This window comes from Myotis myotis, unplaced genomic scaffold, assembly GCF_014108235.1.
Source record: "Myotis myotis isolate mMyoMyo1 unplaced genomic scaffold, mMyoMyo1.p scaffold_m19_p_4, whole genome shotgun sequence".
In the NCBI taxonomy this organism is placed as follows: domain Eukaryota; kingdom Metazoa; phylum Chordata; class Mammalia; order Chiroptera; family Vespertilionidae; genus Myotis; species Myotis myotis.
Window position 1 is genome coordinate 88,694,476 of NW_023416346.1, and position 72,089 is coordinate 88,766,564.

The window sequence follows — 72,089 nt, forward strand, 5'->3', positions numbered from 1 at the left end:
GTACACCTATGGATGAGGACAGTGGCGGGGGAGGGTAAGGGCAGAGGGTGGGGTGGGAACTGGGTGGAGGGGAAATGTGGGGAAAAAGGAGGAACAACTGTAATAATCTGTACAATAAAGATTTAATTTTTAAAAAAGCATTTTAAGCCAGAAGGAGGTGGCATGAGGTATACAAAATAATGAAAAGCAAGGGACTGAATCTAAGATGACTCTATCCAGTAAGGCTATCATTCAAAATTGAAAGTGAAATAAAGAAGTTCAGAGACCAAAATAAGACTAAAGTAGTTTATTACCACCAAACCAGCACTGCAATAATTCTAAAGAGACTCTTTCAAGGAGCAGAAATAGAGAGGAGTAATAACGCAAGCATAAAGAATAAACATGGCAACAAATAATCACTTATTAATAACTAGAGGCCCGCGGCTTGGATTCGTGCACCAGTGGGGTCCCTTGGCCTGGCCCGTGGTGATGGAGTAGAAACTGGCTCTCAAACATCCCCCAAGGAGTCCCTAATTGCAAGAGGGCACAGGCCAGACCAAGGCACCCACCAGTGTATGATTGGGGCCAGGGAGGGACTGTCGGAGGACTCCAGGGTGTGTCTGGCCCATCTTGCCCAGTCCCAATCAGCCGGACATCAGCAGCAAACTGACCTACCAGTCGGAGCATCTGCTCCTGGTGGTCAGTGCTCGTCACAGTGACTGGTCAAATGATCAAATGAACAGTTGGACACTTAACGTATTAGGCTTTTATTATATAGGATAACCTTAAATGTAAATGGCATAAATAGTCCAATCAAAGACACAGGATAGCTGAATGGGTAACAAAGCATGACCCATATATATTCAGGGTACATGAGATCCACCTCAGAAAAAAAAAAAACTCACACAGGATGAGAGTGAAAGTATGGAAAAAAAAATTTTCCAAGCAAATGGAAATGAAAAAATATGTGTGGAAGCAATACTCATATCAGACAAAATAGACTTCAAAATGAAGGCCATTACAAGGGACAATGAAGGCCACTTCATTATGCTAAGTGAACCAATACAACAAGAGGATATAACCCCTGTAAACATATACACACAAAATATTGGAGAACCCATATATATAAATAAAATTTCTGGAAGACTTAAAGGGAGATATCAACAACAATAAAATCATAGTAGGGAACTTTAACAACACAATGACATCACTGGGCAGATTATCTAGACAAAATATCAACAAGGAACCAGTGATCCTAAATGACACACTAGATCAAAAGTATTTAATAGATCTTTAAGGAACATTTCACCCCAAAGTTGCAGAATATACATTCTTCTCAATTGCACGTGGTACATTCTCAAAGATAGACTACAAGACAGGACACAAACTAAGTCTCTATGAATTCAACAGGAAAGAAAATATATCAAGCATCTTCTCAGATCACAATGGCATGAAACTAGAGGTCAACTAAAATAACACACCAAAAGATTCAAACACATGGAGGATAAATAGCATCTTATTAAACCATGAATGGGTTATCAATGAAATGAAGGCAGAAATCAGAAATTTTGAGGGGACGAACAAAAATTAACACAACAACAACCCAAAATATATGGGACACAGCGAAATCAGTCCTGAGCAGGAAGTTCATAGCTCTACAGGCCTACCTCAAGAAAGAAGGACAATTTCTACTAAACTATTGAACCATACAACATAAATAATTAGAAAGAGAACAAAAAGAAAAGCCCAGAATAAGTAGAAGAAAGGAAATAATAAAGATCAAAGGAGAGGAGAAGATGGCGACTGGCAAGAAGGTAGGGAGGGAGAAAGAGTGTGTGAGAGAGTGAGGGAGCGATAGAGGAGTGTGTGGTGTGTGTGTGAGAAAGCTAGGGACAGATAGATCCTGCAGGTATACCAGGGGGCTGCCAGACTGAGCAGTCTTAGACAGTGAAACCCCACTGCCACTGCAAACACTCCAGGGCAGCCAGTACTGGCACAGAAACCACACCATCTTGAAGAACAAAACTGCTTGAGACTAGGTTCCTAGCTTCACCACCACCCAATCTGGTTTCAGTCGCAAACCAGGACCCTACAGACACTCAGGACAAAGACCTGCGACCACAGCTGCAGACCCACGGACACCAAGACACCAGACATCTCAACCACAGATTTCTATGAGTCACAGAGCCCAACCCCTCCTCCCTCCACCAGCCCACTGCAGTGGCATAGGATCTGCTAAACCTGCTTCATTCCAGCAGACCTCATGCTGACACAATGCAGCTGTACAACTTAACTGTGACTCTGGACATGCTCACACACAGAAAGTCTATTTCCTGCAGCGTGCACTCACGGGACCAGGCCTCCCACCCACACAAGAAGGATGCACTACCTGTTTTGACTCTGGGTATGCAGACACAGGGAGTCTGTTTCCCGTTGCATGCACTCACAGGACCAGGCCTCCCACCCACTCAAGGCAACTATGCCACCTAAATTTGACTCTGGGTGCGAGCACACGTGAGTCTGTTTTCCATGGCACAGGAGTGGGGCTCTCCCCAACACAGGGCGGCTGCGTAACCCAGCCCCCCAAGCAGACCAAGGACCCTGATTCTCCACGGAGAGGCAGCACTGAACACCACTGATTTGACTCTCAGAATGCACATGCAGAGACTCTGTTTCTCATTGCACACGCATGGGATCCATGATTCTCAGTGCACGCACACTGACTACCAATGACTCCAATTCTCAGCGTGCACACACAAAGGGACCCTGATTATCAGTGCAAGACAAAACCAAGTGACAGAGACTCTGATACTTGATTCTTGGAACATGAACACAGGGACTCTGACTCCTGGCACGCCCTAGGGAACTCTGATTTTCAGCACACACCCATGAGGACTCTTTTTTAGCATGGCACATGTAGGGTCCCTTATTCTAGGTGTGTGCATGAGGCCACACTGATCGTTGGTAACTCTGATCCTTGGCTCTCATGTCTCCCACCGACCCAGGGCAGCCACATGTCTCAGTGTCAGAACTCTTCAGAGACAATCAGGTATTGTGACGCTCCCACTGAACATGGCTCAGGCCACCACAACTTGACATTTGAACCTTCTGGTGATTGTTATAATGGGGAGACAATAAAACAAACCCCAGAGGAAAGAAAAAGAGAACTCGCCAAGAAAGAAAATAAGTGAATGGAGTCATGCAATATGACAGAAAAAGAATTTAGAGTAATGGTCATGCAGTTCATAAAGCAGATGGATGAGAAAATAATCAACCTACTCAAAAATCAGGAAGAAATCAAAAGTGATGCAGCTACAATAAAAAACACTATGGAATGTCTTAACAGTAAACTAGAAGTGGAGGAATGAATTAGTGATTAGAAGATAAGGTATAGGAAAAAGCCCAATCTGAATGGCAACTGGAGAAAAAAAAAATAAGAATAAGGAGGAGAGCCTAAGGGAGCTTTGGGGAAACATGAAACGAAGTAGCATACATATAATAGGAGTGCCAGAAGGACAAGAAGAGCAGCAAGTATTAGAGAATTTATTTGAAGAAATAATGAGAGAAAACTTCCCTGATATGGGGAAGAAAAAAGAAACACAAGTACAGAGCTCCAAGCAAGACGAATCCCAAAAGACCCACACCAAGACACGTTATAATTACAATGTGAAATGTTAACAACAAAGAGAGAATATTAAAAGATGCAAGAAAGAGACGGAGTCACCTACAAAGATTATCAAATGATTTCTCAACAGAAACACATCAAGCTAGAAGGGAATGCAATAAAGTATACAAAGTGATGCAAAGCAAAGGAATGAATCCAAGAACACTCTATCCAGCAAGAATATCAATCAAAACTGAAGAGGAAATCAGGAGCGTTGCAGAAAAAAACAAGGCTAAGGTAGTTTATCACTACCAAGCCAGCAATGCAAGAAATGCTAAAGGGAATGCTGTACAAAGAAAAAAATAGAAAGGGAGGAAGGAACACAGGGATAAAGTACAGATGGCTACAAACAAGTGCCTATTAGTAATAACATTAAAAGTAAGTGGATGAAATGCTCCAGTCAAAAGACATCGAGTGGCTGAATGGATAAAAAAAAACATGACCCATACATTTGCTGTCTACAAGAGACCCACCTCATTAGAAGGGACTCACACAGACTGAAAGTGAAGGGATGGAAAAATATCTTTCAGGTAAATGGAAAGGAAAAGAAAGCTGGGGTAGCAATACTTATATTGGACAAAATAGACCTCAAACTGAAGGCCATAACAAGAGATAAGGAAGGCCACTTCATAATACTAAAGGGATCAATACAACAAGAAGATATAACCCTGGTAAACACATATGCACCCAATGCAGGAGCACCCAAATACATAAGAAAACTCCTGGAAGATATCAAAGGAGAGATTGACAACAATACAATCATAGTAGAGGACTTTAATACACCACTGACATCACTGGAAAAATCCTCTAGACCAGCTGTGGGCACACTATGGCCTGTGGGCCGGATCTGGCCTGTTTGAAATGAATAAAACTAAAAAAAAAAAAGACCGTACCCTTTTATGTAATGATGTTTACTTTGAATTTATGTTAGTCCACACAAACACACCATCCATGCTTTTTTTCCTGCCCTCCGGTCCAGTTTAAGAACCCACTGTGGCCCTCGAGTCAAAAAGTTTGCCCACCCGTGATAGACAAACAATCAGCAAAGAAACAGCAATCTTAAATGACTCACTAGATCAGATGGACTTAATTGAAATCTTCAGAACACTTCACCCCAAAGCCAAGGAATATACATTCTACAAAAGGGCTCATGGCACAGATCAAAAATAGACCACATATTGGGTCACAAGCAAAGGCTCCCCTAATTCAAGAAGATTGAAATCATACCAAGCATCTTCTCAGACCACAAGGCCATAATATTAGAAATAAACTACAATAAAAACAACCCAAAATACTCAAACACCTGGAAGCTGAATAGCATGTTATTAAATATTGACTGGGTTACCAATGAGATCAAAGAAGAAATTAAAAACATCCTGGAAACTAATGACAACGAAAACACAACAATCCAAAATCTATGGGATGCAATGAAAGCAGTCCTGAGAGGCAAGTTTATAGCTCTACAGGCCTATCTCAAAAAACAAGAAAAAATGGTAGTAAATCATCTAACTCTACAACTCAAAGAATTAGAAATAGAGCAACACGAAAAGCCCAGAGTGAGCAGAAGGAAGGAGATAATAAAGATTAGAGCAGAAATAAATGAAATAGAGACCAGAAAAACAACACATAAAATCAATGAAACCAAGAGCTGGTTCTTTGAAAGGATAAACAAGATTGATGAGCCTCTAGCCAGACTCAACAAGAAGCAAAGAGAGAGGACCCAAATAAACAAAATCAGAGATGATAGAGGTGAAATAACAACAGACCCCACAGAAATACAAATGATTGTTAAAAAATCCTATGGACAGCTCTACTCCAACAAACTAGACAACCTGGAGGAAATGGACAAATTCCTAGAAAAATATAACATTCCCAATCTCAATCAGAAAGAACCTAAAAATCTCAATAGGCCAATAACTATGGAAGAAATTGAAGCAGTCATCAAAAAGCTTCCAGCAAACAAAAGCCCAGGACCAGACGGCTTCACAGGGGAGTTTTACCAAACATTCAAGGAAGTACTAAAACCTATCCTCCTCAGACTACTACAAAAAATCCAAGAGGGAGGAACACTTCCAAGCTCATTCTATGAAGCCACCATCACCCTAATACCCAAACCAGGTAAAGACAACACAATGAAAGAGAATTACAGGCCAATATCCCTCATGAACATAGATGCCAAAATCCTCAACAAAATCTTAGCAAATTGGATCCAGCAGTACATCAGAAAGATCACACACCATGACCAAGTAGGATTTATCCCAGGGATGCAAGGATGGTACAATATCTGCAAATCAATAAACGTGATACATCACATAAACAAAAACAAAACAAACAAAAAAACAAACAAACAAAAAACAAACCAAAAAACCTGGTAATAAACCATCTAACTCTGCAACTTGAAGAATTAGAAAGAGAGCAACAAGAAAAGCCCAGAGTGATTAGAAGGCAGCAAATAATAAAAGATCAGAGCAGTAATAAATGATATAGAGACCAAAAAACAATACAAAAGATAAATGAAACCAAAAGCTCGTTCTTTGAAAGGATAAACAAGATTGATGAACCTCTAGCCTGGCTCATCAAGAAGCAAAGAGAGACAGGTAGTTGGCCTGGAGGTCAAATCCCGCCCAGTGTTACCTACAATAATCAAGGCTTAACTACAAAAAGACTGTGCACAAAGACCACTAGGGGGTACACCAAGAAAGCATAAAAAATGTGGAGACAAAGAAACAGGACACAAATGACAAAAATGGAGGAAAGCAAAATTCTGGATATAGAGTTCAAGACCACACTTTTTAAGGTCTCTCAAGAACTGTCTAGAAGCCACTGATAAATTTAGTAAGGCCCTCGAAAAGACTGGTGAGACCGCTGATAAATATAGTGAGATCCTCAAGAAATCTAATGAGACCCTCGATGTTGTGATAAAGGACCAACTAGAAATTAAGCATACACTGACTGAAATAAAGAATATTATACAGACTCCCAACAGCAGGCCAGAGGAGCGCAAGAATCAAGTCAAAGATTTGAAATACGAAGAAGCAAAAAACACCCAACTGGAAAAGCAAAATGAAAAAAGAATCCGAAAATATGAAGATAGTGTAAGGAGCCTCTGGGATAGCTTCAAGCGTACCAACATCCGAATTATAGGGGTGCCAGAAGATCAGAGAGAGCAAGATATTGAAAAACCTATTTGAAGAAATAATGCAAGAAAACTTCCCCTACCTGGTTAAAGAAATAGACTTACAAGTCCAGGAAGCACAGAGAACCCCAAACAAAAGGAACCCAAAGAGGACCACACCAAGACACATCATAATTAAAATGCCAAGAGCAAAAGACAAAGAGAGAATCTTAAAAGCAGCAAGAGAATGACAGTCAGTTACCTACAAGGGAATACCCATATGAATGTCAGCTGATTTCTCAACAGAAACTTTGCAGGCCAGAAGGGAGTGGCAAGAAATATTCAAAGTGATGAATGCCAAGAACCTACAACCAAGATTACTTTATCCAGCAAAGCTATCATTCAGAATTGAAGGTCAGATAAAGAGCTTCACAGATAAGGAAAAGCTAAAGGAGTTATCACCACCAAACCAGTATTATATGAAATGCTGAAAGGTATTCTTTAAGAAGAGGAAGAAGAAAAAGGTAAAGATACAAATTATGAACAACAAATATGCATCTATTAACAAGTGAATCTAAGAATCAAGTGAATAAATAATCTGATGCACAGAATGAACTGGTGATTCTAATAGAATCAGCGACATAGAAAGGGAATGGACTGACTATTCTTGGGGGGAAAAGAGGTGTGGTGGATGCCGGAAGAGACTGGACAAAAATCGTGCACCTATGGATGAGGACAGTGGGTTGGGAGTGAGGGTGGAGGGTGGGGTGGGAACTTGGAGGAGGGGAGTTATGGGGAGGGGAAGAGGAACAAATGTAATAATCTGAACAATAAAGATTTAATTTAAAAACAAAAACGAAAAAAAAAAAAAAAAAAACTAAAAAAAGGAGAAAATCAAGCTCTCAGATATAGTTTAAAAAACAATTATATAGGATGTTCAAGGAACTTAGAGGAAGAATAGGTAATCTCAGTGATAACTTAAACAAAGATATTAAACATACAAAATGACAAAGAAACCATAATAAAAACGGTCAGAAATGAAAAATATAGTATCTGAAATGAAGAATACAATAGAAGGAATCAATAACAGCAAAAACAAGGTGGACTTCTTGTTTGGGACTCTCTGAACTTCCTGGACTTATAAGTCTATCTTTCACCAGGTAGGGGAATTTTTCTGTATTACTTTTTCAAATACGTTTTCTTTCTTTCTTTCTTTCTTTTTTTTAAAAATACATTTCATTGACTTTCCGCAGAAAGGAAGGGAGAGGGACAGAGAGCCAGAAACACTGATGAGAGAGAAACACCGATCAGCTGTCTCCTGCATGCCCCCCACTGGGGATGTGCCCGCAACCAAGGTACATGCCCTTGACCGGAATCGAACCTGGGACCTTTCAGTCCTCAGGCCGATGCTCCATCCACTGAGTCAAACCGGTTCTGGCTCAAGTACGTTTTCAATAGCTTGTTCTCCCTCTTCTCCTTCTGGCACCCTCAGAAAGTGAATGTCGGTACCCTTGAAGTTGTCCCAGAGGCTCCTTACACTATCTACATATTTTTTGATTCTTTTTTCTGTTTGCTCTTCTGATTGGGTGTTTTTTGCTTACTCATATTCCAAATCATTGATTCAATTCTAGGAGTCCTCTACTCTACTGGTGAATCCCTAAAAATTATTCTTTATTTCAGTTAGTATGTGCTAAATTTCTGACTGGTCCTTTTTCATATATTTGGCATTCTCACGAAGATTTTTGAAAGTCTCATCAAGATCCTTGAGTAACCTTATAACCATGGTTTTGAACTCTGTATCCAGTAGTTTTCTTGCTTTCATTTCTTTCATTTCTGACTAGTGTATTTGTCTTCACTTTTTAGCTGCTTCCCTGTGTTTGTTTCTATGTATTAGGGAGAGCTTCTATGTCTCCTGGAATTGGTAGAGTGGCATTGTGTAGAATGTGTCCTATAAGGCCCAATGTCTTGCCCTTCCTTTTACCTGAGCTGAGCACTAAGTGTGCCTCTGTGTGAGCTGGATGCACAGTCTTAAAGTTGAACCTTGATTGCTGTTGGCATGACTTGTGGGAGTTGACCTCCAGCCCAACTGGCTGTGAGGACCAGCTGTGATTATAGCAGGAGAGCTGCTTGCAGGAAACCCCTCTATTGAGCAGTACTTGCTTCAGTGGGGCTTGGTGCTCACTGACTTTACCCCTTGAGTGTGTTGCTTGTGGATGTGTAGAGTTGTAATCTGCTATATTCTGAAGCTGTCTACTGGATACACTGATTCTAGGTACTTCAGGGCGGTGTAAAGTTAGCCATTGCCTGGTGCCATCTAGAAGGAGCTACAGAGGGATCTGCAGATGGCTGCTATTTGCTATTTGTATTGGGCTTGGAGGTGCCCAGGCAAAGCCCACCTGTGAAGCAAGGTAGGCTGGTGTTAGTGCTGGGTCTTAGGCTTTTTGTTGATAGATTTGGGGCATGCTGTAACCAGCTGTAGCTTATTTGAGAGATTTTAGAAAAGTCTGATACCTGAGCCAGGACAGGCCATTCATATGGAAAAGCTGATGCAAACAGCTTGGGTGGGGCTGCAAAATGGATAGGGCAGGGTCTCCAGGAATCCCCATGGCAGAGAAGATAGTGGGCTCCAGGCTTATGGAGACTCAGGTATGGCTGCCAATCAGCTCTGTGACAGGGGATGTCTCAGCACAGTAGCAATGGCTGCTAGGAGCACCACAAACTTGGAGAAATTCACCCCAAGTTCCTGCCCTGATGCCAAACAATCCAGGTCCTCTCCATATGTGTTTGGTTCCCCTGGCACTGGAGCTCATGTAAGTTTGTGTGCATGCCCTTTAAAAGGACCACCTGGATCTCCAGCAGCCTCTGTATCACTCAGCCACAATCCCTGCTGGCATTTACAGCCAGTAATTGCAGGGACTTCTCTTCCCATCTCTGGAACCCTGGGCTTGGAGTCTGGTGTGGGGCTGGGACCCCTTGCTCCTCATGGGCAGCTGCTGCAGAGATGATCTCCTTCCCAATTAAAAAAAATGGCACATGTGGGTGTCAGACCATCCTGTTCCATGCCTCTGCCCTTCATGCCAGTCTCAGTGTGCTTTTGTCTTTACTCTTATTGTAGGACTTTCATTCAACCAGAGATTTCAGAGAGGATGGGAGAGGGAAAGAGAGATAGAAGCATCAATGATGAGAGAGAATCACTGATCAGCTGCCTCCTGCACACGCCCCACTTGGGGTAGAGTCATAAACCAGCAAGTGCCCTGATTAAAAATTGACTGGTTCATAGGTTGACACTCAACCACAGAACCATGCTAGCTGGTCAAACTTTGTATTTTTTTTACACCAATGATGATTCTCAGAAAGGGAAAATAAGAAAACAGTCATATTTACAATTGCACAAAAAACTAGGAATAAATTTAACCAAGGATGTAAAAGACAAGATCTACACTTGGAAAATTATAAAATATTGAAAAAAGAAATTGGACAGATTCTGCCCCCACCCTCTTTACTGAGTGTTTGGTGTTTGTATTTGTTTGGTTTATCTATTGGCTCTGTGGTGTTTTCTCCATAAACATATATTCTCCTTTTTCGTTTCTCTCCTATCTTTTTTCTCTCTCTTAGATACCATTTGTGCTCTCTTTTCTCTCCCCTAATTATCTTTTCTCAGGTGGTTGCTTATATTGGGGTTATCAGTGCCGTGAGTACATTCACGCTTTGTTCCCTTTGGGTCATGTCTTGTTAAGGTGAATATTTTGGGATTAGTGTTCTACATTCTATTTTCATCTTTCCTTTAGCATCCTTTTACTCTACCTCAACTTTACCTTTATGCCAAAACTCTCTTCCTTACTTTTCCCCTTTTGTTGTCCTGTTTCTCTTACCCAAACCCTGCTTTAGATTTTCCCTATTCCTTATTTTTACCCCCTGTTAAAATTTAACCCTACTTATATATCTAATTACCAATTTCCTTCTCTAAATCCATATACACCTCTCTCTTCTCTTTCTTCACTATCCAAAGTTTTTTTTTTCTCTGTCATTTTGTTGTTGTTTGCTTGATTGTTGAGTATATTGGGGTTTTTTATGCTTGTTTGTGAGATTGTTTTGCTTTTCCTTTTTATTTTTCTGTTGTTTTTTTTTTTTTCCGGTTATTTTTGTGCTTCTCTTTTCCCTCGCCTTGCATGATGTTAGTTGTTGTTTGTAGTTTGCATTCATCTCCTGGGATCTGTTGCTGGAATTTGTGGCTCATTTAATCTTCAATAGTAATTAAAAGTAATTAATAGTAGAACTTCAATCAGTTCTACTATTATTCTCCCAGTATACAGATGAGGAAACTGAGGTTCAGGGAAGTGAATCTCGTGCCCAAAATCACAAAGCTAGAAAGCAGTAAAGTTTAATTTGAACCCAGAAATATAAGTCTAGGGTCTGAGTCTTAATTATGAAACAAAACAATGCAAATATATGGACCACACAAGTGTGGCCTCTGAAATCAGACTACCTGTTTTCCAATTCAAGCTCTAACATTTGCCATCTGTGTGAAATTGCTCAAATTACCTCACTTTTCTATGTCTTGGTTTCTTCATCTGTGAAATAGAGATAATAGCACATGCTTTAGAGGTCTGGTGAAAGGAGTCAATGAGATGAAATATATAAATATTCCAAGACTGTCACTGTCACACAGTATGCTCAATCAGTGTTACATTTGAGCATATAGAGGAACAGGGACAAAAACATAATTTTGTGAATTTCTACATTTGGGAATGGCATGAACCAATATAGAAGGAACAAGATGGTATCACACAAAGAAATAGAGAATTATAAATAGGCAGTGTCATGACAGACAACAGAAGCATCTGGTAATGTATCATAGTAGTTCGAACTACAAACGCCAGGGTAAGTCTACCTGGGTTAAGTGCCAGCTCTGCTATTTTAATTGGTTATATGACATTGAGCAAGTTACTTAATCCTAAATCTGCCTTACTGTCTTAATATGTAAAGAGAGTACATGCACTATACCTATCCCAAAAGCTATTGTGAAGATTGATTAAATGCATTAATGCATACAGAGTACTTCCAACAATGTTTGGCACACAGGGAGCTCCCAGTGAATGTTGGAACTGAGGAAATCCTACTTTTTAAGCGTGCATCTCTTCAAATTCACTTTTTCTTTATACCCACTGCCTGAGATCTCATAGGGTCCTTGTTATTTCTCACCTGGTCTTATTGTACATTGATGGGGACAAGTAGGACATTATTTGAGGAATAAGAAGTAATCTTGTTTGCCTGGAGCATCAGGCTAATGAAGCATCAGGGTGAAGAAGGATCTTGATTGCCTGGTGAGAGTTCAGACTTTATCCTGTAGGCAATAAGGATTCCTAGAAAATTATAGAACAAAATATAGTATTGCGGAATTGTGTTTAAAGAAATATTAATGGGAGAAAGACTGGGTATGACAAGCTAGTTAAGTCTTCTGATTCTTTTCCACGTGGCTTTCCATTTTTACAGCACCATTCATTGAAGAGACTATCTTTACTCCATTGTGTGTTTCGGGCTCCTTTATCGAAAATGATCTGTCTATATACATGTGGTTTTATATTTGGGCTCTCTATTCTATTCCACTGATCTGTGTGTCTGTTTCTCTGCCAATGACATGCTATTTTGAGTATCATAACTCTGTAGTATAATTTGAAGCAAGGTAGCATGATACCTTCAGCTTCATTCTTTTTTTTTTTCAGGATCTCTTTGTCTATTTGGGATATTTTGTGGTTCCATACAAATATAATGATTTCTTGTTCTATTTTTTTAAAAAATGACATTGGGATTTTGATGGGGATTACATTAAATTTGTACATTGCTTTGGGTAGTATGGCCATTTTAACTATGTTGATTCTTCCAATCCATGAACACTGGATATTTTTCCATTTTGTTGTGTCTTTTTCAATCTCTTTTAATAATGCTTTGTAATTTTCAGATCTAAATCTTTCACATTCTTTGTTAAGTTTATCCCTAGGTATTTTATTATTTTGGTTGCTATTGCAAAAGGAATTGTTGTGGAGGTTTTTTGTTTATTTGTTTTGTTTTTTGCATTTCTTTTTTTTTTTTGAGGTTGTGTTGTTAGTACTGGTATACAGGAAAGCAGTGGATTTTTGTTCATTGATTTTGTATTCTGCAACTTTATTTGTTTATTGTTTCTAATAAATTTTGGGTGAAGAATAATCATGGTAGAAATTTGTTAGGTCTTATCAAAGAATTGAATCGATACCCCCTCCCCTGGAAACTAACCTTTAGGCCACTTCACAATGGATTCCACTTGTTTAGACAAAATTCTACTTGCTGACCATTATCTCTCCCTTCTGGAGTTTCCAGGAATCCAGACCTGCACAGAGAATTCTCTGCCCAGAAAAAGCCTGCCTAGAGTCTTTTAAAACCTGACTCCCTGTCTTCTTTGGGGAGGGGTACCATTTTGGGGCTCAGCCCATCTTGTATCCAGATGACCTAGTAAATTCATAATTCTTTACCCCTTTTGGCCTCATGTGTCCCTCCTTTGTGGACCCTAACAAGATTACTATTTCCTAACGTGGTACTGAAAGAGGAAGGACAGATGCAAGATATATTGGAGATGATGATAAGTTTTTTCAAATTCATTTGTTTATTCATTTAATATTCATTGAAAGCCTACTATATTCCTAGAGTGGTAATAGGCATTGGGGATGCAGCAACATATAATAATTTATTCATTCAACAAATATTTATTGAACATCCATAAAGTGTCATGCGTTACACTAAGAGCTGGAGATTCAGCAATAGTTCCTACCTTCAAGGAACTCACAGCCTAGACTAGGAGAAATATAACTAAACAGATAATTATGATACACTTTTACAATGTTGAAATGAAGATCAAATGAGCATCTAATGGGAGACATGTTACCTAAACTGTGTGATGTTTGGGAGTAAAATGGCAAGAATGGAGATCAGAGAAGGTAGAAGAGAACAGATTATGAAAGTCTTTGATGTCACAGTAGGGAGTTTGAGCTTTTTTTATGGCAAAAGGAAGGTATTAGGGGATTTAAACAGGGGCATCTGATCTAATTTTAAAGAAGTTGCTCTGGGTGTAAAGGCAGGTTAGATATGCTTGGAAGTGTAAAGGATATAAAGGACAGAGAAGACTCCTAGAATTTTGGCAGGTCAGAAAAAGCCCATAGAGATCCTCTAATATTAACCAACATCTTTCAGTTTTATAGACTGAGACCCAGAGAAGGCACATGGCTAATAAAGTAATAAAGCTTAAATCTGAAAGTCTGTCCTGATTCTGTCTGGTGCTCTGATTACTACTCCCTGGTTTGGAGCTAAATGATAGTCATCAAAAAGGACTACAGGTTGGAGGTGGCAAATGTGAACAGGAAAACAATGAGAGATTAGAAGAGTGGGTCTTAAACTGGGGCCTGGAGATGCTTTTGCTTTTTTCCACATTTTTAACTCCAGAGTTTTGCAAACCTTACAAAAAAAAAATTTAAAAAATAAACAAAACAAAACAAAAATTCCCTGTCAGAAGGCAAAGGAAAGAATCACCAGGAGGGAGAAACCAAGATGGCGGCATAGGTTAACTCCAGAGATTGCTGCCTCGAACAACCACTTCAAAAAACAACTAAAAAACGGAACGGACATCATCCAGAACCACAGGAAGGCTGGCTGAGTGGAAATTCTACAACTAGGAGGAAAGAGAATATCATACCCAGACTCAGAGGAGGCGCAGTGCTGAAGTGAAATACTAAGGTGCAAAGTGCACGCGGAGCGGGCTGGAGGCGGAGGGCGCGGTTGTTGTTTTCAATCAGGAGGGAGTTTCAGACTCTGAGTTCCAGATCCAGGCGAGTCTCTAGGGACCCAGACTCAAACGGGAGAAGCGGGACTGTCTGGCTTCGGTCGGAACTCGAAGGCAGCTTTCTCTCCGAGGTTTGCAGTGGTTGCTGGGACTCTGTGAGGCAGAGCCCCTAGGGACGGAACTGAGAGCAGCCATAACTGCTCACTCTGGCCCGCCCTGTAGATCCCCAGGGACTCGCCCCTCCCAAGCCCTGTGTAGAGCCATTTGCCGGATAGCCTCAGGCAAACGCTAGATTAGCACCTCCCTAGAGATCCAGCACAGAAGCTCTCCAACTGCAGACACAGCGGACTCTCATAGCCAGTTAGCCTGGAGGTCAAATCACCCCCAGTATTTCCGACAACAATCAAGGCTTAATTACAACAAGACTGCGCACAAAGACCACTAGGGGGTGCACCAAGAAAGCATAAAAAATGCGGAGACAAAGAAAGAGGACAAAACTGTCAATGGAGGATATTGAGTTCAGAACCACACTTTTAAGGTCTCTTAAGAACTGTCTAGAAGCCGCCGATAAACGTAGTGATATCCTCAAGAAATCTAATGAGACCCTCGATGTTATGATAAAGAACCAACTAGAAATTAAGCATACACGGACTGAAATAACGAATACTATACAGACTCCCAACAGCAGACCAGAGGAGCGCAAGAATCAAGGCAAAGATTTGAAATGCGAAGAAGCAAAAAACACCCAACCAGAAAAGCAAAATGAAAAAAGAATCTGAAAATACGAAGATAGTCTAAGGAGCCTCTGGAACAGCTTCAAGCGTACCAACATCAGAATTATAGGGGTGCCAGAAGATGAGAGAGAGCAAAATATTGAAAACCTATTTGAAGAAATAATGACAGAAAACTTCCCCCACCTGGTGAAAGAAATAGACTTACAGGTCCAGGAAGCGCAGAGAACCCCAAACAAAAGGAATCCAAAGAGGACCACACCAAGACACATCATAATTAAAATGCCAAGAGCAAAAGACAAAGAGAGAATCTTAAAAGCAGCAAGAGAAAGACAGTCAGTTACCTACAAGGGAATACCCATACGACTGTCAGCTGATTTCTCAACAGAAACTTTGCAGGCCAGAAGGGAGTGGCAAGAAATATTCAAAGTGATGAACACCAAGAACCTACAACCAAGATTACTTTATCCAGCAAAGCTATCATTCAGAACTGAAGGTCAGATAAAGAGCTTCACAGATAAGGAAAAGCTAAAGGAGTTCATCACCACCAAACCAGTATTATATGAAATGCTGAAAGGTATCCTTTAAGAAGAGGAAGAAGAAGAAAAAGGTAAAGATACAAATTATGAACAACAAACATGCATCTATCAACAAGTGAATCTAAGAATCAAGTGAATAAATAATCTGGTGATCATAATAGAATCAGGGACATAGAAAGGGAATGGATTGACTATTCTTGAGGGGGAAAGGGGTGTGGGAGATTCGGGAAGAGACTGGACAAATATCGTGCACCTATGAATGAGGACAGTGGGTGGGGAGTGAGGGCAGAGGGTGGGGCGGGAACTGGGAGGAGAGGAGTTATGGGGGGAAAAAAAGAGGAACAAATGTAATAATCTGAACAATAAAGATTTAATTAAAAAAAAATGAAGGCAAAGGAATTGTGAAGTGGTAAGAGGATTGGAGGGGGTGTGTGCTTAGAAATTGTATCCAGTCTGTGAAGGAAAACTGAGATCCAAACCCTAAAGAACAGATCAGAAAGTTGTAATTTCCACCTATTCAGCTAATGACTTCATCTACCACAAAAAGCTGTACTCCAGCGCCCTCTGTTGAACCCTAAAGGCTGCCTTCCTAATTCTAGGGCAGACTGTCCAAGAAGCTAAAATGGTGGTGATGTCCCCTCCCCTCTCTGGCCCCTCTGCATGTTGTGCCCTGGAGCATGATGGGAAGGATTCAGCTTCAATGACAAGAAATAGTCCCAGGGCCCTGACCACTTGTTTGGGGTTTTGAATCCCGTAGCTTTGACAGCACCTTGCTGTAAAAGCGCTTTGGGAAATCTGAAGATTTCTCAAAGCAACAGGTATGGCAATTCTGTCATTACTGCGGGCAGTCCAGTAGGCGGCGGTAGAATGCAGCATGAGAGACTCAGCCACTTCCTTTTTCCCCCCCCTACAAACTGAGCTGTTATGACAGGATTTAAAGCTGAGTTAAAGATTAGTGGAGTTTAAACTTTAGAGCAAGGGTTTTTAATTTGAGATACCTGGTTGAGACAAATGGCAGGGTTTTTTTTGTGGGTATTTTTGTGTGTTTGTTTTTGCTGTAGTGAAGATCAGTGAGTGAACTATAAAGACAAAAACAAAAGAGGGGGAGGAGGGTGAGGTGACTGGATAAAGAAGGTGAAGGGATTAACTAAAGAACATCAATGCATATCCAATGGACAAGGACAATAGTGAGATGAAGGCTAAAGGAGGGGAAAGTGGAGGTGGTCAAAGGGTGGGGGAGAATGGGGGAAGTGTGAAATAATGTCAACATTAAAGATTATTAATGAAAAAATAAAGATTAGTGAGTAAACTCTGAAATAGTACATAAAAATATGCATAGGCAAGTTTTTGTATATTCTGGGGTAGAGAGGCTCCATAGCTTTCATCAGATTTTTTCAAAGGGGTTGGCGAATCTGCCATTTAAAGGATGAGGTTTTAGGCCAAGAGTAATTTACCTTAATGATTATGCAGAACTTTAGAGCCAGACTTTCTGGTTTCACATCTTTACTCCACTAACCCCTAACTCAGTGATCTTAGGCAAGCATTTTAACCAGTTTGTGCTTCAGTTCCTCACCTGTAAAATGAAAATGATAGCAATGCCTGCCTCTCAGAGTTGTAATAAAATGAGTTTGTTAACTAAAAACACTTATAATAAGCATTTATTAACTGAAAGTAATTTAATGGCTTCCCCAAGAGTTGAGTAACCCTTGGCAGCATTATAACATCTTTTTTAAAAAGTATATTTTATTGATTTTTTACAGAGAGGAAAGGAGAGGGATAGAGAGTTAGAAACACCGATGAGAGAGAAACATCGATCAGCTGCCTCTTGCACACCCCCCACTGGGGACACGCCCACAACCAAGGCACATGCCCCAGACTGGAATCGAACCTGGGACCCTTGAGTCTGCCGGCTGACGCTCCATCCACCGAGCCAAACTAGTTAGGGTGCATTATAACATCTTTTGTTGTTACACTTTCAAATCCATTATCTGGATTTTTGACAGGGTAAATAACTTATATGAAGTTGTTAAGCTAGTCAGTGAAAGAGTCCAGATTCTAGAACCAGGCCTGTCAGATTCTTGGCCTAGTGTTCTTTCCATTATATTGTGTTGGACCAGTGCAAAAGACCTTATGGAAACTTGGGTTAAACTTTCTAACCCTGATTCTCATGTAATAGTTGCGAAAAAGATCCTTGGATGGTTCTACATCCAGCCTGGGCTTGAACACATGTGATAGGGAGCAGATTTCATATTGAGCAACCCTACTGTTCTCGTATTTCTTTAGCTTTTCTGTCCTTTCCTTCTCCCTTTCCTTCTGTGGTTTATTTTCCTCTGCCTGTCCCTTAAATGCTGATATTCTACAAAGACATGTCCTTAGGCTTCTCTCCTTCTTATGTTACACTCATTGCCTGGGTGATCTCACTCCCTCACTCGTTTCAACCAACACCTGGAGCTAATGGCTATTAAATTTATGTCCATAACCCAGACTGCTTTATCCAAGTCTAGACATATATCAAAATAACTACTGTATATCTCACAAGCATCTCCATCTCTTTCTTCTAAAACTGAATTTATCATTTTTCTCTTCCCTCAGATCTGATGTGCTATCATCCATCTTAGTCACTAAAGCCAGAAACTTGGCTATAATACTTGATTCCTCTTTTTACCTTAACTCTTACATCCCGTCAATCATCAATTGATTCATTCATTTAACAAATACTAATGAGCACCTATTTTGTTCCCAGCATTATTTTCTTTAGCATAGTCCCTGCCTTCATGCCACTTTCATCCCAGCACCAAGCCCAATATTAAGCTGTGATTTACATACTAAATTATTTACTATTTTAAATTCTGAAAATCAAAAGAGTGGTGTGTTATGAGAGCACATATTCTGGGACTATGGAATACTTTCTTGAGGAGGTGATTTTTGAGTTGAGGGCTGAGAAATTAATATGAGTTAGTTAGATAAAGAGAAGTAAGAGGACCTTGTACACAGAGGGGAGAGCGTGCATACAAGGTCCTGAGGCAGCAAGGTGGGTGACACATTTGAGAATCAAAAAGGCCAGTATATGGTTGGCACTTATAGAACATAGGATAGAGTGTCCTGAGACAAAGCTAGAGAGGTGGGTAAGAGCTTTATGGGCCAAGACAAGAATTTGCACTTTTCCTAAGTGTTATGATGAGCTACTAAAGTGTTTTCAGGGAAGTGACATAGTCAAATTTGGGCTTTGAAAAGATCACTTTGCCTTGCTGATAGCAAATCAGAAGATTGGGGAAACCAGTTAGGATACTTTTGAGGTAAATCAGACAAGAAAGTTGGTGGCTCCTATTAGCTTTGTTACAGTGAGGGTCAGAGAGATAGGCATATTTAGCCATTATTTAATAAGTAAACGTAGTAGGACATAGAGACTGATTGGATATGATGGGTAGAAGGTGGTGAGGTAACAGAATAGAAGTCCCAGGTTTCTAGTTTCTAACTTGAACAACTAAATGAATAATGATGTCATTTTCTGAGTTGAGAATACTACAATGAGGAACAAGTTTGGGGTACAAGAAGATGATTAGTGCAATTTGAGATATCATGGTGCAATTGGAAGCACTATGCTTAATTAGTGAAACATAAAATAATGGTATTTCTTGAAACGAATGACATATTAATTTTAGTTAGATGTTCTTGTTGACGATGAGTTCATTCGGGGAGAGAATATCGACTCAGAAGAAGAGACCAGAGGTCTGAATCTTGAGGATTTCTGACATTTAAAAATCCAAGAGCAGTATATGAACTGACAAAAGAGACAGAGAAAGAGCAGGCAAAAAGATAGGAAGAAATCTAGGAATGTCTGTTGTTTCAGAAGCCAAGAGAAGAGAGTAAAAGAAAGGGTGTCTAGTAAGATGAGTCCTGAAATATTTCTACAGGCTTTATTGCCATGGAGATCACTGAGAACCTTGTAAGAACTGAAGCTGAGTAATGCTATGGAGGCAAAAGCCAGATTAAATAGGTTGAAAAGTGGGGAAGTGCTACCAGCTAGTGCACACAGTTCTTTTAAAAAGATCAGCTATGAAAGGCAGACAAAATTTGAGATTTATCTGTAGGGGGATGTGAAATCTTTTTTTACTTCCTAGTTAGCTCTTAATTTTTTTGTTTCCTCTGATTCTTTATTGTGCTGCCTTGATTCATACCTTCCTTGTTACCTGAACTATTGCAATGGCATTCTTTGTGGATCTGCCCTTCCACATTTATTTTTCACGCTGCTGCCAGAGTGGTCTATCTAAAAACCAGATCTGGAGAGATCAACCAACTTTGATCTACTTTCTCAAAATTTCTGCAGCTATTCATGGTGTTTTTAGGTTCCATATAAATTTTTGGAATGGTTGTTTTAGTTCTGTGTAAAATGGCATTGATATTTTAATATGGATTGCATCAAATCTATAGATTGTATTGGATAGTATGGACAGTTTTATGATGTTGATTCCACCAACCCATGAACACGATATGTTCTTCCACTTGTTTATATCTTCCTCTAGCTTTTTTCAGCATCTTATAGTTTTCCGAATACAAGTCTTTTAACCTCCTTGGTTAAGTTCTTCCTAAGTATCTTAATTTTGTTGTTGTTGTTGTTGTTGTTGCAGTGGTAAATGGGATTGTTTGTTTAGATTCTCTTTCTGGAAATTCATTATTTGTTTATAAAAATTCCGTTGATTTCTGGGTGTTAATTTTGTGTCCTGCTACATTACCAAATTCCTTTATTAAATCTAGTAGATTTTTGGTCAACTCTTTAGGGTTTTCTATGTACAATATCATGTCATCTGAGAATAATGACAGTTTTACTGCCTTCTTTCCAATTTGGATGCCTTTTATTTTTTCTTCTTGTCTGATCGCCTTGTCTAGGACTTCCAGTAATATGTTGAACAAGAATGGTGAAAGCGTATATCCCTGTCTTGTTCCAATTCTTAGGGGAAATGGCTTTAGTTTTTGCCCATCGAGTGTAAGGTTGGCTGTTGTTTGTCATATATGGCCTCTATAATGTTGAGATATCTTTCTATTCCCACTTTGCTGAGAGATTTAATAAAAAATGGGTGTTGGATTTTGTTGAATCCCTTTTTTTCTGCATCTATTGATATGATCATGTTGGAGGTTTTTGTTTGTTTGTTTGTTTGTTTGTTTATCTTTCAATTTGTTAATGGAATGTATCACATTTTCTGATTTGCAAATATTGTACCAGTCTTGCATCCCTGGAATGAATCCCACTTGGTCATGTTGTATGATCATCCTATCTAATAAAAGAGAAACATGGTAATTAGCCATATGTCCGCTACACTTCCCATTGGCTAATCAGGGCAATATGCAAATTAACTGCCAGCCAAGATGGCGGCCGGCAGCCCGGCAGCTTGAAGCGAACATGAGGCTTGCTTGCTTCAGTGACGGAGGACTCCAACGTTCCCTGCCTGCCACTGCAGGCCTCTGAGCTTGCAGTTTGAAACATTGTTACAAATATAGAAGCTAAACAAAACCCCAGAAACCTGCTTTAAGCCAGCTGGGATCTCAGAGCTGGAGTTGAAACAGTGTTTCTATTATAGAACCCAAACAAATCAGATACCTGCTTTCAGGTGCGGAGGCCTAAGAGCTGGAGCCAAGCCTCAGAGCTAAAGCTGGCCCAGAATAAAAAAAAGAAAAAAAAAGAGCGATTGGGAGCTTCAGTCACCCGCCAGCTGAAAACAGCCCTCAGCCCCTCACCCAGACTGGCCAGGCACCCCAGTGGGGACCCCCCACCCTGATCCAGGACACCCTTCAGGGCAAACCAGCCGGTCCCCACCTGTGCACCAGGCCTCTATCCTATATAGTAAAAGGGTAATATGCCTCCCAGCACCGGGATCAGCGGAGCCGCGAGGCCTCCCTAACCCGGGATCAGTGTGACAGGGGGCAGTGCCCAAACCCCCTGATCGCCCTGTGGCTCTGTGTGTGACAGGGGGTTGGGCCACAACCTCCCTATCCGCCCTGCTCTGTTCATGACAGGGGAAAGCACCCCAACACCCTGATCAGCCCTACTCTGTGCCTGATAGCGGAGAGCTCCCCAAACCCTGATTGCCCTGCGGCTCTGTGTGTGCCAGGGTGTGGAGCCCCAACCCCCTGATCGGCCCTGCTCTGTGTGTGATGGGGTAGAGCCATAACCTCCCCATCGGCCCTGCCCTGAGTGTGACAGGGTGTGGCGTCCCAACCCCCTGATCCGCCCTGCTCTGTGAGTGACAGGGGGGAGCTCCTCAACCCCCTGATCAGCCCTGCTCTGAGCCTGACCAGGGGCTGCACCTAGGGATTGGGCCTGCCCTCTGCCACCTGGGAGCGGGCCTAAGCCAGCAGGTCGTTATCTCCCAAGGGGTCCCAGACTGCAAGAGGGCACAGGCCGGGCTGAAGGACCCCCCTCTCCCCCGAGTGCACAAATTATTGTGCACTGGGCCTCTAGTTTAAATATATTGCTGGATCTGATTTGCTAATATTTTGTTGAGAATTTTAGCATCTATTTTCATCAGGGATATTGGCCTGTAATTATCTTTGCAATGTCTTTATCTGGTTTTGGAATTAGGATAATGCAGGCCACATAAAGAGAGGTTGGAAGTGTTCCTTCCTCTTGCATTTTTTGGAATAGTTTGAAGAGGATCGGTGTTAGTTCTTTGAGTATTTGGTAAAACTCCCCTGTTTAGCTGCCTGGACCAGGGCTCTTGTTTGCTGGGAGCTTTTTTTTTTATTATTACTGGTTCAATTTCATAAGATATTATGGCCTATTCAGGTTTTCTGATTCTTCCTGATTGATTTTTGGAAGATTGTATTTTTTTAGGAATTTGTTCATTTCATCCATATTGTCTAGTTTGTTGGCATATAGTTGTTCATACTATTTTCTTACAATCCTTTTTATTTCTGTGGTATCAGTTGATACTTCACCACTTTCATTTCTGTTTTTATTTGTGTCCTCTCTGTTTTTTGTGTGAGTCTGGCTTAAGGTTTATCAATCTTGTTTACTTTTTTAAAAGAAGTTTTTAGTTTCATTAAACTTTTGCGTTACTTTTTTAGTCTCGATGTCATTTATTTCTGCTTTAATCCTTATTATTTTCTTCCTTTTACTTACCCTTGGATTTTCTTGTTGTTCTCTTCTTGATTGTGTTGTATGGTTAAATAGTTTATTATTAATTTTCTTGGTTTTGGAGGTAGGCCTGTAGTGCTATAGTGCTATGAAAATCCGTTTCAGAACTGGTTTTGCTATGTCCCAGGGATTTTGGGTTGTTATGGGTTCATATCTATTTGTTTCTGGAAAGGTTTTTATTTCTTTCTTGATCTCATTGGTAACCTATTCATTGTGTAATAACATGCTATTTAGCCTCCATGTGTTGGAATGTTTTTGTACTCAAAAACACAATGGAGTGAAATTAGAAATCAATTGCAGTTGATTTCTAATTTCATTCCATTGTGATCTGTTAAGATGCTAGATATGAGTTCATTCTGCTTGAACATGTAGAGAGTTATTTTGTGTCCTAACATGTGTCCCCTATCTTTGAGAATGACCCATGTGCACTTGAGAAGAATGTATATTCTGCAGCTTTGGGGTGAAATGTTCTATAAATGTCAATTAAACACACCTAATTCAGTCAGTGTGTCATTTAGAGTCACGTTTTCTTGTTAATTTTTAGACAGGAAGATCTATCCAGTGAAGTCAGCGGTGAGTGAAAGTTCCCTAACAAGACTGTATTGCTATCAATCTTTCTCTTAAAGTCCTCCATTTTTAAAAATATATTTAGGTCTCCTATATTGGGTGCATATATGTTTATCAGAGATATATACTCTTTTTGGATAGAACCATTTAGTATTATGTAGTGACCTTTATTTTCTCTTGTGATGGACTTAATTTTGAAGTCTATTTTGTCAGATATGAGTATTGCAACCACAGGTGTTTTTTTTGTTTCCATTTGAATGGAAAAATTTTTTTAACATCCCTTCACTCTCATCCTGTGTGAGTCTTTTTTCTGATGTTCTCACATCCATTCAGCTACCCTATGTCTTTTGATTGGAGCATTTAGGCCATTTACACTTAAAGTTCATATTGATAGGTACTTATTTATTACCATTCTTATTCTTTGTTTTAGACATAAATACAGTTTATTGTAATCAATATAATGTGAGGATCTTTGAATTTGTTTTAATAAGAAACATGGGTATGCATATCTGGAAGGCTGGAAGATATTGACCTTTCATTTTAAAAAATAAAAGAAAGGAAACAATTGATCCCCTCCTCCCCATTCCTGCCACCTCAACAATAAAGATAAATTTTAAAAACAACCTACAGCACTGACTATAAGGACTTCCATATTCAGACCAAAACAATTTTGACATGAAAAACTAAAAAGAAAAATGTCCATCAATTGAAACAGCTCTACTTTCATGAGTTGGCTCTCTGGATAAGATTTTATCTGAGTAATATTTTATCACTAAAATATTTTTTAAAACCACTCATTAAAAATACTTACATATGTCCAAAGACTAATATAAGAAGCATTAAATAATACTAGGTTATTACAATTCATCCCTAGGGAGTTTTTGCTTTGTGGATGAAAACAAAACAAAACAAAAATAAATAGGTCAAACAAATTTTTCAATTTTATAATAGGATCATATCCAGTCATTTCTTTGCTATGTAAATACATTCTTGATGTTAAGACTGTGGCAGTGTTATTGATGTTTTTACTCTTATTCATTTCTATGTTGATTCTAAAGTGATAATCTTTTTTTAAATTTTGTTTTATTGCTTAAAGTATTACAAAGAGTATTACATATGTCTCCTTTTTTTCTTCCCCCTCTACATTCCCCTGGCCTCCCCTACTCCCAGTGTCTTGTGTCCATTGGTTATACTTATATGCATGCATACAAGTCTTTCAGTTGATCTCTTACCCCTACCACACCCAACCCTCCCCAGGCTTCCCGCTGTAGTTTGACAGTCTCTTCAATGCTGCTCTGCCTCTGTATCTATTTTTGTTCATCAGTTTATAATAGTCTTTATTATCCATAAGTGAGTGAGATCATGTGGGATTTTTTTTTTCATTGGCTGGTTTATTTCACTTAGCATAATGCTCTCCAGTTCCATCCATGCTGTTGCAAATGGTAAGAATTCCTTCTTTTTTACAGCAGCATAGTATTCCATCATGTAGATATATCTCAGTTTTCTAATCCATTCATCTGCTGATGGGCACTTAGACTGTTTCCAAATCTTAGCTATGGTAAATTGTGCTGCTATGAATATAAGGATGCATATATCCTTTCTGATTGGTGTTTCTGGTTTCTTGGGATATATTCCTAGAAGTGGGATCACTGGGTCAAATGGGAGTTCCATTTTTAACTTTTTCAGGAAACTCCATACTGTCTTCCATAGTGGCTGCACCAGTCTGCATTCCCACCAGCAGTGTACAAGTGTTCCCTTTTATCCACATCCTCACGAGCACTTGTCGTTTGTTGATTTGTTGATGATAGCCATTCTGACAGGTGTGAGATGATACCTCATTGTTGCTTTGATTTGCATCTCTAGGATGATTAGTGACTTTGAGAATGTTTTCATATGTCTCTTGGCTTTCTGAATTTCCTCTTTTGAAAAATATCTCTGAAGGACCTTTGCCCATTTTTTCATTGGATTGTTTATCTTCCTTTTGTTAAGTTGTATGCGTTCCCTATAAATGTTGGAGATTAAACCATTATTGGTGATAACGTTGGCAAATAAGTTCTCCCATGCAGTGGGCTTTCTTGTTGTTTTGTTGATGGTTTCTTTTGCTGTGCAGAAGCTTTTAATTTTGATGTAGTCTGATTTGTTAATTTTATCTTTAAGTTTCCAATGTCCTAGGAGCTGTATCAGTCAAGAAATTGCTTCGGCATATGTCTGAGATTTTGTTGCCTTTGGATTCCTCTGGTATTTTTATGGTTTCCCATCTTACATTTAAGTCCTTTATCCATTTTGAGTTTATTTTTGTGTATGGTGTAAGTTGGTGGTCTAGTTTCATTTTTCTGGGTGTATCTGTCCAATGTTCCCAATACCATTTATTGAAGAGACCGTCTTGACTCCATTGTATGTTCTTGCCTCCTTTGTCAAATATTAATTGAGCATATTGGTTCAGATCGATTTCTGGGCTCTCTATTCTGTTCCATTGATTTATATGTCTGTTTTTATGCCTGTACCAGGAAGTTTTGAGAACAGTGGCTTTGTAATACAGCTTGATATCTGGTATTGAGATCCCACCTACTTTGTTCTTCTTCTCAGGATCACTGCAGCTTTTTGTTTTGTTTGTTTGTTTGTTTGTTTTATACCAGATGAATTTTTGGAGAGTTTGTTCTAGGTCTGTGAAATATGTCGTTGGTATTTCAATGGGAAGTGCGTTGAATTTATAAATTACTTTGGGTAGTATGGACATTTTAATACTGTTAATTCTACCAGTCCATGAACATGGTATGTTCTTCCATCTGTTTATGTTTCCCTCTATCTCTTTTATCAAAGTCCTATAGTTTTCTGAGTAGAGGTCTTTTATCTCTTTAGTTAAGTTTATTCCTAGGTAGCTCAATTTTTTTTTGGTGCAATGGTAAATGGGATTGCTCTTTTAGTCTCTCTGTAAGTTCATTATTGGTGTATAGAAATGCCATACATTTCTTGGCATTAATTTTGTATCCTCCTACATTACCAAATTCATTTATTAAGTCTAATAATTTTTTGATGGAGTCTTTAGGGTTTTGATGTACAATATCATGTCATCTGCTAATAAGTACAGTATTACTTCTTCTTTTCCAATTTGGATGCCTTTCATTTAGTCTTCTTGTCTAATCACACTGGTTAATACTTACAGTACTATGTCGAACAGGAGTGGTGAGAGTGGGCATCCCTGTCTTGTTCCTGTTCTTAGGGGAAATGGTTTTAGTTTTTGTCCCTTAAGTGTGATGTTAGCTGTGCGTTTGTCATATATGGCTTTTATTATGTTGAGGTATGATCCTTCAATTCCCACCTTGCTGCGAGTTTCTATCAAAAATGGGTGTTTGATTTTATCAAATGATTTTTCTGCATCAATTGATATGACATGGTGGGTTTTTCCTCTCAGTTTGTTTATGTGCTGTATCACGTTTATTGATTTGTGGATATTGTACCATCCCTGCATTCCTGGGATAAATCCTACTTGGTCATGGTATATGATTTTTCTGATGTACTGCTGGATCCGATTTGCTAAGATTTTGTTGAGGATTTTGGCATCTATGTTCATGAGGGATATTGGCCTGTAATTCTCTTTCATTGTGTTGTCTTTATCCGGTTTTGGTATTAGGGTGATGCTGGCTTCATAGAATGAGCTTGGAAGTGTTCCTTCCTCTTAAATTTTTTGGAATAGTTTGAGAAAGATAGGTTTTAGTTCTTCCTTGAATGTTTGGTAAAACTCCCCTACGAAGCTGTCTGGCCCTGAGCTTTTGTTTGCTAGAAGCTTTTAGATGACTGCTTCAATTTCTTCCATAGTTATTGGCCAATTGAGATTTTTAGATTCTTCCTGATTCAGTTTTGTAAGGTTGTACTTTTCTAGGAATATATACATTTCCTCCAGGTTGACTAGTTTGTTGGAGTAGAGTTGCTCGTAGTATTTTTTAACAATCATTTGTATTTCTGTGCGGTCTGTTGTTATTTTGCCTCTATCATTTCTGATTTTTTTTATTTGGGTCCTCTCTCTTTGCTTTTTTTGTGAGCCTGGATAAAAGTTCCTCAATCTTGTTTATCCTTTCAAAGAACCAGCTCTTGGTTTAATTGATTTTATGTATTGTTTTTTTTGTTTGTTTGTTTTTTGTTTTTTGTTGTGTTTTTTTTTTTTTTGGTCTCTATGTAATTTATTTCTCCTCAAATTTTTATTATCTCCTTCCTTCTGCTCACTTAGGGATTTTCTTTTTCCTCTCTTTCTAATACTTTGAGATGTAGAGTTAGATGATTTAGTACCATTTTTTGTTGTTGTTTTTTGAGGTAGGCTTGTAGAGCTATAAACTTCCCTCTCAGGACTGCTTTCAATGTGTCCCATAGGTTTTGGATTGTTGTGTTTTCATTGTCATTAGTTTCCAGGATGTTTTTAATTTCTTCTTTGATCTCATTGGTAACCCAATCAAAATTTAATAACACGCTATTCAGCTTCCAAGTGTTTGAGTGTTTTGGGTTGTTTTTATTGTAGTTTATTTCTAATATTATGACATTGTTGTCTGAGAAGATGCGTGGTATGATTTCAATATTCTTGAATTTGGGGAGACTTTGCTTGTGCCCCAATATGTGGTCTATTTTTTAACATGTCCCATGTGCACTTGAGAAGAACGTATATTCTGTGGCTTTGGGGTGAAATGTTCTGAAGATGTCAATTAAGTCCATCTGATCTAATGAGTCATTTAGGATTGCTGTTTGTTTGCTGATTTTTTGTCTAGAAGATTTATCCAGTGATGTCAGTGGTGTATTAAAGTCCTGTACTATGATTGTATTGTTGTTGATCTCTCCCTTGATATCTTCCAGGCGTTTTTTTTGTTTGTTTGTTTGTTTGTTTTTGTTTTTTTGTTTTTTTATATCTGTGTTTTCCTGCATTGGGTGCATATATGTTTATCGGGGTTATATCGTCTTGTTGTATCAACCCCTTTAGTATTATGAAGTGGCCTTCCTTATCTCTTGGTATGTTCTTCACTTTGAGGTCTATTTTGTACAATATAAGTATTGCTACCCCAACTTTTTTTTCATTTTATTTGCCTGAAAGATATTTTTCCTTCCCTTTACTTTCAGTCTGTGTGAGCCCCTTATTCTGAGGTGGGTCTCTCATAGACAGGAAATATATGGGTCATGTTTTTTTATCCATTCAGCCACTCGATGTCTTTTGATTGGAGCATTTAGTCCATTTATGTTTAAAGTTATTATTGAAAGGTACTTATTCATAGCCATTTTTACTTTTTGTGCCTGTTTTCTTTCTTAGCTTTTTATTTCTTCTTTTTACACCAGTCCATTTAGCATTTCTTGCAGTGCTGGCTTGGTGGTGATAAACTCCTTTAGCCTTTATTTTTGTCTGTGAAGCTTATTTCCCCTCCAATATTGAATGATAGCCTTTCTGGATAGTGTATTCTTTGATTCAGTCCCTTGCTTTGCATTGCTTTGTAAATTTCCTTCCATTCTTTTCTGGCCTAATGTGTTTCTGTTGAGAAATCATTTAATAATCGAATGGGAGATCCCTTATATTTAACTTTCCGTCTCTCTCTTGCAGCCTGTAAGATTCTCTCTTTTTCCTTAATATTTGCCATGGTAATTATGATGTGTCTTGTTGTGGGTCTTTTCAGGTTCATCTTTCTTGGGACTCTCTGTGCTTGTGTGATGTTTTTCTTCCCCACCTCAGGTAAGTTTTCTGACATTATTTCTTCAAATTGGTTTTCTAACCCTTGTTCCTCCTCCTGTTGTTCTGGCACCCCTATTATTCGTATGTTGCTTTGTTTCATGTTGTCCCATAGCTCCCTTAGGCTCTCCTCCTGTCTTTTAATTTTTTTTCCAATTGCAGTTCAGTTTGGGTGTGTTTTGCTTCCCTGTCTTCTAATTCGCTAATTTGGTCCTCCGCTTCTCCTAGTCTACTGTTGAAACTTCAATTGTGTTTTTATTGAAGCTATACCACTATTCATTTCTTCTTGATTCTTACATAAATTGTTGATTTTTCCTCCATCCAGTTTATGCACTTTAGGACCCTTAATCTGAATTATTTTTCTGATATATTGCATGTCTCTGTTTCACTTAGCTGTTTTGTTGGCAATCCTCCTTTTCTTTCCTTTGGGGGTTTCTTTGTCTACCCATTTTTGGTCTTGCCAACTGATCTAGATTTCAAGTCGTGCAGGGCCTGCTCCTTGGGTGGCAGTGCTTTCTCGGGCTGCAGTTGCTCCTCAAGTGGTCGTGGTAGTGGCTACTCCTCAGTTGGCAGCAGCTCCTCTGGTGGGTGCTGTTCACAGCAGTGGTGTCTCCTCTGGCTGGTAGGTGAGTTTGCTCTCACAGCTGCTGTTCCTTGGACAGGGGTGGGCTGATCACAAGCTGCTGCTCTTCAGGTCGGGGTGGGCTGAGTGTGGCTGCTGTTCCTTGGACAGGAGTGGGCTGTTCACGTGGCTTTTGCTCCTTGGATGGGCACGAACTGCTCACATGGTTGCTGCTACTTGGATTGGGCTGGCTGCATGCTTCTGCTGTACCTCAGATGGGGCGGGCTGCTTGTGAGGCTGCCGCTCTTTGGACAGGGTTAGGTTGCTTACGGGGTTACTGCTCCAGGTATGGGTGCAGGTTGCTTGCACAGCTGCTGCTCCTCAGATGTGAGATAGGCTGTTTGTGTGGCTGCTGCTCCTCAGGTGGGAGTGAGCTGCACATGTGGCTGCTGCTCTTCAGGTGGGGGTGGGATGCTCACCCAGCTGCTGCTGGTCGAATAGGTGCAGACTGCATGTGGCTGCTGCACCTTGGACAAGTGTGGGCGGTGCAAGGCTGCCACTTCTCAAATATGGTTGGTCTGTCTGCTTGTGTGGCTGCTGCTCCTCAAATGGGGGATGGCCTGCTTGTGTGGCTGCTTCTCTTCAGGCGGGAGAGAGCTGCACGTGTGTCTGCTGCTCCTTGGATGGGGGCAGGCCACTCACCTAGCTGCTGCTCATCAGACAAGTGCAGGATGCGTGTGTCTGCTGCTCCTTGGACTAGTGTGGACTGTGCAGTGCTGCTGCTCCTCGGACGTGGGCGGTCTGCTCGTGTGGCTGCTGCTCCTTGGACAGGGGCAGGCTGCTCGCACAGCTACTGCTCCTTGAATGGGAGCGGGCTGCTCACAGTGATGCTTTTCCTCGTATGGGTAGGGGCTGCTCACACTGCTGCTGCTCCTCGTATGGGAGCAGGCTGCGTGGGACTTCCACTTCTCATGGGGCTGCTGCTCCTCAGACATGGCATGCTGCTCACCTGGTTGATGCTCCTTGGACAAGGGAGACGGCTGCTCACACAGCTAACAACTGCTGCTCCTTGGACAGGAGCAGGCCACGTGAGGTTTCTGCTCTTAGGCCTGAGGCAGGCTGCTTGCAGGGCTGCTGCTCCTCAGACATGGCATGCTCATACAGCTAACAGCTGCCGCTCCTTGGACAGGGGCAGGCGACATGAGGTTTCTGCTCTTAGGCGTGAGGCAGGCTGCTCGCGGGGCTGCTGCTCCTTGGACAGGAGTGCGCTGCTTACCTGTCTGCTGCTTGCATGGTTGCAGTGCTGTGGGCCAAGGTGTTGGGCCAGTCAGAAGGGAGCGCACTTCAGAACTCATAGGAGCCTGCGCCCAGGGTGGCTGGAGACTCGTTGACTGTGGGACCACAGCCGAGGTAGCAGGTCTGTGGCAGGGGAGTCTGTAGTGTCTCAGGTGATATCTGAGGGCACCCTGGGTGGGGGTAAGGCCCAGCTCCCAGTTACAGCTGTCCCCTTAAAAATGCTAGGCTTCTGAGTATGAGCCAGCCTCCCAGAACTTCTTACAATGGTAGCAGAGGCTGCCCAGTTAGGCGAGCCCATTTAGCCTGACCCCAAAGGTCTTGCGGAATCTATCTGTGCCTCACTCACATACACACGCACACATCCCACATGACCACACACTCCTCTTTTGGTCCCTCACTGACTCACGCTCTCTCCCTCACTGCTGCCTTCTTCCTGCCTCTGTAGTTGGGCCTGGGGTGTTATTGACCCATTTGTGGATGGATTTTCCTCTCCAGGTGTCTGATTATGAGGCTCACTCTCTAGCACCTTGCCAGACAGGATAAAATTCACCTGGACAAGACACAACACAAAGGGACCAAAGCATGAATGTACTCACGACAATAATAACCCCACTATAAGTGACCACCTGAGAAAAGAGAATTAGGGGCAAGAAAAGAAAGCATAAATGATATCAAAGAGAGAGAAAAAGATGAAAGAAAAGAAAAAGGAGAGTATATATATGGGGGATAACACCACAGAACCAATAGATAAACAATCAAACAAAACAAACAAACAAAAATAATAATACTAATAATGATAAAAAACTAAAATTAAAAAAAAAAATTCAAACACCAAAGCCCCAGCAAAGAGGCTGGGGGAAGAATCTGTAGACGCTGAGCTTATATATAGAAGATAAGGTTAAGAATTGAATGAATATGGGGAGGATCTCCATTCAGTATAGTGGTAGTAGAAAGGGGATGGGTGGATAAGAAGAAAGAGAATGAGAAAAAATAATAATAATAAATTTACAAAAAATTTGATTTCAAAATGGTATAAAATAGCAAATACAAATAAAATAAAATAGAGTGATGGAAAAATAATGTGAAAAGAAATAGAAAATAAAGTAACAAACACAAACAGGAAAAACAAAGAAAAAAGGAAAAAAGGAAAAAAAGAGAGATAACAAAGTAATAAAAAAATAAATAATAAATAAAATAAAAATGAAAAAGTAAAGTGTTCCTTTGGCTGACTCAAGATCCCAGTCTTCTGTACTGTATAGTTTCTCAGGTTCTGATTGCTGGGACTGAAAGTCTCTCTTTAGTCCAGCCCCTTTGTGCCCTCAGGGAGTATTTAGTTGTTTTTTTGTTTGTTTGTTTGTTTTTTAATCCTTTTACCATTCAGGTTGGAATCTGGGTGTGGCTTATTAGTTGCCTGAATACTGGGGGGAGGGGCTATCTCTTCAGGACAAAATGGCTGCCCAGATCCCAGTCTCAGGCATGACTCAGCACCAATCTCTCTGTCACTTCTCCTGGATCCCCCTCTCTCTCCAGATTCCACAATTCCACACCTTCTCCCACACTCAAGTGTCTGTATCCAAAAGGTCCTATGAACTAGTCTCTATGAAGAAAGGCACAAGCCACAGAGGCTGGAGAGGCTGCCCCTCTACACACTCCTCTCCTGCCAGCACTCCTCAGCCTTTACTGACTGTGGACCCGGATCTAGAATCCCCTGTAAGGGGGGAAAGGCTGCCCCTCTGCGTGCTCTTCTGCCGGTACTCCTCAGCATTTCCTGATTGTGGACCCAGATCTAGAATCCGCTGCTGACCAGCAGTTCTTTCCACTGTGCCTGTCCCAAGGGACGTGGCCTAAGCTTTTGCCGAGTGGGTTCCCTCTGATCCCCAGGGCTCAGAGTTCTGGCCGATTATCCTTCCCAGAGCCTTGACTTTACCTTTTGCCATGAGTCCCCTGCCTTTCCTGGCTGAAAACTGTCTCCCAGCTGAATCTCCTCTGCCAATTCAGGCTGGATGTTACTCGTTTCAGCTGCTCACACTATCTGCTCCGGGACAAGGCATGGGACACATCCGTGTATACTGCCAACATTTTTCCCTCCTCTAACATTCTTATTCTTGTTGCCTGTGTTCTTTTCTTTCTCTCTATTTCTTCTTTTTACAACAGTATTTTAGCACTTCTTTCACTGCTGCTTTGGTGATGATAAACTCCTTTAGTTTTTTTGTTTTGTTTTGGGTTTTATTTTGTCTGGGAATCTCTTTATTTCACCATGTAAGTTAAATGATTGCCTCATTGGATATAGTAATCTTGATTTGGGATCATTGCTTTTCATTACCTTGAGTACTTCATGCTATTCCCTTCTGGACTGTAGGGTTTTTTTAAATGAGAAATCATCTGACAGCCTTATGGAAACTCCTTTATAGGTAACAAATTGCTTTTTCTTGGTGCCTTTGAGATTCTCTCTTTGGCTTTAATTTTTAGCCTTTATTTTTTATTTTATTTTTTTCCTCCTTTAAAATATTTTTTTGTTTTCTTTTTTAAATCATTGTAGAGATAATTACACATGTCCCTCTTTGTTTCCCCCATTGCCCCCATCCACCCCTCCCCAGGCCTATGCCACCCAATTGTATGTGTCCATAGGTAATGCATATCCTATATAATAAAGAAGTGATATGCAAATTGACCATCATGACCTCACACAAGATAGCCACTCCCATGTGGTCACCAGATGGCTACTTCATGTTGTCACAAGATGGTTGCCACAGGATGGCCAGCATGGGAGGGCAGTTAGGGGTGACAAGGCCTTCAGGGGAGGGCACTTAGGGGTGACTGGGCCAGGAGGAGAGGGCAGTTGGGGTTGACCAGGCTGGGAGGGGAGGGGAGTTGGGGGCCATTGGGCTGGCAGGTGAGGGCAGTTAGGGGCCACCAGGCCAGCAGAGGAGGGCAGTTAGGGGTGACGGGGTCAGCAGGGGATGGGAGTTGAGGGCAATGGGCCTGGCAGGGGAGTGGTTAGGTGTCAATCAGGCTAGCAGGCAGAAGTGGTTAGGGGCAATCAGGTAGGCAGGCAGGTGAGTGGTTAGGAACCAGCAGTCCTGGATTGTGAGAGGGATGTTCAACTGCCAGTTTAGGCCTGATCACTGTGGGATAAGGATCTGGCCTAAACCAGCAGTTGGACATCCCCCAAGGGGCCCGGATTGGAGAGGGTGCAGGCTGGGCTGAGGGACAACCCCCTCTAGTGCACAAATTTCATGCACCAGGCCTCTAGTTTATATATAAGATCTTTTTTAATCACTTCACGCCCAACATCCCCCTTCCCTCTGAGTATAGTCAGTCTGTTCCATTTCCATGCCTCTGATTCTATTTTATTCACCAGTTTATTCTTTCATTATATATCTTATTCTTCATTTTTTTTTATTTTTTTCTTTATTGATTAAGGAATACACATCTGTACTTATCCCCCAATTGCCCCCACACCCCAAGCCCGTTTATGCCTTCATCTCCCTGGTGTCTGCGACCATTGGTTATGCTTATATGCATGCATATAAGTTCTTTGGAAGATCTCTCCCCCTTACCCCACCGTCCCCTACCTAACCTCTGATTTTTGAGAATCTGATCAATGGTTCTCTGTCTCTGGATCTGTTTTTGTTCATTAGTTTATGTAGTTCATTATAATGCACAAATGAGTGAGGTCATGTGATATTTATCCTTCTCTGACTGAGTTGTTTTGTTTAGCATAATGCTCTCCAGCTTTATCCATGATGTTGAAAATGATAAGAGTCCCTTCCTTTTTACAGCAGTGTAGTATTCCATTTTGTAGATGTACCACAGTTTTCTAATCCACTCAACTGCTGATGGGCACTTAGGCTGTTTCCAAACCTTAACTATTGAAAATTGTGATGCTATGAACATAGGAGTGCAAATACCCTTTCCGATTGGTGTTTCCAGTTTCTTAGGATATATTCCTAGAAGTGGGATCACTGGGTCAAATGGGTGTTCCATTTTTAGTTTCTTGAGGAAACTCCATACTGTCTTCCACACTGGCTGCACCAGTCTGCATTCCCACCAGCAGTGCACTAAGGTTCCTTTTTCTCCACAACCTTGCCAGCACTAGTCATTTGTTGGTTTGTTGATGATAGCCATTCTGACAGGTGTGAGATGTTACCGCATTGTCGTTTTGATTTGCATATCTCAGATGATTAGTGACTTTGAGCATGTTTTCATATGTCTCTTGGCCTTCCTTCTGTCTTCATTAAAAAAGTATCTATTTTTAAGTGCCCATTTTTTTGATTGGATTGTTTATCTTCCTTTTGTTAAGTTGTATGAGTTCCCTGTAAATGTTGGAGATTAAGCCCTTAATGGAGATAACATAGGCAAATATGTTCTCCCAAGCAGATTTCTTATTGTTTTGCTGATAATTTTTTATGCCATGCAAAAGCTTTTTATTTTGATGTAGTCCCATTTGTTTTTCTCTTTAGTTACCATTGCCTTAGGTCATGTATCAGTGAAGATATTGCTTCAGCATATGTCTGAGATTTTGTTGCCTGTGGATTTCTCTAATATTTTTTTATTGTTTCCTGTCTTACATTTAAGTCCTTTATGCATTTTGAGGTTATTTTTGTGTATGGTGTAAGTTGGTGGTTTAGTTTCTTTTTCTTTTTTTGCATGTAACTGACCAAATTTTTCAGCACCAATCATTGAAGAGACTGTATTGACTCCATTGTATGTTCCTGTCTCTTTCGTCAAATATTAATTCAGCATAGTGGTTTGGGTCTATTTCTAGGTTCTCTATTCTATTCTATTGGTCTATATGTTTGTTCTTGTGCCAGTACCAGGCAGTTTTGAGAACAGTGGCTTTGTAATACAGCCTGATATCTGGTATTGAGATCCCACCTACTTTGTTCTTCTTTCTCAGGATCTCTGAATCTTTTCAGGCTCTTTTGTTATTCATGATGAATTTTTACAGAGTTCTTTCTAAGACTGTGAAATATGGTATTGATATTTTAATGGGGAATGCATTCAATCTATAGATTTATTTGGGTAGTATGGACATTTTAATAATGTGGATTCTACCAATCCATGAACACGGTATGTTCTTCCATCTGTTTATGTCTTCTTCTATCTCTTTTTTCAACGTCCTGTAGTTTTCTTAGTAGAGGTTGTTTATCTCCTTAGTTAAGTTTATTCCTAGGTATCTTAATTTTTTTGGTGCAGTGGTAAATGGGATTGTTTTTAAAATCTCTCTTTCTGTAAGTTCACTATTGGTGTATAGAAATGCCATAAATTTCATGGTGTTAATTTTGTATCTTGGTACATTGCCAAATTCATTTATTAAGTCTAATAATTTTTTGATGGAGTCTTTAGGTTTTTCTAGTTATAGTATCATGTTATTTGTGAATAATGACAATTTACTTCTTCTTTTCCAATTTGGATGCCATTTATTTCTTCTTCTTGTCTGATCACTGTGGCAAGCACATCCAGTAATTTGTTGAACAGAATTGGTGAAAATGGGCATCCCTTACTTTTTCCTGTCCTTAAGGGAAATGGTTTTAGATTTGCCCATTGAATATGAATTTGGCTGTGGGTTTGTCATATAAGGCTTTTATTATATTGAGGTATGATCCTTTTATTCCCACTTTGCTGAGTGTTTTTAACAGAAAAGGGTGTTAGACTTTGTCAAATTCCTTTTCTGCACCAATTGATATGCTGATGTGGTTTTTGTCTCTCAATTTGTTTATGTGATGTATCATATTTATTGATTTTAGGAGATTATACCAGCCTTTACTTCCTGAGATAAATCCCACTTGGTCATGGTGTGTGATCTTTCTAATGTAATGCTGGATCCACTTTGCTAGACTATGGTTGAGGATTTTAGCATCCATGTTCATCGGGGATATTGGCCTGTAGTTCTCCTTCTTTGTGGTGTCTTTATCTGATTTTGGGAGTAGGGTAATGCTGGCTTCATAGAAAAAGTTTGGAATTGTTCCTTCTTCTTGAAGTTTTTGGAATAATCTGAGAAAGATTGGTTTCAGTTGTTCTTTGAATGTTCAGTAAAACTGTCCTGTGAAGCCATCCGGTCCAGGGCTTTTGTTTGATAGAAGGTTTTTGATTGCTTTTTCAATTTCATCAGTAGTTATCGGCCTATTCAGATTTTTTTTTTATTCTTTCTGATTGAGTTTTGAAAGCTTGTATTTTCTAAGAATGTATGCACTTCGTCGAGGTTTTTGATTACTTTTTCAATTTCATCAGTAGTTATCGGCCTATTCAGATTTTTTTTTTATTCTTCCTGATTGAGTTTTGAAAGCTTGTATTTTCTAAGAATGTGTGCACTTCGTCAAGGTTGTCCAGTTTATTAGGGTAGAGTTGTTAGTAGTATTTGTTTTAGAATCCTTTGTATATGAGTGGGGTCAGTTGTTACTTCACCTCTTTCATTTATGATTTTGTTTATTTGGGTCCTCTCTCCTTGTTTCTTGGTGAGCCTGGCTAGAGGTTCTTCAATCTTGTTTATCCTTTCAAAGAACCAGCTCTTGGTGTCATTGATCTTTTCTATTTTTTTTTTTTTTTGGTCTCTATGTCATTTATTTCTGCTCTAATCTTTATGATGTCCTTTCTTCTGGTTATGCTGGGCTTTTCTTTTTGCTCTTTTTATAATTCTTTAAGTGGAAAAGGTTAGATAACTTATTACCAGTTTTTCTTGTTTTTTGTTTGAGCTAGGCCTGTAGAGTTATGAACATCCCTCTCAGGACTGCTTTCATTGTGTCCCATAGATTTTGGATTATTGTGTTTCATTGTCATTTGTTTCCAGGATGCTTTTAATTTCTTCTTTGATCTCTTTGGTAATCCTATCATTGTTTAACATCATGTTATTTAACCTCAAAGTGTTTGATTTTTTCATTGTTTTTATTATAATTGATTTCTAGTTTTATGCCATTGTGAAGATTTCTATTTTATTGAATTTGAAGAGACTTTGCCTGTGTCCTAATAAGTGCTCTATCTTTGAAAATGTCCTATGTGCACTGGAGAAGAATGTATATTCTGTGGCTTTGGGATGAAATGTTTTGAAAATGTCAACTAAGTCCATCTTATCTAGTGAGTCATTTAGGATTGCTGTTTCTTTGCTGATTTTCTGTTTAGAGGATTTATCCTGTGGTGTCACTGGAGTTTTCAAGTCCCCTATTATGACTGTATTGCTCTCAATCTCTCCCTTGATATCTTCCAGAAGTTGTTTTATAATTTGGGTGCTCCCGTATTGGGTGCATATATGTTTATATCTTCTTGTTGAATTGTTCCCTTTAGTATTACGCAGTGGCCTTCCTTATCTCTTGTTATGGCCTTTACTTTGAGGTCTATTTTGTCAGATATAAGTATTGAAACCCCAGATTTTTTCTCATTTCCATTTGCCTGAAAATTATTTTCCAACACTTCACTATCAGTCTGTGTGAATATTTTGTTCTGAGGTGGGTCTCTTGTAGACATCAAATATGTGGTTCATGTTTTCTTATCCATTCAGCTACCCTATGTCTTTTGATTGGAGCATTTAATCCACTTACATTTTATGTTTTTATTGATAAGTACTTGTTTTTTGTCATTTTTATTCTTAATATATATTTTTTTCTTCTTCTTGTCTTTCTGTTTCTTCTTTTTATAGCAGTTTCTTTAGCATTTCTTGAATTTCTGGTTTGGTGGTAAGAAACTCTCTTAGCCACTTTTTTTCTGTGAAGCTCCTGATTCCACCTTCAATTTTGAATGATAGCCTTTCTAGGTATAGTATTCTTGGATTCAGTTCCTTTCTTTTCATCACTTTGTATATTTCATTCCATTCCCTTATGGCCTGGTGTGTTTCTGTTGAGAAATCAGTTGATATTCTTATAGGAGATCCCTTGTAGGTAACTTTTTGTCTCTCTCTGACAGCCTTTAAGATTCTTACTTTGTTGATGATATTTGCCAATTTAATTATGACTTGTCTTAGTGTTGGTCTTTGGGGTTCATCTTCTTTGGGGCTCTATTTGCTTCTTGGACTTGTGTAGTTTTTTATTGCCAATATCAACGAAGTTTTCTATCATTATTTCTTCAAACGAGTTTTCTATTCCTTGCTCAGCTTTCTCTCCTTCTGGTACTCCTATTATGCGAATGTTGTTTCCTTTTTTGTTGTCCTAAACCTCCCTTAGGCTCTCCTCTTTTTTTTTTTTTTAAGATTTCTTTCCAGTTGCTGCTGTGTTTGTTAGTTTTTTTCCTACCTTGTCTTCTAATTCACTGATGCAGTCCTCAGCCTCTTTTAGTGTACTGTTTAAGTTTTTAATTGTGTTCTTTATTGCAGCTATGTCATTCTTCATTTCCTCTTGGTTTCTTTCCATGTTGATGACATTCTCATTCAGTTCCTTATAATTCTCATTGAGTTGTGTGTATTTGTCATCCAGCTGTTTGAGCATCCTTATAACCATTACTCTGAATTCTTTCTCTGACATGTTACTTGCCTTCATTTCATTTAACTCCCTTTCTGGTGAGTCTTCTTTTTCTTTCCTTTGGGGATTGCTTTTTTATCTTCTGATGTTTTTCTGTAACTTTTAATTGTTTCTGTGTCCTAGATCCAACTGCCTTGCTACCCTAGTTCTTTTGTGGGTGGTGCTACTGGTGTGATCTTTCAGGTCTCCTGGGCTTCGTAATCAAGTGGAGCACCCCACTTGAGCTATTTGTGCTCTCTAGAAGTAGTTGGATCTTGAATGTTAGTTTCTTATTCGTGGATGAATTCTTGTCACAGGTTAGAAATGTGACTCACCCCCAGCTTTGTTGTGCAAGCAGTTTTCAATGTCATTGTAGTTCCATCTCTTGTGGAAAAGGTTGTCTGAAGTCTCACTGGTATGTGCTCACTGTGGGTTCCCAGAGTCCATAGCCTGTGATGAAGGATTCTCAGGGACTGAGGCTCAGAAACTGTTCCTTTGGCTGGTGTGGTGTGACTCTTGCTGCATTAGCATCACTCTGCAACTCACTATGTGGGTTCTGGAGCCCCTGACAGTGGGGAGCGGGTGTCTCATAGTCTGTGGTTGAGGCAGTGGGACTCTAGCCAAAGTGATTTCCCTCTTTGAATCATGAAGGGGTTCAGAATCTAGCAGCAGGCTCCCCGGAGCTAGGTAGCCAGGAGGGGGATGTCATGGATTCTACTGAGGGACCTATGCACCCTTGGTTGGAGAGGCACATGCTCAGTGGCAGCAAACAGAGGGGCCCAGGAGCTCTCTGAAATGAGTGTGTGCTTGTGGGGCCCACACATTGGATCGCAGTGATTGTGGTGTGCTACCAGCCTCTTCTAGGGAGAAGTCCCAGTTTCTGCTTTTGGGGGATGTGCATCTTTGGTTGGACAGGGACACAAAATGTCTGCTTACAGAGGTGCCTAGGAGCTGTCTTCTGGGGCAGTGTGCTCAGGGGACCCTTGTGTTGTAGTGGCACTACCGCAGGGACTGTATGCCAGCGTCCGGGGTTGTTCCTTGCAGTGGCTCAGAGAAGCACCCAGGGGCCACCTGCCCGGGCAGCGAGCTCAGGGGGCTTGCGTGCTGGATCGTTGCAACCAGAGGCCAGACAATGAGGGGGAGGAAATCCGAGTTTCTGCTGCCAGGGCCTTAAGCCCTTGGTTGGATACGAGTGCGGCTATTGGCAGCTTACAGGGGCACCCAGAAGTCACCTGTTGTGGTGACGGCCTCAGGGTGTCTACATACTGAAGCCATGGGGATGAGGTGTCTGGGCGTAGGCTTCTGGGAAGGGGGAAGTCCAAATTTCTACTGCCAGGACTATGGTCCTTGTTTGGATATGAACATGCCTACCTGGGGCTCACAGTAGCACCCAAGAGCTGCCTGTGGAGCAGTGTGCTCAGGAGGCCTGCACACTGGAAAAGCGCAACTGTGGCATCCAGAGGTCTGCTGCTGGGGAGGGGAGAAGTTGCACTTACTGCTGTGGGAGTCGTGCACCTTTGGAGGTGGAAGTCCTAGGGTCTGCAGTTCTGCTGGTGGGGCAGCAGGATTTTGGCTGGAGTGATTGCAAGGTCACGGGCAGTGTTCAAGCCTGTCTGGGTGGTGGTGTTGATGAGTTCCTTGAATAGGCCGCTCTCCCCTTCAAGATGGTGTGGACTCTGTGCCCTAGTCCCGCAGCCTGCAGAGCATCCACAGCAGTGGTAGATGCTCCCTGTCCAGGAGAGTCTGGTCTGCCAGAGCCTGCTACTCCTGTTGAATTTAACTGTCCCTTACTCACTCACACACACACCACACACAACCACACACTCTCCGTTCATCCCCTCATTCACTCACATCCTCTCCTTCACCTCCATCCTGCTAGGCACCATCTTCTTATCTATTTTTTATTTTTCGATTCAATTGTTGACAGGTATATATTTGTTGCCATTTTGTTGTTCATATTTTTTTATCTTTTTCTTTTTCTTCTTCTTTCCCTTCTTAAAGAATACCCTTAAATATTTCATATAATACTGGTTTGGTGGTGATGAACTCCTTTAGCTTTTTCTTCTCTGTGAAGCTCTTTATATGACCTTCAATTCTAAATGATAGCTTTGGTAGGTAGAGTAAGTTTGGTTGTAGGTCCTTGCTATTCATTACTTTGAATATTTCATGCCACTGTTTTCTGGCCTGCATAGTTTCTATTTAGAAATCAGCTGACAGTTGTATGGGCAGTCCCTTATAGGTAACTAACTGCTTTTCTTATGCTCCTTTTAAGAGTTTCCCTTTGCCTTTAGCCTTTGAAATTTTAATTATTATGTGTCTTGGTGTAGTCCTCTTTGGGTTCCTCTTGTTTGGGACTCTCTGTGCCTCCTGGACTTATAAGTCTATTTCTTTCAACAAGTAGGGGAAATTTTCTGTCACTATTTCTTCAAATAAGTTTACAATATCCTGCTCTCTCTCTTCTTTTTCTGGAACTCCTATAATGCAAATGTTGCTATGCTTCAAGTTGTCCCATAGGCTCCTTACACATTTTTTTGTTTCTTTTTTCTTTTTGCTCTTCTGGTTGGGCGTTTTTTGCTTCCTCATATTTCAATTCATTGTTTTGATTTCAGAATCCTCTACTGTACTGTACATTATTCTTTATTTCAGTCAGTGTATGCTTAATTTCTGACTGATATTTTTCCATTTTTTTGGAGGTTTCTAGAAGATTCTTGGGTAACCTTATAACCATGGCTTTGAACTTTATACCAAATAATTTGCTTTCTTTCATTTCTTTCATTTGTGATATATTTCTTTGTCTCCACATTTTGGCTGCTTCCCTGTGTTTGTTTCTATGTATTAGGTAGAGCTGGTATGTCCCCTTGAGTTGGTAGAGTGGCCTTGTGTAGTAGGTGTTCTATAGGTCCCAGTAGCTCAGCTTCCCCAGTCACTTGAGCTGGATGTTGTAGGTGCACCCCTTTGTGGTCTGTGAGCACAGTATTATTGTAGTTGAGACTTGATTGCTGTTGGTGTCACTGGGAGAAATTGACCTCCATGCCAATTGACTGTTAGGATCAGCTATGTCTACAGTGGGAGAGCTGCTATGCAGGAGACACCCTTGTAGACCAGGACTTGATTCAGTGGGGCTTTGGTGTTCACTGAGTCTGCCCCTTGAGTGTGTCACTTATGGATGTGTGGAGTTGTAATCTGGTATGGTCTGACACTGACCACTAGTTGCACTGGTTCTTGGGTCTCCAAGAAGGTGCAAAGTCAGCCACTGCCTGGGGACACACAGCAGGAGCTACAGAGAGATCTACAGATTCCTCCTCTTTGTATTGGGTTTGGAAGTGCCTATATGAGGCCCAGGTATGAAGCAAGGCAGGCTGGTGCTGTTGCAGTGTCTTGGGCCTTTTATTGATATGTTTTGGGTTCCCTTACCCAGGTGCACATTGTTTGAGAGATTTTACCCTGAGCAAGGACAGGACATTCATATGCAAAACCCACTGCACACAGCTTGGGTGGGGTTTTAAAGTGGATGAGGTGGGGTCTTAGGGAATCACCAGGGTGGAGCAAACAGAAATGGCTGCCAGTCAGCCCTGCGACCCAGGAGGTCCCAGCATAGGAACAATGATTTCTGTGAGTACCTCCATCTGGGAGAAAGCTGCCCCCAGTTCTTTCCCTGATACCAGACAATCCAGTTCCTCCTTGTATGTGTCTTTGTTTCCCAGAGCCTCTCCATGGTGCTGGAGCTCAAAGAAAGCAGGACCTTGTAAGTTCAGTTCATAGTGTCGGCCTTTAAAAGGAACAGCTTAGGTTCCAGCAGCCTCTGTGTCACTGAGCCCCAACCCGCCCATTGTTCTTACAGCCCATAGGGACTTCTTTTCCAAGGTCTGGGACCCTGAGCTGGAGCACTGGAATGGGGATGGGACCCCTTGTTCCTATGGGTGACCTCTGCATAGATTATCTCCTTTTCAGTTAAACAAGCGGCACATGTGAGTGGTGGACCAATGCATTCAGCTCCTCCACACCTCCTACAAGTCTCAATGTGCTTTCTTCTTTACTTCTCTAGTTGTAGGACTTCCATTCATCCAGCTTTCTAGTGGTTCTGGATGGTGGTTGTTCTGTATTTTAGTTGTAATTTTGTTGTGGTTGTGGGAAGCAGTGAATACAGGTATTTACCTACACTGCCATATTTCAAATCTCCTAATTTTTGGCCTTTTAATTATGATGTGTCTTGGCATAGGCCTGCTTGGGTTCTTCTTGCTGGGGATTTGCTGTGCCTCCTGAACGTATGTGACATTTTCCTTTAACAAGTTAGGAAAATTTTCTGCCATTATTTCTTCAAACAAGTTCTCTATCCCTTGTTCACCTTCTTCCCCTTCTGTTACTCCTACAACATGAATATGAGGTTTTGTGTTGTCCAACAACTCCCCCTTTAGCTGTCCTCTTGTTTTTTGTTCTTTCTTTTGGGTTCTCTGATTGAGTGATTTGTTCTATCCTGTCTTCTAAATTCACTGACCTGACCCTGAACTTCCCCTAATCTGCTGTGTATTCATGCCAAAAGTGTTCTTTATTAGTGCTATGTCATTATTTATTTCTGACTAGTCTTTTTTTTCATAGTTACTATATCATTTCTCATGCTGTTGAACATCATTACCATCATTATTCTAAACTCTATATCTGAAAAATATCTTAGATACATTTCATTTGGCTCTTCTTCTGGAGATTCTCTTGTTCTTTCAGACCAGGCTTATTTCCTTTGTCTCTCCATTTTGGCTGCTTATTTCGGGTTGTGTCTATGTTTTATGTAGATTTGCTATGACTCCCAAACTCTAGTGCAGGACAATGTCAGACACTGGTTGTGACTGGCCCTGAGTACCACGTGTGTAGCTATTTGTAATCCTCAGCTATGGTTTCCTCTGCTGGGTCTGGGTGCCTTTGGAAAGGACCAAGATGTGAACCAAGGTTTGCTTTCCCTAGGCCCAGCCTTAGAGTTAGATCAGGCAAGGAATAAAAGCCTCCAGAGAATGGATTCTTCCTGTATTCTGATTGTTATTCAGTCGTAATTAGCCTCAGGCTATCAAACAAAGGGTTGGTTGAGATGTTTTCCAACAGGATGTGGCAATTGCTTCTGCATGCAGGATGATTGTTATTTTCAGTCCCCTAATGGGCCTCTGAAACTGTACAGCAGTGGTTCTCAACCTTCCTAATGCCATGACCCTTTAATACAGTTCCTCATGGTGTGGTGACCCCCAACCATAAAATTATTTTCATTGCTACTTCATAACTGTAATTTTGCTACTGTTATGAATCATAATGTAAATATCTGATATGCAAGACATACTTTCATTGTTACAAATTGAACATAATTAAAGCATAGTGATTAATCCCAAAACAATATGTAACTATGTATGTGTTTTCTGATGGCCTTAGGCGACCCCTGTGAAAGGGTCGTTCCACCGCCAAAGGGGTTGCAACCCACAGGTTGAGTACTGCTGCTCTACAGCATGTGGCAAGAGGTTTTCCCATAGGATGGGGCAATTTTTCTCCCCCCCACCAGCAAATGCTACCTGGATGGTCTGGAAAAAGATGTCCTCTGCAGTATGAGGGAATGACTCATCATAGGAAATTGGGGTGTCTGCCTTCCAAGTTCTAAGCCCAGAGCCCCCAATCCTGGCTTCTGCTCACACAGCTCCAGTCCACTCTGCCCTCCCTCTGCCAGAGTCCAAGGTGAGTGGCTGCCCACGAAATTTTGTGTGTTGGCCTTTTAGTAGTGTGCCTGCATTTCTAGCCATCTCTCCCTGGGAGACAGCAACCCTGCTGCTTTGAACAGCCGGATGTTGTGTGGGAACCTTTCTCAGTTCTGGTTCTATGGGCTAGGGGATCTAACCTGGGGTTTAAATTCCAGTGTTCTCAATGGCAACCCACCCACAGCAGAGATATCCATCCAGAATGTCAGCTGCTGTCTGTGGGAACCGAGCCAGATCTTTTGCACCTCCGCACTTCCTACCAGTCTCTATGCTATCTCCACTTTCCATTCTTGGTTATCAGGGCTCTCTCCAGCTAAACTTCAGTTGATTATTCTGGATGGGTTTTCTACATTTTAGTTTTAATTCCAATTTGGTCATGGGAGCTGGTCAGTATAGCTTCTACTTATTCCACCACTATTTTGGAATCCTGCCTTTTTTTCTTGCACCTCTGCTTTCTTCACCTTTATGTTACTAAGAGGAATGCAGGGATTGGGTGAGAGATGGAGGCCTGAGAAAATGTCCTTCTCATTTTGTTGATGGTTTCTTTTGCTGTCCAGAAGTGAGGCTTAGTATTGAGTCACCTTCAGGGATTGAACATTCAGGCAATGACAAGATCGTCTTCTTCTGATGGTGTAGACACTGATTAGACGGATGCTCACATTTCATGATCTTCCTTCCTTGTCCCAGTAAGGAAGGAAGAATGAGGGTGGAGGGAAAGAAATGGTGGACAAATAGACCTGTTGTGCACCTCATCCCGGGACTAGACTGAAAATAAAATGAAATTGGATAACATCCTCCTGGAATTACCAACTGAGATCCAGCTTAGGAGGAGAGTTTATATCAAGGAAGGACACAAGACACCTGGAGACTGCAGAATGGCAAGGTCATAGAGGAGTTGACCCAGCTCCCAGGGGCGGCAGGCCTGAAGGCCTACAGATGAGGGAGCACCTGGCTATGGATGGGACTGTTCCTCAGAAGACAGAAGCCTGGAGTCTATACTGGGCTCCACAACCTGGAGCACCAGGGCAAAGTACTGAGGCCCATGTAACATCAAGCCATGAAAGGTGTCAGGACTGTTGGCTAAGGCAGAGCCTGGAGCTGGTAGGAGAGAAAGCCACAGTTTCATTTTGCTTTTTGTTTGTTTGTTTGTTATTTATTCTAAACCCAGAGCACAGGAGGCTTTGGGTCAGAAAATCTTGGACTTGAGATGCTTAAGGAGAGGCTGGGATGGAAAGAACTGTGGGGAAATGTGGAAAAGCAGTAGCCAGGAGTCTTGCATTTGGTGGTTCATACACACCCAAACCAAAACAGCCATTTTTCCTGAGAGGAGCTAGCTGCTCCCAGTAGCCACAAGGCAGGTAAAGAAAATAAAACCTTCCCTAGGTGATACAGCCCACCCTCTGGAGCCTTGCCTGCCACACTGCACATTTTGAACTTGTCAGAGGAAAAAAAAGCAGAGGCCAGGTCTATGTGTTTGAACAGTCTCAGGAGTGTCAGTGACTAGATTGGGGTAGGGACATTCCACCCTACTATACTGGGAACTGGTACTTTCCTGAATGGGAGAGCTGATAGAAACTCCAGGTTTCCAACCAACCCCAATGGATTGCACATAAGGATCTCTGACCAGCTAATCGCAGATGAATATTGTAGGCCACTTGCAGAGGAATAGCTCTGGGACAGGGAAGCACACTCACCACATTCCCTGAAATTTGAACAACAACTCCCCTGCCTAAAGCCCTTTCAGAAACAGACTTTTGAGTGATTAAGATTGACAGCTGGCTAGCAGGCAAAGGCAGGCAGAGGTGGACCCAGGAGAACCAGGGAAAGTTTTCTGACACAGCCCTGGGCCCCATACTCTTAACAAACCTGCTTCAGAGAGCGAAATGGGCACTAAATCATATAGCCAAGTCCTGTAGAGACAGACACAAATTGTAAATCACTTGGAAATTCAAGAAAGTTGCTAAAAACCAAAGGAGGATCGTGTCTGACAGAGGTTAACACTGAAATATCCCATGGGAAGCCCAGAATTGGCAGACAGAATAGTCAGCCATAGTCATCAGATGAGTAGGATCCAAAGTGAGTTCCCATGGGGCACTAAAGTGGCCTGAAAGAAACTCCACTTCACTTTTTTTCTTCTCTTTTTTATTTTCCTTTTAAAAATTGGTTTCTTTCCTTTATGTTTTTCCTTTTTAAATTTCTCTTCTTTATCTATCTGCTTTATTGATTTATTATGCTAATCTCTATTGTTTAATTCATTTTCCCCTTCACTTTTCAGATCTTTTTTGTTATTTTCCCGTTTTCCCTTTCTCTCTCTTTCTTTTCCCCTGCTATTTAACCTTTTATCCATTTCTTATTTTAGTTCTATCTGCTTTTACCTCTATTGCCCTATCCAATTTTTTTGACCTTTCCATTCTGCCTGTTTTATTTTAAACTGTTTTTTCCTTTCCCTGTTTCCCTAATTATTATACTTTTTTAAATTTCAGGTCTGCACCTTTATATTCCTTTTTTTTCCAGTTAATTTATTTTTATTGTCTTATTGCTTAAAGTATTACAAAGGGTATTATATATGTGTCTTTTTTTTCCCCCCGACCTTGACAATCCCCTGGCTTCCCCTACCCTCCAGTGTTTTCTGTCCATTGGTTATACTTATAAGCATGCATACAATTCCTTCGATTGATCTCTTACCCTCATCCCGCCAGCCCCCCAACCCTCCCTGGCCTTCCGCTGCAGTTTGACAATCAGTTTGAGGCAGCTCTGCCTCTGTATCTATTTTTGTTCATCAGTTTATAATAGTCTTTATTATACATGAATGAGTGAGATCATGTGGTATTTTTTCTTCATTGACTGTCTTATTTCACTTAGCATAATGCTCTCCAGTTCCATCCATGCTGTTGCAAATGGTAAGAGTTCCTTCTTTTCTACAGCAGCATAGTATTCCATCGTGTAGATGCACCACCGTTTTCTAATCCATTCATCTACTAATGGGCACTTAGGCTGTTTCCAGATCTTAGCTATGGTGAATTGTGCTGCTATGAACATATGGGTGGACATATCCTTTCTGATTGGTGTTTCAGGTTTCTTGGGATATATTCTTAGAAGTGGGATCACAGGGTCAAATGGGAGTTCCATTTTTAGTTTCTGGAGGAAACTCCATACTTTCCATAGTGGCTGCACCAGTCTGCATTCCCACCATCAGTGCACGAGTGTTCCTTTTTCTCCACATCCTCTCCAGCACTTGTCGTTTGTTGATTTGTAGATGATAGCCAGTCTGACAGTGTGAGATGGTACCTCATTGTTGTTTTGATTTGCACCTCTCAGATGTTTAGTGACTTTGAGCATGTTTTCATATGTCTCTTGGCTTTCTGAATGTCCTCTTTTGAAAGGTGTCTAATTAGATCCTTTTCCCATTTTTTGATTGGATTGTTTATCTTCCTTTTGTTAAGTTCTATGAGTTCCCTATAAATTTTGGAGATTAGGCCCTTATCAGATATGACATTGACAAATATGTTTTCGCATGCAGTGGGCTTTCTTGTTGTTTTGTTGATGGTTTCTTTTGCTGTGCAGAAGCTTTTGATTTTGATGTAGTCCCATTTGTTCATTTTCTCTTTCGTTTCAAGTGCCCTAGGAGCTGTATCAGTGAAGAAATTGCTTCAGCATATGTCTGAGATTTTGTTGCTTTGGATTCTCCTAGAATTTTTATGGTTTCCCGTTTTACATTTAAGTCTTTTTTCCATTTTGAGTTTATTCTTGTGTATGGTGTAAGTTGTTGGTCTAGATTCATTTTCTTGCATATATCTGTCCAATTTTCCCAACACCATTTATTGAAGAGACTATCTTGGCTCCATTGTATGTTCTTGCCTCCTTTGTCAAATATTAATTGAGCATATTGGTTCGGACCAATTTCTGGGCTCTCTATTCTATTCCATTGATCTATATGCCTGTTCTTGTGCCAGTACCAGGCAGTTTTGAGAACAGTGGCTTTGTAATACAGCTTGATCTGGTATTGAGATGCCATCTACTTTCTTCTTTCTCAGGATCACTGCAGCTATTCAGGATCTTTTTTTACAGATGAATTTTTGGAGAGTTCATTCTAGATCTGTGAAGTATGCCGTTGGTATTTTAATGGGAAGTGCATTGAATTTATAGATTGCTTTGGGTAGTATGGACGTTTTAATGATGTTGATTCTACCAATCCATGAACACGGTATGGTCTTCCATCTGTTTAGGTCTTCCTCTATCTCTTTTTTCAACGTCCTGTAGTTTTATGAGTAGAGGTCTTTTACTTCTTTAGTTAAGTTTACTCCTAGGTACCTTAATTTTTTTGGTGCAATGGAAAATGGGATTGTTTTTATAATCTCTCTTTCTGAAAATTCACTATTGGTGTATAGAAATGCCTCTGATTTCTTGGGGTTAATTTTGTATCCTGCTACATTGCCAAATTCATGTATTAAGTCAGGTAGTTTTTTGATGGAGTCTCTAGGATTTTGTATGTATAATATTATGTCGTCTGCAAATAAGGACAGTTTTACCTCCTCTTTTCCAATTTGGATGCCTTTTATTTATTCTTCTTGTCTAACTGCAATGGCTAATACTTCTAGGATTATGTTGAACACGAGTGGTGAGAGTGGGCATCCCTGTCTTGTTCCTGTTCTTAGGGGAAATGGTGTTAGTTTTTGTCTATTGAGTATGATGTTGGCTGTGGGCCTGTAATATATGGCTTTTATTATGTTGAGGTATGATCCTTCTATTCCCACCGTTCTGAGAGTTTTAATAAAAAATGGGTGTTGGATTTTGTCAAATGCTTTTTCTGCATCAATTGATATGACCATGTGGTTTTTTTCCTTCAATTTGTTTATGTGATGTTTCACGTTTATTGATTTGCGGATATTGTACCATCCTTGCATCCCTGGGATAAATCCTACTTGGTCATGGTGTATGATCTTTCTGATGTACTGCTGGGTCCGATTTGCTAAGATTTTGTTGAGGATTTTGGCATCTATGTTCATGAGGGATATTGGCCAGTAATTCTCTTTCATTGTGTTATTTTTTCCTGGTTTTGGTATTAGGGTGATGCTGGCTTCATAGAATGAGCTTGGAAGTGTTCTTTCCTCTTGGAATTTTTGTAGTAGTCTGAGGAGGATAGGTTTTAGTTCTTCCTTGAATGTTTTTAAAACTCCCTGTGAAGGCTTCTGGCCTCGGGCTTTTGTTTGCTGGAAGCTTTTTAATGACTGCTTCAATTTCTTCCATAGTTATTGGCCTATTGAGATTTTTAGACTCTTCCTGATTTAGTTATGAAATGTTATATTTTTCTAGGAATTTGTCCATTTCCTCCAGGTTGTCTAGTTTTTCGGAGTATAGTTGTCCATAGTATTTAACAATCATTTGTATTTCTGTAGGGTCTGTTGTTATTTCGCCTCTATCATTTCTGATTTTGTTTATTTGGGTCTTCTCTATTTGCTTCTTGGTGAGCCTGGCTAGAGGTTTGTCAATCTTGTTTATCCTTTCAATGAACCAGCTCTTGGTTTCATTGATTTTCTGTATTGTTTTTTTGGTCTCTATGTCATTTATTTCTGCTCTAATCTTTATTATCTCCTTTCTTCTGCTCACTCTGGGCTTTTCTTGTTGCTCTCTTTCTAATTCTTGTGATGTAGAGTTTGATGATTTACTACCAATTTTTGTTGTTTTTTTTTTTTTGAGATAGACCTGTATAGCTATAAACTTCCCCCTCAGGGTGCTTTCATTGCGTCCCATAGGTTTTGGATTGTTGTGTTTTCATTGTCATTAGTTTCCAGGATGTTTTTAATTTCTTCTTTGATCTCATTGGTAACCCAATCAATATTTAATAAGATGCTATTCAGCTTCCAAGTGTTTGAGTATTTTGGGGTGTTTTTATTTTAGTTTATGTCTAATATTATGCCATCATGTTCTGAAAAGATGCTTGGTATGATTTCAATCTTCTTGAATTTGGGGAGACTTTGCTTATGCCCTAATATATGCTCCATTTTTGAATATGTCCAATGAGCACCTTAGTGGAATGTATATTCCGTGGCTTTGGGGTGAAATGTTCTGAAGATATCAATTAGGTCCATCTGATCTAGTGAGTCATTTAGGATTGCTGTATCTTTGCTGATTGTTTGTCTAGAGGTTTTATCCAGTGATGTCAGTGGTGTATTAAAGTCCCCTACTATGATTGTATTGTTGTCAATCTCTCCTTTGATGTCTTCCAGGAGTATTTTTATGTATTTGGGTGCTCCTGCATTGGGTGCATATAGGTTTACCAGGGTTATATCTTCTTGTTGTATTGATCCCTTTTATATTATGATGTGGCCTTCGTTCTCTCTTGTTAGGGCCTTCACTTTGAGGTCTATTTTGTCCGATATAAGTATTGCCACCCCAGCTTTCTTTTCCTTTCCATTTGCCTGAAAGATATTTTTCCATCCCTTGACTTTCAATCTTTGTGAGTCCCTTCTAATGAGGTGGGTCTCTTGTAGACAGCAAATGTATGGGTCATGATTTTTTTATCCATTCACCCACCCGATGTCTTTTGGTTGGAGCATTTAGTCCGTTTACATTTAAAGTTATTATTGAAAGGTACTTGTTTGTAGCCATTTCTTTTTTTGTGTAGCTGTTTCCTTTCTGAGCTTTTTATTCCTTCTTTTTACAACAGTCCCTTTAGCATTTCTTGAATTTCTTGCTTGGTGGTGATAAACTCCCTTAGCATATTTTTGTCTGTGAAGCTTCTTATTTCCCCTTCAAGTTTGAATGATAGCCTTGCTGGATAGTGTATTCTTGGATTCATTCCTTTGCTTTGCATCACTTTGTAAATTTCCATCCATTCTTCTCTGGCCTGATGTGTTTCTATTGAGAAATCATTTGATAATCTAATGGGTGATCCCTTGTATGTAACTTTCCGTCTCTCTCTTGCATCCTTTAAGATTCTCTCTTTGTCCTGAACATTTGCCATGGTAATTATGATTTGTCTTGGTGTAGGTCTTTTGAGTTCACCTTGTTTGGGACTCTCCATGCTTGTGTGACTTTTTTCTTCCCCATATCAGGGAAGTTTTCTGATATTATTTCGTCCAATAAGTTTCCTAATGTTTGTTCCTCTTTCTGTTGTTCTGGCATGCCTATTATTCGTATGTTGTTTCGTTTCATGTTTTTCCAAAGCTCTCTTAGGTTCTCCTCGTGTCTTTTAATATTTTTTCTGCAATTGCAGTACAGTTTGGGTGTGTTTTGCTTCCTTGTCTTCTAATTCACTAATTCGGTCCTCCGCTTCTCCTAGTCTACTGTTGCTCCTTTCAATGGTGTTTTTTATTGCAGCTATATCGTTCTTCATTTCTTCTTGGGTCTTACATAAGTTATGCATCTTTTCATCTGTTTCTTCTTGCTTCTTGCATAAGTTGTTGATTTTTTCCTCCATCTGGTTTATGTTCTCTAGGACCCTTATTCTGAATTCTTTTTCTGTCATGTTGCATGCCTCTGTATCGCTTAGCTGCTTTTCTGGCGAGCCCTCCTTTTCTTTCCTTTGGGGGTTTCTTTGTCTACCCATGTTTGATCTCACTGACCTATCTAGCGGTTGGGTCATTCAGTGGCTGTGGCTCGTCGGGCTTTGGTTGCTCCTATGCGGTTGTGTTAGCACTTGCTCCTCTGTTGTTAGGAGGTCTTCTGGTGGGTGCTGTTCACAGCTGTGGTTGCTCTTCTGGCTGATGCAGGGAGGCTTCACACACAGCAACTCTTCCTCAGGCAGAGCGTGTTGTGATCAGGAGGCCGCTGTTGCTTGGATCTGCTGCATTGATTTAAAGGCACAAAATACAACACAACAAGGCACAACGAACCAGGCACTGAACACAAATGTATTTACGGTATTAATAACCCCAAATAAAGGTGGCCACCCGAGCTAAGAGAGTTAGGGTATAAGGAGAAAGAAAAGAAAAAGATAGAAGAGAAAACAGAAGAAATGAGTGCAAAAATGAAATTGGAAAAATGTAGGGGAAAAAAAAGTAAGAGAGAAAAGACAATGAAGTAGAAGAGGGGAGGAGACTATTTATATGAGGAGAAAACTCCGATAGAACCGCCACTAATCCCATCAAATTCCAGCAACGGATCCCTGGAGATGAATACAAACTACAAACAACCAATAATATCAAGCTGTGCAAGGGAAAACAGAAGCACAAAAATTACCAGGTTGGGGGGGGCGGGGACTGGGGAATAGAAAAAGAAAAAGAAAAAACCGAACAACCTCAGAAACAATCCTAAAAAAAACACCCCAATATACTCAACAATCAAGAAAACAACAACAAAACAATAGAGAGAGAAAAGAAGAAGAAGAAAACAATTTGGATAGTGAAGAAAGACAAGGGAGAGGTGTATACAGATTTAGAGCAGGGGATTGGAAATAGGATATATAAGTAGGGTGAAATTTTGACAGGGGGTAAAAAGAATAGGGAAAATCTAAAGTAGGAATAGGGTAAGAGAAACAGGACAACAAAAGGGCAAAGTGGGGAAGAGGGTTTTAGCACAGAGGCAAAATTGCGGTAGAGGAAAATGACGCTAAAGGAACGATGAAAATTGAATGGAGAACACTAGTCCCAAAATAAAATAAAGAGAAAATAAAATGACACGTTAAAAAATGGTAAAATGGTAGCAGTAATAATACTAGTTAAAAATAAAAATGTAGTAATTAAAAGGTTAAAATCAGGTGATGAAAAAAGAAAAAATGTTTCTTAGTTAAAAGGTGAAAAATAATAATAAAAAAATAATTAAAAATGTGCAGTAATGAAGGTACTTCAGATCTTCTACTCTTCTTTTTGGCACTCCAGGTATTCAGGAGAATGTTGAATTTCCCTCCAATACACTGTTCCTCCGTGTTGTCAGCCACAGTCCTGATTTTAAGGCAGGCCGTATTGGTTCCCCATACTGCCTTTATCTGTGTTTACAGAAGAGTCAGTTCGTGGCTCTGCCTCTGGGTGGTGGCAGTGTTTTTGGATTGACCTCCAAGGCTATAAGTCCTCTCTGACTCGAGTTCTCTATTGTACCTGAAACTGGCTTGGGAAAGTCCTCTGCCCAGAGTTGGTTCCCCAGTAGTCACTCCCCGCCCTGTTTCCCAGGCTCCCCAAAAGCAACCTTCTCCTACAGGCTCTGCGAGTGACTCCAACTGGGTAATCCCATGCACTGTGTTCAATAATCAAATGCACAGATTTAAGAGGAAGTGTAAAAACAAGAGCCTGGGAAGCTGTGCGAACTCACAGGGCTCCACCTTCCAGATCTGCGCGGAGTCTCTGACCATTCTCTGGCCCCTGACACCCAGTAGTCGGCAGACTGGCAAAATCTGAGGCTTCCCATTTGCATCTAGTCCATCTATGGGCTTATTTATAGTGTTCCCTTCTGCCAGCAGCCCTGGTGGAGCCCTTCCACACTCGCGGGTAACGTTGGCTCCAATGGCAGTGAACTTTGTGGGGCGCAGATTCCCCCCGCCCCCCAGCGCTTTCCACTCTCCAACCCAAATTGCAAACTACACCTTTAGGGGAAGTCTAACCTTTCCATAGGGAGAAGCAGGGCTCATCTGAGTTCACGTAGTCACGCTGCTTGAGAGCCATTGCTCCGGGTTAGTAGGCGATCTCTGGATGCTGGTAACAGCCACTCAAGATGGCCTTATATTCCTTTTTATCCACCCATTTTTTTCTTTATTTTTCTCCTCTTTCTATATTTTCCTTTCCCCTGCTATCTCATCTGTTTCTTTTTATTAATTTGGGTTTATCTATCTGCTTTCTTCTCTATTTTCCTTTTCAAAGTTTAGGTTTTTCCCCTTCTTTTCTTTTCCTCCTCCTTTATTTTAAACAGTTTTTCCTCCCTCTGTTCACCTAATTATTTATTCTTACTTTCTTTGTTTCAGATCTGTACCTACATATTCCTTCCACCACATTCTTTGGTGTGTTTTTTTTTCTGTGTGTGTGTTTTATTTGTGATGGTTTTTTTGTTGTGGTTTGGTTGGTTGCTTGTTATTTTTCTCATATTTTTCTTTCTTCTGTTGTTCTTGCTCTCTTTTCTCTTTCCTAATTCTCTCTCTGCTGATAGTTGATTCTGTGGTTGTTTTAGGGGTCTTGGATATGTTTTAGTTTTGTTTATTTTTAGAAAATATATTTTTATTTATTTCAGAGAGGTAGGGAGAGGAAGAGAGAGATAGAAACATCAATGATGTTAATGATGAGAGAGAATCCTTGATCAGCTGCCTTTTGTACACCCCACAATGAGGATTGACATCACAAACCGGGCATATGCCCCAACCAGATATCAAACAGTAACTTCCTGGTTCAAAGGTCAATGCTCAACCCTGGAGCCATGCTGGCTAGGCTAGTTTTATTTCTTTTGTTCATGTTTTGTTGTGTTGTATTTTGTTCTGTTGGATCAGCACCTTCACAGAAGCTCTCATGACATGGTTGGGGGTGCACCTCATAGCCAGCCAGCCTGAGAGGAGATTCCATCCAAGAATGTGACAATAACAATGCAACACCCAACTACAGCATAAGAACCTAAATAACTCATGCAAGGGGCTTTCCTAGAGCACCCAGCTCAGGAGATCTAAGAGACTGCAACAATGGGTGCCACAAAACACCTAGTACATAATACCACCCCACAAAGACTGAGAGGCGTAACAGTTTGATCTAATACATAGAAACAAATACAAAGGGACAACAAAAACTAGGAGACAAAGAAACAACCACCTAATGAAAAAAAAGGAGGACTAATCAGAAAAGGAAATAAATGAAATGAAATCAAGCAATTTGTCAGGTAAAGAATTAAGAATAATAGTAATAAGGTTACTCAAAGAATTCAGTGAGAACTAAAAGCAACTTAATGAGAATTGTAAGGAATTAAGAATTATAAGAGAGTTGCATGAAAAGAGATGTTGAAAAATAAATATAAATTGTAAATGAGGAGAACCAAGATGGTGGCATAGGTAAACAGCGGAGATTGTTGCCTCCCACAACCACTTCAAAAATACACCTAAAGGACGGAATGGACATCACCCAGAACCACAGGAAGGCTGGCTGAGGGGAAATTCTACAACTAGAAGGAAAGAGAAAAGCATACCGAGACTCAGAGGAGGCACAGTGCAGAAAATACAAAGGTGTGGAGGTGTGCAAGAATCAAGTCAAAGATTTGAAATGCGAAGAAGCAAAAAACACCCAACTGGAAAAGCAAAATGAAAAAAGAATCCGAAAATCCGAAGATAGTGTAAGGAGCCTCTGGAACAGCTTCAAGTGTACCAACATCAGAATTATAGGGGTGCCAGAAGATGAGAGAGAGCAAAATATTGAAAACCTATTTGAAGAAATAATGACAGAAAACTTCCCCTACCTGGTGAAAGAAATAGACTTACAAGTCCAGGAAGCACAGAGAACCCCAAACAAAAGGAATCCAAAGAGGACCACACCAAGACACATCACAATTAAAATCCAAGATCAAAAGACAAAGAGAGAATCTTAAAAGCAGCAAGAGAAAGAAAGTCAGTTACCTGTAGAGAAATCAGTTCTCACTGCATCGTTGTTAATAAGTTCAAAGAACTCCTCTTGTGCTGCCTCAGGAACATCTTCAACTTTGTGAATGGGCTTCTGACAAGTGCAAATGGGGCATCAAGTAGATTTGGAAAGTACGATGAAATTTCATCTGCAAGCATGTGCAAGTGTTCTTTCACAGAAATTAGCATCATAATCCTTTCATCTGGTTCAATGTCATGTTCCTCAAAGAAAGCAGATAAGGTAGGCAACATGTAAATTTTATTTTCACCCATTTTTTTTTTTTTTGCCAAAGCTGAAGTTTCATTTGGAATGATTGGATCTTTTCAGACAAATTGAGGCATGTTGCATTTGGTCCTTGCAGTGATAAATTTAACTCATTCAAGATGGCAAAGATGTCAACCAAGTAAGCTATTTTCTGCAGTTCACTTTTATCGCAGAAAAGTGCTTCGAACTGTGGTATTGCTTTCTGATTAAAAACGTTTTGAGTTCATCACGAAGCTCAAAAACACATTTTAAATTTTTTCCTCTCGACAACCATCTCACTTCAGTGTGAAATAGCAGAGCATTGTTCAGCGCATCCAACTCATTGCACAGTTGCACAGTCGACTATTTAAAGTGCTCACCTTTATAAAATTGACACAACTTATGACACTTTTCATTACGTCTAGTAACTCTTGTGGCAGCATCTTCGTTGCTAATATTTGCTGATGAATCATACAGTGAGTTCTGATGACTTTTGGTGACTCATTCAGTACCAAAGGTTGAAATCCAGATCAACATCCTAGCATAGCTGGAGCACCATCTGTGCAAACACCACAAACCTTTTCCCAAGAGATCTTATGCTCTTTCAGAAATGAACCAACTGTGTCAAATATATCACATGCAGTAGCTGTCGTTTCAAGAGGTTTGAAAAAAAAGTAACTCATCTTTAAAGTCGCCATCATTAATATACCTCACGTAAACCAGTAACTGTGAACAGTTTGCAACGTCTGTAGATTCATCAAGCTGGATACTAAATATTGGAAGTGGAGCAGATTTAATTTATTGGATTACTTGATCAAGAATATCAGCAGACATTTCATCTATTCTGCAGACAGTATTTCTAGATAAGGAAATTGCACTCAATTTCATAACAAATTCGTCTCTGATCATAACTAGAACAATGTCTTTGGCCATTGGCAACATTCAATCCTCAGCAATGATGTGAGGTTTCATAGCTCTGGCGATTCTGAGTGCCACCAAATATGAAGCTACATTTTGTTTGTGGTACTTGCCACAAGTGTCAAGTCTGGCTTTCTTGAGTCCATCAGCTTTGCTTCTAAAATAGTTGGTATCCTTGTCCGCAAAGCTCGGATGCTTGCCATCAAAATGACGTTTTAGTTTGTTTGGCTTCATAGATTCAGCTGAAAGAACTTCACAATAAATAACACATTGCGGTTTCTCAATTCCTGCTGTAATTATTGAGGTAAAACCATACTGCAAAAAATCCTCACTATATTTTCTTTTCTTAACGTTCTTCTCTGCACGATCCATTGTCATAGGATGGTTTGCTAATGAAAATAATATATAACAATAGCTTTAATAATACAAAAGATGATACATAGCATAGTTCAGTCAATACAGTTCGTTAAAGTTTCCTATGTTTTGCCATTCTGTGTTGTTTTTTTACATACCTGTTACTATCACAAAGGGGCAGTATTCACATCAACCACAGCTGAATATAAAAAGACTGATCAGCATCCAGATTAAGTTCCCATGGTACAGATTTTTTTTTTTGCAGTAGTTGATGATTTTACAGTACATGATTTTACATTTATCCAGTAATTATAATTCATGAAGTGTTGTTTTACCTCCAATACTGCTGCTTTCAACACAGTAGCTGCTTTCAACACAGCAGCTGCTTTCTACACAGTAGCTGCTCTTTACACATGTGTGACTGGTCCACATAAGTACATTATGGAGCCAACCCTGTCACATACACCTGTATTTGTATGGGGTGTATGTGATGGGGTTGGCGTGATGATGTCATCATGCCAGATACTGGTATGTGGGCGTATCTGCATGTGGGCGGACCTGCCTGGAGACAAATAGAGGAGCGGTGTCTCAGTTCCTAAGACCATCGAAAATATGTGTTTTCCGATGGTCTTAGGCGACTCCTGTGAAAGGGTCGTTGGACCCCCAAAGGGGTCGTGACCCATAGGTTGAGAACCGCTGTTTTATGTGATGTACCACATTTATTGTTTTGCAGATATTGCATCAAACATGCATCCCTAGAATAAATCCCACTTGGTCATGGTGTATGATCTTTCTAATGTAATCCTGGATCCGATATGCTAGGATTTTGTTGAGGATTTTAGCATCTATGTTCATCAGAGATATTAGCTTGTAATTCTTTTTCTTTGTAGTGTCTTTATCTGGTTTGAGGATTAAGGTAATACTGGCTTCATAGCTTGGAAGTGTTCCTTCCTCTTGAATTTTTTGGAATAGTCTGAGGAGGATAGGTTTCAATTCTTCTTTGAATGTTTGGTAAAACTCCCCTGTGAAGCCATCCAGACCAGGGCTTTGGTTTGCTGGAAGTTTTTTGATTACTGTTTCAATTTCTTCCATCATTATTGGCCTATTCAGATTTTTTTTATTCTTCCTGATTGAGTTTTGTAAGGTCACATTTTTTCTAGGAATATGTCCATTTCTGCTAGGTTGACCAGCTTGTTGGAATAGAGTTGTTTATAGTATTTTTTTAAAAAAATCCTTTGTATTTTTGTGGATCTGTTGTTATTTCGCCTCTTTCATTTCTGCTTTTGTTTATTTGGATTTTCTCTCTTTGCTTCTCAGTGAGCCCGGCTTGAGATACATCAATCTTGTTTATCCTTTCAAAGAACCAGCTCTTGGTTTCATTGATCTTTTGTATTTTTTAGGAGAGAGTCTCTATGTCATCCATTTCTGCTCTGATCTTTATTATTTCCTTCCTTCTGTGAACTCTGGGCTTTTCGTGTTGCTGTCTTTCTAATTCTTTAAGTTGTATAATTAGATAATTTATTACTATTTTTTCTTGTTTTTTGAGTTGGGCCTGTAGAGCTATAAACTTCCCTCTCAGGACTGCTTTCACTGTGTATGATAGATTTTGGATTGTTTTGTCTTCATTGTCATTTGTGTCCAGGATGTTTTTTATTAGTTATTTGATATATTTGGTAACTCAAACATCTATAATAATAAAAGCATAATATGCTAATTAGACCAGACGTCCTTCCAATGTCCTTCCAGACAACCAGATGAAGCCAGGGCTGTGAGGACCAAGGCAGCTGCCACAGTTGCCTCGGGCTGGGGTAGTGAGAGCCGAGGCAGCCGCCATGGTTGCCTTGGGCCAAGTCAAACCACTGAGGCTGCAAGGGAAGCCTGGGTCCTGGGTGACTGCTGGCAGCTAGAGGGAATCCTGGGTCCCTGGTACCTGCCAGCAGCCAGAGCAAAGCCTGGGTCCTGGGTACCTGCTGGTGCCAGAGGGAAGCCTGGATGCTGGGTGCCAGAGGAAAGCTGGTGACAGTAGCCAGGGGAAGGAAGGCCTACTTTTACACGAATTTTGTGCATTGGGCCTCTTGTTGATATATATAAAAGCCTAATATGCGAATTTTCCCCTCTGGAGTTCAACCGACTGGGAGTTCTATCACTCACTATGACATACACTGACCACAACAGGGTAGTGCAGAACGAATGGAGGCCCTGGCCAGCAGCCAGGGAATGGAGGTTCTGGCCAGCAGCCAGCAGGTGGGGAAGGGAGGCCCTGGCTGGCAGCTAGCAGCCGCTAGGGACACTACCTGTGCACGAATTTCATACACTGGGCCTCTAGTTATTTAATAACATGCTATTACACTCCAAGTGTTTGAATTTTTTTATTGTTTTTATTATAGTTTATTTCTATTATTATGCGACTATTATCTCTGAGAAGATGCTTGATATGATTTCAGTGTTCTTGAATTTGAAGAGACTTTTCCTGTGTCCCAATATGTGGCCTGTCTTTGAATATGTCCAATGTGCACTTGAGAAGAATGTATATTCTGTATCTTTGGGGTGAAATATTTTGAAGGTGTTAAGTCATCTAGTGAATAATTTAGGATTGCTGTTTCTTTGCTGATTTTTTTTTGTCTAGGGAATTTATGCAGTGATGTCAATGGGGTATTCAATTCCCCTACAATTTTTGTATTGCTGTCGATCTCTCCCTTGATATCTTTCAGAACTTTTTAAATGTATTTAGGTGTTCCTGCATTGGGTGCATATATGTTTACCAGAGTTATATAGTCCTTTTGTATTGTTCCCTTTAGTATTATGAAGTAGCCCTTCTTATCTCTTGCTATGGCCTACACTTTGAAGTCTAATTTTTCTAATGTAAGTATTGCTACCCCAGTTTTATTTTTCATTTCCATTTGCCTGAAAAATATTTTTCCATCACTTCATCATGAGTCTATGTGAGTCCCTTGTTCTGAGGTGGGTCTTTTGTAGACAGCATATATATGGGTCATGTTTTCTTATCCATTCAGTTACCCTATGTCTTTTGATTGGAGTATTTATTTACAATTAAGGTTATTATTGATAGGTACTTGTTTGTCGCCATTTCTATTCTTCATGCCTGTGCTCCTTATTCCCTTTCTATTTCTTCTTTTTACAACAGTCCATTTGCATTTATTTTATTGCTGGCTTTGTAAACACCCTTAGCCTTTTTTTTCTGCAAAGTTCCTGATTTCCCCTTTAATTTTGAATGATAGCCTAGCTGGCTAGAGCATTCTTGGATTTAGTCCCTTGCTTTGCATCACTTTTTAAACTTCATTCCATTCCCTTCTGGCCTGATGTGTTTCTGTTGAGATTTGATAATCTAATGGTAGATCTTTTTTAGATAAGTCTCTGTCTCTCTATTGCAGCCTTTAAAATTCTCTCTTTGTCATTAACGTTTGCCATGGTAATTACAACATGTCTTGGTGTGAGTCTTTTTGGGTTCCTGTATTTTTTGGGACTATCTGTACTTGTGTGACTTTTTCTTCCCCAAATAAGGTAAGATTTATGGCATTATTTCTTCAAATAGGTTTTCTACCCCTTGCTTCTTTTCTTGTCCTTCTTTCACCCCTATTATACATATGTTACTTCGTTTCATGTTGTCCCAATGCTCCCTTGGAATCTCCTCCTGCTTTCTATTTGTTTTTCTCCAATAGAATACAACGCTTCTGAACAAAACAACAAGAAAGCACACTGCATGGGAGAGCATATTTGCTAATGCTATTTCAGATATGGGTTCAATATCCAACATTTATAAGGAATTCATACAACTTAACAAAGGGAAGATGAACAATCCAATTAAAAATGGGAAAAGGACCTAAATAGACACTTTTCAAAAGAGGACATAAAGAAGGACGAGAGGCATATGAAAACATGCAGAAAGTCACTAGTAATCAGAGAGATGCAAATCAAAACAATGAGGTACCATCTCACACCTGTCAGAATGACTATCATCAACGAATCAGCAAATGACAAGTGCTGGTGAGGATGTGGAGAAAAAGGAACCCTCATGCACTGTTGGTGGGAATGCAGACTGGTGCATCCACTCTGGAAAAAAGTATGGAGTTCCCTCAAAAAGTTAAAAATGGAACTCCCATTTGACCCAGTAATCCCACTCTAGGACTATATCCCAAGAAAACAGAAACACCAATCAGAAAGGATATATACATCCCTATGTTCATAGCAGCACAATTTACAATAGCTAAGATTTGGAAACAGTGTAAGTGTCCATCAACAGATGAGTGTATTACAAAGCTGTTGTACATATACACAATGAAATACTACACTGCTATAAAAAATAAGAAACTCTTACCATTTGCTACAACATGGATGGAACTGGAGAAAATTATGCTAAGCAGCATAAGCCAGTCAGAGAAAGATAAATATCAGACGATATCACTCATATGTGGGATATAATGATCAACATAAACTGATGAATAGAAATAGATCCAGAAACAAAGGGCAGGCAAGGTTGGGCAAGGCGGTTTGAGATCAACCACAGGACTTTTATGCATGCATATTAGCATATCCAATGGAGACACAGGCATGGTGGGGGCCTGCCCTTAGGGGTGGGAGTGGCCAGGGGGTTCAATCAGTGGAAAAGGAGACATATGTAATACTTTAACCAACATTTTTTTTAATTTAGAAAAAAAGAATATTATGCTTCTGTAAAAAAGAAAGAACTCTTAATATTCGCAACAGCATAGATGGATATGGAGAACATTATGCTAAGCAAAATAAGCCAGTTGGAGAATGATAAATATCACATGATCTCACTCATTTGTGGAATACAATAAACAACATAAACTGATGAACATAAATAGATAAAGAGACAGAGAAGCATCCAACAGACAATCAAACTTCAGAGGGAAGGCAGAGGAGGGGAGGTATAAGAGATCAACCAAAGCACATTTATGCATGCATATAAGCATAACCAATGGACACAGACACTAGGGGGTTGAAGGCATGTACAGGGCCAGGGGTGGTAGGGGAGAGGTCAATGGGGGGAAAGGAAACATATGTAATACTATATGTAATATTTTCAACAATGAAGAATTTTTAAAAACCACAAAGAAATCCACTCAGAGTTGCAAATGGAAAAAAATAAATGAAAAGCAGGTGAAAAGTTTAAGGGAGCTTTGGGACACCATTTTAGGGGTACCAGAAGGAAAAGAATCCAAACAAGGAATAGAAAACCTGTTTGAGGAAATAATGGCAGAAATTTTCCCTAACCTGGTGATGGAAAAAGCCACTCAAGTTCAGGAAACACAGAGGCCCTGTCAAGATAAAACCCAAAAGACCCACACCTAGGTACATAATATAATTAATATGACAAACATTAAAGACAAATAGAGGAACTTAAAGGCTATAATGGAGAGACCGAAAGTTACCTACAAGGGAGATGCCATTAGGCTGTCATCTGATTTCTCAATAGGAGCACTTCAGGACAGAAGGGAGTGGCATGAAATTTACAAAGTAATGAAAACCAAGAGGCTAAACCCAAGACTTCTTTATCCAGCAAGATTATCATTCAAAATCAAAGGTCAAATAAAAAGAAGGAATTCTTGCCATTTGCAACAGCATGGATGGAGCTGGAGAGCATTATGCTAAGTGAAATAAGCCAGTCAGAGAAAGATAAATACCACATGATCTCACTCATTTGTGGACTATAGAGAACAACATAGAATGATGAACAGGAACAGATCCAAAGACAGAGAAACAGTGATCAGACTATCAATCCCTAGAGGGAAAGGAGGGGAGGGTGGGGGTAAGGGGAAGAGATCAACCAAAGGACTTGTATGCATACATATAAGCCAAACAAATGGACACAGACAACAAGGGGATGAGAGCATGAGTGGGGGGGAGACTGGGGGTTAATAGGGGGAATAAGGACACATTTGTAATACCTTAACCAATAAAGAAATTAAAGATTTAAAAAGTGAAAAAAAAGAATGTTATTAAAAAGGAAACAGGACCAGGATGTTCTGGAATGTGGGGGGAAAAAAAAAGCTTCACAGACAAATAAAGGGTAAAATCATTTATTCACACCAAACCAGCACTGCCAGAAATGCTAAAGGGACTGAAAGAAGAAGAAGAAATATAAAGAAAAGAATACAGGCTATAAAGACTAAGAATGTCAACAAATAAGTACCTATCAATAACAACCTTAAGGGTGGAAAAAATTAGGCAAATGGAAATGAAAAAATAAAAGCTTGGGTAGTAATACACATGTACAACAATATAGCCTTCAAAGTAGAGGACATAGAGCATGGCATCTGTGTCACTGAGCAAGGTGGAGAAGGTGTACATTGTGCATGGCGTCCAGCAGATCCACGCAACAGCAGCCTCCTGATCACCCCACCCTCTGTCTGAGGAACAGAAGCTGTGTGTGAAGCCTCCCCCCACAATCCAGAAGAGCCATCACAGCTGTGAACAGCACCCACCAGAGGAGCTGCTGCCAACTGAGGAGCAGCTGCTACCACAACTGCCCGAGAAGCAACCACAGCACGAGGAGCCACTGCCACCCAGGGAGCAGCCACTGAACGACTCAACATCTAGATATGTCAGTGAGATCAAACATGGGTAGACAAAGAAACCTCCAAAGGAAAGACAAGGAGGACTCGCCAGAAAAGAAGCTAAGTGAAACAGAGGCACAAAAAATAGAAATGGCTACAAACAAGTACCTTTCAATAATAACCTTCAATGAATATGGACTAAATGCTCTAAGCAAATGACATCAAGTGGCTAAATGGATAAAAAAACATGACCCATATATTTGCTATCTACAAGAGACCCACCTCAGAAGAAGGGACTCACACAGATTGAAAGTGAAGGGATGGAAAAATATCTTTCAGGCGAATGGAAAGGAAAAGAAAGCTGGGGTAACAATACTTATAAGGGACAAAATAGACCTCAAAGTGAAGGACATAATAAGAGATAAGGAAGGCCACCTCATAATACTAAAGAGATCAATGCAACAAGAAGATAAAACCCTGATAAACATATATGAACCCAATGCAGGAGCACCCAAATACATAAGGAAACTCCTGGAAGATATCAAAGGAGAGATCGACAACAACACAATCAGTAGGGGACTTTTATACACCACTGACATCAATGGATAAATCCTCTAGACAAACAATCAGCAAAGAAACAGCAATCCTAAATGACTCACTAGATCAGATGGACTTAATTGACATCTTCAGAACATTTCACCCCAAAGCCACAGAATATACATTCTTCTCAGATGCTCATGGGACATATTCAAAAATAGACCACATATTGGGGCACAAGCAAAGTCTACCTAAATTTAAGAAGGTTGAAATCCTACCAAACATCTTTTCAGACCATGATGGCATAATATTAGAAATAAACTACAACTAAAACAACCCAAATACTCAAACTCTAAGAAGCTGAGTAGCATGTTATTAAATATTGATTGGGTCACCAATGAGATCAAAGAAGAAATTAAAAACATCTTGGAAACTAATGACAATGAAAATAAAACAATCCAAAACCTATGGGACACAATTAAAGCAGTACTTAAAGGAAGTTTATAGCTCTACAGGCCCACCTCAATATAACAAGAAAAAATGGTAGTAAATGATCTAACTCTACATCTCAAAAGACTAGAGAGAGAGCAAGGAGAAAATCCCAGAGTGAGCAGAAGGAAGGAGATAATAAAGAATACAGCAGAAATAAATGACATAGAGACCAAAAAAACAATACATAAAATCAATGAAACCAAGAGTTGTTTCTTTGAAAGGATAAACAAAATTCATGAACGTCTAGCCAGGCTTACCAAGAAGCAAAGAGAGAGGACCCAAATAAACAAAATCAGAAATGATAAAGATGAAATAACAACAGACCGCACAGAAATACAAATGATTGTTAAAAAATACTTTGGACAACTCTACTCCAACAAACTAGACAACCTGGAGGAAATGGACAAATTCCTAGAAAAATACAACATTCCAAAACTCAATCAGGAAGAAACTAAAAACCTCAATAGGCCAATAACTATGGAAGAAATTGAGGCAGTCATCAAAAAGCTTCCAGCAAAGAAAAATCCAGGACCAGAAAGCTTCACAGGGGAGTTTTACCAAACATTCAAAGAAGAACTAAAACCTATCCTCCTCAGACTACTACAAAAAATTCAAGAGGAAGGAACACTTCCAAGCTCATTCTATGAAGCCAACATCACCCTAATAGTGAAACCAGGCAAAGACAACACAATGAAAGAGAATTACAGGCCAATATCCCTCAAGAATATAAATGCTAAAATCCTCAGCAAAATCTTAGCAAATCGGACACAGCAGTACATCAGAAAGATCATACACCATGACCCAGTAGGTTTTATCCCAGGGATGCAAGGATGGTACAATATCCGCAAATCAATAAACATGATACATCACATAAAAAAAAATTGAAAAAAAAAACCCACATAGTCATATCAATTGATGCAGAAAAAGCATTTGGCAAAATCCACTACCCATTTTTGATAAAACCTTTCAGTAAGGTGGGAATAGAAGGATCATACCTCAACAAAATAAAAGCCATATATGACAAACCCACAGCCAACATCATACTCAATGGACAAAAACTAACACCATTTCCCCTAAGAACAGGAACAAGACAGGGATGCCTACTCTCACCACTCCTGTTCAACATAGTACTGGAAGTACTAGCCGTTGAAATTAGAAAACAAGAAGAAATAAAAGGCATCCAAATTGGAAAAGAAGATGTAAAACTTCCCTTAATTTCAGACAACATGATATTATACATACAAAACCCTAAAGACTCCATCAAAAAACTACTAGACTTAATACATGAATTTGACAATGTAGCAGGGTACAAAATTAACCCCCAAAAAACTAAGGCATTTCTATACACCAATAGTGAACTTACAGAAAGAGAGACTAAAATAACAATCCCATTTACCATCACACCAAAAAAATTAAGCTACCTAGGAATAAACTTAACTAAAGAGGTAAAAGACCTCTACTCAGAAAACTATAGGACATTGAAAAAAGAGATACAGGAACACATAACCAGATGGAAGAACATACCGTGTTCATGGATTGGTAGACTCAACATCATTAAAATGTCCATACTACCCAAAGCAATCTATAAATTCAATGCACTTCCCATTAAAATACCAACGGCATATTTCACAGATCTAGAACAAACTCTCCAAAAATTCATCTGGAATAAAAAAAGACCCTGAGTAGCTGCAGCAATCTTGAGAAAGAACAAAGTAGGTGGGATCTCAATACCAGATATCAAGCTGTATTACAAAGCCACTGTTCTCAAAACTGCTTGGTACTGGCACTAAAACAGACATATAGATCAATGGAATAGAATAGAGAGCCCATAAATTGGCCGGAACCAATATGTTCAATTAATATTTGACAAAAGAGGCAAGAACATACAATGGAGTCAAGAGAGTCTCTTCAATAAAGGGTATTGGGAAAATAGGACAGAACCAAGAAAATGAATCTAGACCACCAATTTACACCATACACAAAAATAAACTCAAAATGGATAAACGACTTAAATGTAAGACGGGAAACCATAAAAATACTAGAAGAATCCAAAGCAACAAAATCTCAGACATATGCTGAAGCAATTTCTTCACTGATACAGCTCCTAGGGCACTTGAAACTAAAGAGAAAATGAACAAATGGGACTACATCAAAATAAAAAACTTCTGCACAGCAAAAGAAACCATCAACAAAACAACAAGAAAGTCCACTGCGTGTGAAAACATATTTGCCAATGTCATTTCTGATAAGGGCCTAATCTCCAAAATTTATAGGGAACTCATACAACTTTACAAAACGAAGATAAACAATCCAATCAAAAAATAAGCAAAGGACCTAAATAGACACCTTTCAGAAGAGGACATTGAGAAAGCCAAGAGACATATGAAAACATGCTCAAAGTCACTAATCATCTGATAGATGCAAATCAAAACAACAATGAGGAACCATCTCACACCTGACAGTGTGGCTATCATCAACAAATCAACAAACGACAAGTGCTGGAGAGGATGTGGAGAAAAAGGATCACTCGTGCACTGCTGGTGGGAATGCAGACTGGTGCAGCCACTATGGAAGACAGTGTGGAATTTCCTCAAAAAACTAAAAATGGAACTCCCATTTGACCCTGTGATCCCACTTCTAAGAATATATCCCAAGAAACCAGAAACACCAATCAGAAAGGATATATGCACCCATATGTTCATACCATCACAATTCACCGTAGCTAAGATCTGGAAACAGCCTGAGTGCCCCTCTGTAGATGAATGTATTAGAAAACGGTGGTACATCTACACGATGGAATACTATGCTGCTGTAAAAAAGAAGGAAATCTTACCATTTGCAACAGCATGGATGGAACTGGAGAGCATTATGCTAAGTGAAATAAGCCAGTCAATGAAGGAAAAATACCACATGATCTCACTCATTCATGGATAATAAAGACCATTATAAACTTATAAGCAAAAATAGATACAGAGGCAGAGCTGCCTCAAACAGACTGTGAAACTACAGCGGAAAGGCTGGGGAGGGTGAGGGCGGCAGGAGAGGGGGCGGGTAAGAGATCAACCGAAGGTCTTGTATGAATGCATATAAGCATAACCAATGGACATAAGACATTGGGGGGTAGGGTAGGCCAGAGGATTGTCCAGGGAGAGGGGGAAAAAGGAGACATATATAATACCCTTTGTAATATTTTAAGTAATAAAACATTTTTTAAAAAAAAAAGAGTTGCAAAGTACGATATAAAAAAAATAGAGGAGATAAATAACAAGAGACAATGAAGGACACTTCATAGTACTAAAGTTATCAATACAACAAGAGGATATAACTCTGGTTAACATATATGCACCCAATATAGGTCCATCAGAATATATATTAAAAAAAAACTTCTGGAGGATTTTAAGGGAGATATGGAAATCAATACAACCATAGTAGGGGCCTTTAGCACACCACTGACATCACTGGATAGATCTTCTAGACAAAAAAAGCAACAAGGAAACAGTGATCCTAAACAACACATTTGATCAGATCGAATTAATTAATAATTACAGAACATTTCACCCCAAAGCTACAGAATATACATTCTTCTCAATTGTATAAAGAGACCACATGTTAGGACACAAACTAAGTCTATACAAGTATAAGAAGATTGAAATCATATCAAGCATCTTATCAGAACACAATGGCAAAAATTAGAAATCAACCACAATAAAAACACTCAGAAACTTTCAAAAACCTGGAGGCTAAATAGCATGTTATTAAAAAATGAATGAGTTACCAAAGAGATCAAGAAAGAAATGAAAATACGTCCTAGAAACAAACAACATAATGAACACACAACCCCAAATCTTTGGGACACAGTGAAAGCAGTCCTGAGAAGGAAGTTCATAGCACTACATGCCTACATCAAAAAACAAGAAAAACTTCTAATAAATTACCTAACCATACAACTTTAAAGAATCAGAAAGACGACAACAAGAAAAGATCAGAGAAAGTAGAAGGAAGAAAATAATGAAGATCAGAGCAGAAATAAATAACATAGAGGCGAAAAGAAAGCAAAAGATCAACAAAACCAACAGCTGGTTCTTTAAAAATATAAACAGATGGATGAACCTTTAGCTATACTCATCAAAAAACACTGAGAGAGGACCCTAATAAACAAAATCAGAAACAAAAGAGATGATCTCACAGAAATACGAAGGATTGTAAAAAAATTACTATGAACAACTCTATTTCAACAAGTTGGACAACCTGGACAAAATGGACATATTCTTAGGAAAATACAACCATACAAAACTCAATCAGGAAGAATCAGAAAATCTGAATAGGCTGATAACTACTGATGAAATTGAAAGAAAACAAACAAACAAACACAAAACCCCCCAGTAAACAAATATCCTGGTCCGGATGGCTTCACAGGGCATTTTTACCAAACACTCAAAGAACTAACACTTACACTCCTGAAACTATTCCAAAATTCCAAGAGGAAGCGACACTTCTAACCTCTTTTTACAAGGCTAGCATTAGCCTAATTCCAAAACCAGATAAAGACACTACAAAGATAGAGAATACAGAACAATATCCCTGATGAACATAGACTCTAAAATCCTCAACAAAATATTAGCAAATTGAGTCCAGCAATACATTAAAAAGATCATACATCATGAACAAGTGGGAATTATTCCTGGAATGAAAGGCTGGTACAATATTTGGAAATCAATAATTGTGATACATCACATAAAAAAAATGGAAGACACAAATCACATGATCATATCAACTGATGCACAAAAAACATTTGACAAAATCCAATAACCTTTTTTTGATAAAAACTCTCAGCAAAGTGGGAATATAGGAATCATACTTCAAAATAATAAAAGCCATATATTACAAACACAAAGACAACATTATACTCAATTCACAAAATGTTTAACCATTTCACTTAAGAGCACTAACCAGGCAGGGAAGTCCACTTTCACCACTTTTATTCAACATAGTACTGGAAGTCCTAGCCACAGCAATCAGACAAGAAGAAAAAATAAAAGGCATCCAAATTAGAAAGAAGGAAGTGAAACTGATGTTATTTGCATATGATATGATACTGTACATAGAAATCCCTAAAGACTTCACCCAAAAATACTAAATTTAATAAATGAATTGGGCAACATAGCTGGATACAAAAGTAATATGCAGAAATCCATGGCAGTTTTATATACCAATAATGGACTCTCAGAAAGAAAAACTGGAAAGAAATCTCACTTACCATTACAACAAAAAATTAAGATACTTAGGAATAAACTTAACCAAGGAGGTAAAAGACCTGGATTTGGAAAACTACAGTTGAATAAAGAGACAGAAGAAGATATAAACATATGGAAGCATATACTGTGTTCATGCCCTGATAGAATATCATTAAAATGCCCATACTACCCAAAGCAATCTATAGATTCAATGCAATCCTTTCTAAAATACCAATGCCATTTTTCACAGATCTAGATCAAACAATCAAAAAATTTATATGGGACCAAAATAGACCCCAAATAGTCACAGCAATCTTGAGGAAGAACAAAGTTGAGGGATCACAATGCCAGAAATCAAGTTATACTACAAAGCCAGGGTATTAAAAACAGCCTGGTACTGGCACAAAAACAGAAATGGCATATTGATTTTCCCAGGCTTCCCTCGCAGCCACAGTGGCTTGACTCGGCCCAAGGCAACCATGGAGGCTGCTTTGGCCCTCACTGCCCCAGCCCAAGGCAACTGTGGCAGCTGCCTTGATCCTCACAGCCCTGGCTTCATCCAGAAGGTCGTCTGGAAGGACATCCAGAAGGACATCTTGTCTAATTAGCATATTACACTTTTTTGATATACTAGAAGCCCATTGCAGGTCGATTCCTGCAAGAATAGTGCTTCCTCCGTCAGATGGCACTGTCAAGCCCCTCCGCCCAGGACCTCAGATGGGGGTCCAAGCTGAGGGCTGGGCTTAGGCAGCCTGTTCACGCTGCCAAGCCCCACAGCCGCCCAGGACTGCACACGGGGGTCCTGGCTGGGGGCTGGGCTTAGGTGGCACACAGGAGCCCGGGTGGCCGCATGCGCTGGCCAGCCCTTCCTGCAGTATGCAAATTAGCCACCATATTTTTGGAGGTTAATTTGCATATCACACTAATTAGCTAATGGGAGGCATAGCGGAGGTATGGTCAATTACCATGTTTGTCTATTATTAGATAGGATAGCATATAGATCAATGGAAC